The following is a 72,089-nucleotide window of genomic DNA, read 5'->3' as shown; positions in this document are numbered from 1 at the left end:
ATCGCACAAGTTGGATAAGTGAGTATAAATCAGGCCGCGTCCATATTTATTCTTCCTACGGTTTTTTTCCCCTTTCCAGAGGTGGAAACTTCCCACAGTGTAGATGGTGCGATGGTGGGCAAGCAGGATAAATCTTGCACCATAGTCCAATCTGGAATCTCCAGATCTGACAAATCTAGGGCGGTCAAAACATCTGGAAGGTCGGAATTATTTTTTATCACAAATCTCTGACCAGAGACAGCACAGGCAAGACCGAAAGGGAAAAGCCATCGATAAACCATATTTATATTAATAAGTGCATCTATGAGGGGTTTAATGATTTTCCTTTTGTGGAGTGTAATCCTGGCTAGATCTTGAAAGATGAGGATTCTCGAGTTTTCCCACATGATGGGTTCGCAATCTCTGGCTTTCCTCAGGATATCATCCCTGACAGTAGAGTTGAACAGAAGGCAAACAATGTCTCTTGGAGATTCATGCGGAGGTGGTTTAGATCGTAATGCTCTATGGGCTCTTTCAGTATCAATGGGTTTAGAGTAGTCTTCTCCCAGAATTTTAATAAAGATCTGTTTAACAGTGGACGAAAGAGCTTCTGGTGGGACGGATTCTGGGACACCCCTTAATCGGAGGTTTTTTCGTTGTCCCCTGTTGTCCTGGTCCTCTAACCAATCAACAACTGTGTTAAGGTGATTTTGACACGTTAGAAAGTTTAATGTAACGGCTTCAGTATAATTATTTGTGCTTGTGTAGATTCCAACTGTTCAACTCTGCCTCCAATTTGGTGAATGTCCTGTTTAATATCCTGTAGGTTTTTAGCTATAGGGTCTAGAGCAGGGGTCTCAAACTCGGCCGGGTAGGTGGGCCACATATAGAAAAAATGGGAAGTTGACGGGCCGCATTACTTTCAAATTTGATACAATACAAAATTATTGTTAATCAATTAGTTATTTGAACTACTACAACAATACTATAATAATACTACATTACTATAATAACACTATATTACTATAATAATACTACATTACTATAATAATAGCGCTAGGTTTAAAATTTGAGATATTTCTCCACGTGCTTATTTCAACAATCCAGTTTAAGTGTCGCTAAATGCAGTCCGGTGGCTCAGTTAGCAGTGTTTGGCAGACACACATGTCAAGATTGGGCAGCCCCTTTTTAGATGCTGCCGCAGTGCCCTCGGTGGATGCTGCCGCAGTGCCCTCGGCGGATGCTGCCACAGTGCCCTCCGCAGATGTTGCCACAGTGCCCTTCGCAGATGCTGCCACAGTGCCCTTCGAAGATGCTGCCAGTGCCCTCCGCAGATGCTGCCACAGTGATGTCAGGGGCTTGCCCAGAGCTGGAGTCCCAGAGCAGAGCCACTTCTAGCACTCTGCCTGGGATTCCAGCTCTGCTCCTGACTTAACTGGGACTCCTGCTCTGGGGAAGCCCCTGACATCATTGTCGATGTATTGACATCGATGTCAGAGGCTTCCCCAGAGTCCCAGAGCAGAGCCTATACTAGCGCTCTGCCCAGGACTCTGGCGAAGCCCCAGACATTGTGTGTCCAAACATGGACACCGATGTCAGTGAATTCCACAGAGTCCCGGAGCAGAGCCGATACTAGCGCTCTGCCCGGTCTCCGCTCTGGGGAAGACCCTGACACACTGTCCATATATGGACAGCGATGTCAGGGAATTCCACAGAGTCCCGGAGCAGAGCCGATACTAGCACTCTGCCCGGGACTCCGCTCTGGGGAAGACCCTGACACACTGTCCACATATGGACAGCGATGTCAGGGAATTCCGCAGAGTCCTGGAGCAGAGCCTGTACTAGCGCTCTGCACGGGACTCCGGCTCTGGGGAAGCCCCAGATATCGTGTGTCCAAACATGGACACCGATGTCAGTGAATTCCAGAGTCCCGAAGCAGAGCCGATACTAGTGCTCTGCCCGGGACTCCGCTCTGGGGAAGACCCTGACACACTGTCCATATATGGACAGCGATGTCAGGGAATTCCGCAGAGTCCCGGAGCAGAGCCTATACTAGCGCTCTGCACGGGACTCCGGCTCTGGGGAAGCCCCAGACATCGCTGTTCATATGTGGAGTATCGGAGCAGAGCCGATACTAGTGGCTCGGTGTCCCGCGGACCGCAGATGACAGCCCCAGGGGCCGCGTGCTTGAGACCCCTGGTCTAGAGCCTTACTCAGGTCTTTACTTATGAAGGATCAGGAGACAGGTAGTTCTCTTTGTTGTGGAGCATCTTCCATGTCACTGTCTTCATCCATTTCAGCAGCTGCTGCACCTTTACAAGATTTAGGTAAGCTTGTCTTATCAGTATATGTGGTTACATTTGATGTACCAGGCAGGTCAAACTGATTTCTTCACAAAATTGTCCAGGTTACCACTCCGAAGAGCCACTGCGCCATTTTCTTCTGTGGCCCAATTTTAACCATATTATGTGTGGCGTAGCCAGATACCTGTTTGTATGTAGTCGAACAGGCATAAGAGAGTCCATAAAGCTATATTACTTGCGGTACTCTTGTTCATTAAGCTGTTGCTCCATTGTGAGATAAAGGACTATGCGAACAACATAGCTACAGGTGGAAGAGAAATCTAGGATCTCCAGGATTGGCAGGAGGCCTTACATATTCTTCCTAAAAAATTAGAGCTAGACTCTGTGTTCTGAAATCATTGAAAACGTGAGCAGACAAAGGTCCCCAAAAATTGAGGCAAGGCCTCTTAGTCGTTCTCCGTTATACAGTTAAATGATGTGAAGCAGAAGTGGTCAAATGACAGAACGTTAGTTCACCTTTTCTCAAAGCGTATTTATCGCTCGTGTTGTGACATAGTGTGGTTAGAGTACAAGGAATGTCCAAACAGTGTGGCACTCCTGTCAAATTATGGTGGGTAGAAAAGAATCCAAGGAGCCCCCTTTTTTTTTTTCTTCTCTCCGTTATGATCACAGACCATGAAAGTCCTATGTGCAGAATGTGCTGAATGGCCTCCTTGGGTACAGATGGGTTTTATGGGGAAGTTAGAGAGCTGTAAAGGGGTGATGTATTGTGGGGGTTAGCTCTGTTTCACTGACCTCTATCTCCTTGTGGGAACACCTGCTGATCCGCTGTTGAACGGACTATACAGTCACTCAAGATAGCGTCCGCCAGAGTCTCCCTCCTTCTCCCAGTTACTCACAGTTTGTTGCGAGCGAACCACACTACATCTCTCGTCCACCAGGCCCAGGGGAACCCTCTTATTCCAGGTAAGAGGTGTATAGCTGTCCTTTGGGTTGATGGATATATATCCGCTTGCCGCGCGACCCTGTCAGGCCGCTGGCTTCAATTGTGGCTTTTGAGCATACAAAGCATGGTCTCTTGTGTCATATTTTCTCTCAGAGAGATATATATATATATATATATATATATATATAATCGATTACCTATGATTTGGAACTGGACAAATCACTGGAGGGCGGGTATCGGTTGACATACCCAATACAAATTTCTGTCTAATATATTTTGGCCCATGATTGCGTTAACAGAGATATAACTCCCTGTTCACACAGAGCTTGCTGGTGCTGATTTTGATGCTTAAAGGGAATGTGTTGCCAGCAAAACATGTTTTTGTTTTTTTAATTAAACATTTAGTGTGTAGGTGATTAAACATTGTTCAAATTTTTTTTATTTTTTTCACGAGTCAGGAAATATTATAAATTAGATTCTAATTTATAATATTTTCCAGTGCTGGTCACTAGATGGAGCTATTCCCAAAATTGCAGCATTGCATGTGGTAAAGCAACCACATTGCTTTTTGCTGCAAAATTGGGAAAAAAGCACTCGCTCTAGTGAGCTCTGAGAATCCCCCCCTCCTTTATCCTGGCTAGTGCCGGGATAAACGAGGGGATTGAACGGTCTAACCTCCTACACTGTGTGTCGCCATTTTTTGAGCTAACACACAGTGTAGTAGGTTTACATACAGTAGTAAACACACACAAACACGAACATACATAGAAATCTCTTACTTGCTCCTGCCGCCGCGGCTCCCTCCGGCCCGTCCGCTCCGTCTGCTGCCGCTGGTCCAAGTGCACAAGTCCGGAAGCCGCGACCGGAAGTAGTAATCTTACTGTCCGGCCACGACTTCCGGTCCACAGGAAAATGGCGCCGGACGGCGCGCATTTCAAATTGGACTGTGTGGGAGCGTGCACACAGACGGTTCCCACACAGACGGCGTACACAGAAGTGGATGGGACGGGCCCCGTTCGCAGTCCCTATGGGACTGTGGCTGCCGTATTCCATGTCTGCATGTGTCGTTAATCGACACATACAGAAATGGGAAAAAAAATGGCAGCCCCCATAGGGAAGAAAAAGTGAAAAAATAGAAAAAAGTAACACACAAACAAATAAAAACGTTTTTAATAAAACACTAACATAAAACTGACATGAAATTTTTTTTTGTGGTGACACTGTTCCTTTAAACCACGTCGGAATCAGCGCCATAAAACCACTGAAATCTCCCCGCACGGATTGCAATGGGAGGCAGAGGCGGTTTTTTCCCAGAGTTTCCTTTCTTGAGGCTTCTGCCTCTGACCTCACATTGAAATCTTTTTGGAGGCGTTTTTTGTGGCGTTTTTGCCCATGGTTCTTGCATTAGCTTCAATGGCCGTGGGCGAAAACTGCAAAAAACAGCAAAAAAACTTTGTGTGAACAGGGCCTAAGGGTGTATTCACACAGTGCAGTTTTGCCGTGTTTTTCCCCGTGCGGCAGAAAACCACATCAAATAGCGCAAGCATTTTTACCACAACTTTTTCAATGCGGTTTTCGGCTGCCTGGCGAAACCGTGGCAAAACCGCACTGTGTGAATACACCCTAAGAAAATATTTTTTTATTCAAATAAAAACTCTCCCACGCAACCCTCGTTAGCCATATTATTTTTTCTTAGATTATCGAAGAAGTCCAGCATATCTATGATGTAGTGCAAACGGTCAAGCAAAACCTGCAAAACAAAAAAGTAAAGTTAGTAATATAAAAAATAAAAATCTTCTCACCTACAGCGACTTCTGTCTTCTCCCTGCACCGCAATATAAACTACAGGCCAATGAAAAATAATTCCCTTAGGGCATGTTCACACGCCGCTCAAAAAAATAAACGACATGTAGACGTGTAAAATACACTAGCATTTCTTGTGAAGCGCCTCTTAAAATACAGGCGGTTTTTATGTGTATTTCACGTGTTTTTTTTACGTATTTTGTCCGTGCTTTTTGCACTTTGTTTTGTGCGGAATTAGGACTCCCATTGACTATGGCTTGACTTGACAGTTATTTTTTCTGCAACATGTTTTTGTTAAAGCGCTTCCATTGATGTGAATGGAAAGCTAAATCAAGTGTTTTCTGACGTGACTTTCAAGGGTCATTTTACACGTTTTGTGCGCGCTTTTTGCAAATTTTTTGGTGTGTAAGTATTGCTCCCATTGACTATGGGAACATTTGGTGCGCTTTATGTGGCAAAGAATTGACTAAACGCTTCTTTTTTTCCACAACGCATTTTTTAAAAACGTGTAAAAAAAATCGTGTTGTATGTACTAATGGTACTCTTTCCCATTGATGAAAATGGGAAGCAAAATCAAGCGTTTGACGCATTTTTCAGCCCATAAAATGCGCCAAAAACCGCGTCACATACCCGCCGTGTGAACCTGTGAACTGAAAAGTAATTTCATGCTATTATGGACCTTGCTATGCGCACTGGGGCACAGTCATGCTGGAACAGAAAAGGGTCAAACTGTTCCCACAGTTAGAAGCATATGATTGTCCAAAATGTCTTGGAATGCTGAAGCATTAAGATTTCCCATTACTGGAACTAACGGGTGTAATGCCAGCGCTCTGCACTCATCAGTGTACTATCTCTCCCAGCAGGCACAGCTGCCAGGTTACCTTTGGTACCTGCTGTATGGTTCCTGGATCCAGTGGCGGATTAAGTAGACCATATGCTTTGGGCTGTTCGCCAAACTTGGGCCCCCCTTCCCCACTGCCACTCTGCCGTGTCTATATTGAACACCACCCTTCTGTGCGAACATTGACAAATTGGTGTTACGATTCCCCTTGTCAAAGGGCTGTGTCCCTACATACTGACAGTCTCCAACCATCGCTGACTGTATCACACTGTGTAGGGACACGTCCTCTTGACAATGGGAATGGTAACAAGCATTTGTCTATTAGTCCTCAATACACAAAGGCTTTATGTGGAATACAAGGATTTCCTACAACAAACATGTCAGGAGAGGTGACAGATCCTCTATAGATCCAGTAACTCACAAGTGATGTTGTCTCTGATGGGAGTCATTCTCTACTTTTCTTTTCCATCTGACACAGAGCATTATGGCGACTTCTCCTGATGAGACATCTTAGCGCCTCGTGTCTGCAGCCATTTCCAGCCTCTATAGAATTACAAAAATTCAGACACCATACAGTAAAGCATAGTATTAATGTGGTAACGTATACTGGCTACGAATGATGTGTTCTACTGTTTAAGAATAAATAGGAAGGATGTTTGTAACATACATTGGAAATTGAGTTGTAACAGCACCAATAGAGAGTATTACATCCAAAGTTTAGCTCATACATGTGTAAATGCTAAATGTAATTAGTATATATTGAGCAACAAGAACAGCGAACGATAGGTAACAGAGTACTAACCCATGTAGCTGAGACTCAAAGAATGGCGACCGGCCCAACGCGTTTCGGCTTCCGCCTTCGTCTGGGGGTGGCACCTACAAGTATATCCTTCCTATTTATCTTACATAGAGACCAATCAGAGGCCGATTGGCCAGGTGAAAGTAATGCACCACATATTTACCTCAATCAACTGTTGGCGTCATGTCCGCGTTTGTCGATAGACAATCATCACATGGTGTGGGCATCATGTGATACGTGATGAGTACGCCGCGTGATGATATCACAGCAGCGTCCTTTATCACGTGCACATCAAGATGCCGACTCGTAGTGAGTTGCTAGGGACGCCAGCGCATGCGCACTTGATTGAGGTATGTTAACGATGAATCCACCAAATACGATATATATATATATATATATATATATATATATATATATATATAGAGAAGAATTCCACAACATTTGATGAAAATTACATATTCAATATTTGTAAGTACATCCCTTATCATAACAATCTATAAATAAAAACTTTATGTTTGACACAAGGAAAATCCTTTGGATATTCAGCACAGAACATTAAAAGAAATATATAATAGATTATATTAGACACATTACTTTATATTGAACAAAGGTTTTTATATATGGTACACAAAAAATATAATAATAAATAAATATGGAATATTCCATATTCACATAAAGTATAATGTGCATAAAAAATATATATATATATTTTGTATATATGTGTGACGTTGTGAATAAGTAAATAAATAAATAAGTATTGTATATTCAAAGAAAATATATACATGCATATACACGTGCTATTCATACACATATGAGAAACACATGTGTTAATCTACATCACCATGATAATATATTATGTGCAAAGTGATTATAGGAATAAATACATACTATATGGTGATAAAAAATTATTATACGAGTATATATGTACACAGATCATATGCACATATAGTCATGTGAAAGAAAAGTAAAAAAAAAATAAAAATAAATAAATATATATAACAAATTAGTGCCAACATTAAGAATACATAAAAGTACATTTTAGTGACTAAAGTGCAATAGTGCAACAAATTCATTGAATTTAAAAATTATTCATTAAAGATCTGTGCATTTCATTATTTTCCGCTGCCATATATAAACTACTATAGGGATTAGCAAACACGTAATTGAAAAAACTTTCTTTATATATATACGAATCAATATAACACATCGTTTTAATATAATTTAATTTCTTTCATTGCAAAATTGATGCATCTCTGAATGTCGATGGTATTTCATACACGTCTATGTCTGATGAACTAGGAAGAAAGAAGAACATATATTAAAATCACAAAAACATTACTACATTACAAAATTAAAAAATGATGCCACACAAACACCTACACAGTGATCAGAGAAACGAAGCGTACCCATGCGATTCGTTTAAGCCTCTCGGCTGCATGGTCTTCAAAGTCTAGATCCATTTACTTTCCAATCTTAGTAAATTCTTCATCAGGTCCCCACCTCTTATATTCAATTCCACATGATCTATTCCTCGCACCTTCAGTAGCCTGGAATTACAGTTATGATGCTGTTTAAAATGGCGTGGAATCGTTTTTAATTTTTCTATTTTGTCAGCATCATAAACCTCCTTTGCGGATTCAATGTCCCGTACATGTTCACGGACTCTTATTCGAAATTCCCGTGTGGTCAGTCCTATATAAATTTTATTACAAGGACACATTGCATAGTATATCACCCCTCGTGTTGCACATGTAATGTGCCACACGATTTTGAACGTTTTATTTCTTTCAGAGTCCGTGAACTCTACTGCACGTTCAACATTGTGACATGCAATACAGCCTCTGCAAGGGGAACAACCCCATTTAGGGCCTTTAGTTCCAAAGAACAGGGGTATAGAAACTTCGGACCAAATGATCTTTCAAATTTTTAGCGCAACGGTAGGTTACAGAAGGAAATGTAGGCAATATTTTGTTGAGTATCGGATCAGCTTTCAAAATCGGCCAGTATCTATTTAAATGGCCCTTCATCTCTTCCCAACGGGAATGATATGGCGTGATGAATCTCACCTCATTAATTTTATTTGCTCGCACCGCTGGTTGTAGGAGTTTATTTCTCTCCGTTTCTTGAGCTCTTTTTCTCGCTTTCCTGATACATCGGTTGCTGTAGCCCCGATCCATAAATCTATGTTCTAGATCCTTAGCTTGTTTTATAAAATCTTCTTTCCTTGAACAAGTACGTTTTAATCTAAGAAATTGACCTGTGGGAATAGCAGCAATAGTTTGTTTCGGATGTGCAGAGGTAGCGTGTAAAAGAGAGTTCACAGATGTCTCTTTCCTGAATAGATCAGTTTGGACATCACCATTCTCATCACATTGGATTTTGATGTCCAAAAAGTCTACTTGTTTTTTGTCACATTTGTATGTAAGCTTAATATTCTGATCATTCAGATTCAATTCTGCCATAAATTGTTGCAATTGCTCAGAAGTACCCTGCCAGATCAAGAAGATATCGTCAATGAAGCGGGCCCAAAAAATGACCCGGTTCATTGACGTACCATGATCTGACAAGAATAGGTTTCTCTCCCACAGCCCCAGGAATAAATTGGCATACGAGGGCGCACAAGCTGCCCCCATCGCTGTTCCCTGGAGCTGTAGGTAGAATGACCCATTAAACGTGAACACATTATGTGTCAAAGCAAAATCCAATAGTGTACTAAGCAATTTAATAAACCCTTCCTCCAAATTACTCATACTCAAAAAAAAATTGGTAGCTTTGACCCCATCACTGTGTCTGATACTGGTATAAAGCGATTCAACTTCGCAGGTGACTAACCACATATCGGCATCTAGATGGGTGCATTCCAATTTTTGTAAGAGGCCTGATGAGTCCCTAATGTAGGAGGGTAAACATTCCACTAAAGGCTTAAGATGGTGAGCTATAAATTTACAGATATTCTCTGTAAAATTACCTTGGCCAGAGATGATTGGTCTTCCTGGTGGGGTCTTTATATTTTTGTGGAATTTTGGCAAAAGGTAAAGTGTCGCTACTACAGGTATTGGAACAAGAAGTGCATCATATCAATTTTTGGTCACAACTCCGTCATCCATCGCTTGTTTTAGAATTTTAACCAGTTTTTCACTATAAGAGGAAATAGGATTAAATGTTAATTTTTTATAACATTTTTTGTCCCTTAGCTGATGATTTGCTTCACTTTCGTACATTGTCCTTGGCCACACAACAATGTTTCCCCCCTTATCAGCGGCCTTGTAAATAACATCTCTATGATTTTTTAACCTATGAAGACTTTCTCTTTTATTTTTAGATAGATTATCGTTGACCAAGGTTTTCAATATTTTATCAAATCCTTTAGACACTGTTTTCACAAATGTGTCAATTGCTGGGCATAAAAATAATTAATTTATTTTAATACAGTCAGGAATGGCTCTTACCTGTGTGTCATCTTGTTCGCCCATAAGTATTTCTAGGTCTCTTAGTGTAGTCCTTTCCTCAACAGTTTTAAAGATCTGATCCTCTTCCTTGTAATGCCATATCTTGAACATCAAAGTTCTGGCGAACAGGTTCAGATCTTTTATTGCTGTAAATGTATCAAATGGTGCAGTTGGTGAAAAGGTCAGACCTCTACTTAATACAATTATGTCAGTTTCAGAAAATATACTGACAGATTAATTACCTTGGGGTTTCGATCCGATGACTCACCAGGCCTACTAATTCTCCTTTTATTGTAGCCACTGTCTTTGTGATCAAATTTCCGTTTAGATCTGATTGGTCTTTGACTAAGTGTAAGAAACTGTTGTACTATTTCTTCGTTCTCGCTCTGAAGCGAAGTAGAGGACATGGACGATGTGTATTTGCACTTTTATTTATTTGTGAAGTATTAAAATTTTAAATGTAAATTGTGGTCTATTTTGAATTGAGTGAAGTTCTTTTTCTGAATTGCACTTGCATCACTATGATCCTTTGTGATGTCAGAGTTGAACTTTGACCTATGACTTTGCAGTTTTTTCCAAACCTCTTATGCATGTGACCACACTGACTATATAAGAGGACTGTTTTATGGGCCTGATGAAGACGCTGGTTCAGCGTTGAAACCCGTAGTCTTTTGCAATAATTTATTTTTGTATTTCAAAACAATGTAACTGCTTCTACCTTTATTACCAGCAGCGCCGTTTATGGTCCACCAATTTTTTCTTCTTGCAAAGCAGCTTATAGGAGACAGGCTTTATCGGTTGCAAAATCTCAAAAGGACCGAGGAACCTGGGAGCAAACTTGTATGAAGGCACCTTTAAACGGATGTTCCGTGGGGACAGCCAGACTTTGGTACCTGGGAGATACTGAGGCGGCTCTTTTTTTTTTGTATCCGCTTTTTGCTTCATGCGATCGACTGCCAGCAAAATAGAGGACCGGGTCTGTTGCTAAATTTGCAGAAAGTCCCCAAATGCAGAGTCAGCAGCGGGTACCTGAGATGTAGTTCACACAGGAAGAGGGACTAGAATGTTGACTGTACACAATGTAGAATTGTGTGGAGGTGGTGGACTCACTTGTGTGGTTGTTATACGAGAACTCGGCCCATGGAAGATGCTGTACCCAGTTATCATTCTGCAAGGAGATGAAGTGGTGGAGATAATTCACCATGATCTGGTTGATCCTCTCGACTTGCCCATTGGACTGGGGGTGATAGGCTGAGGAAAAGTCCAATCTCACATCCAGGAGTCTACAGAGGGCTCTGCAGAATTTTAAGATAAATTGATCAGACACAATGTGAAGGGCCAAGCCATGCAAGCGGAAGATATGCTGAATGAAGAGACTCGCCAGTCGGGGAGCAGAAGGTAAGCCGGTCAGCGGGAAAAAATGTGCCATCTTCGAGAACTGGTCCCCCACCGCCCAGACAGTGTTGCATCCTGCTGAGGGAGGAAGGTCAGTGACAAAGTCCATCGCAATGTGCTGCCAGGGGGCATTGGGTACAGGCAGAGGTTGAAGCAGGCTGGCAGGCTTGGAGTGAGTAACCTTGTTGGAAGCACACACCGTGCAGGAAGAGACATAGTCCACAACATCTTTGGGTAGCGTGGGCCACCAGAAGTGACGAGCAATCAGGTCTCGGGTCTTACGAACACCAGTGTGCACAGTCAGTTTAGAGCTGTGTCCCCAGCGGAGAATTCTTCTCGTCTGCCAACCGAACAAAAGTCCTCCCCGGAGGGATGTCGCTAACCTGCAAAGGAATGGCAGTGACAATGCAGGACAGGTCTATGATACTCTGAAGGGACTCCACCGTGTCATCCGTCTCAAATGACCTGTACAGGGAATCGGCCCTCACATTCTTGTCAGCGGGACGGTAGTGGAGCACAAATTGGAAACGTGTGAAGAACAGTGACCACCTGGCTTGACGGGGATTTAGTCGTTGAGTGGACTGAAGATAAGTGAGGTTCTTGTGGTCGGTGCAGATCAGGATGGGGTGAGCTGCGCCCTCTAGAAGATGTCTCCATTCCTCCAGAGCCAATTTGATTGCCAGTAGCTCCTGATCCCCAATTGCTTAATTGCGCTCTGCAAAAGAAAATAGTCTCGAGTAATAGCCACATACAACTGCCTTTCCCTTGGAGCTCCTCTGGAACAGAAGGGCACTTGCACCAACAGAAGAAGCGTCCACCTCCAATGAAAACTGCCGAGATACGTCAGGAGGATTGAGGCTGAAGTGAAGGTTTTTTTGAGACTAATAAATGCGGATTCTGCCTCTGGAGTCCACACCTTGGCGTTCACACCCCTCTTGGTAAGTGTAGAGATGGGAGCTGTCAGTGAAGAGAAGTTTGGGATAGACTGCCGGTATAAATTGCCCAGGAAACGCTGTATGGACCTCAGGCCTTGAGGACGTGGCCATTCCAGGACAGCTCTTACTTTCTTAGGATCCATCTTGAGGCCTTGATCCGAGATGATATAGCCCACGAAGGGCAGAGAATTATTTTCAAAGACACACTTCTCCAGCTTGGCATATAAACGATTCTCCCTTTTTCGCAGTAGAACTTGACGGACATGCCTCCGATGAGTTGTCGGATCTGGAGAGAAAATCAAAATATCATTGAGATAAACTACAACACAGACATAGAGGAGATCTCGAAAGATATCATTGACGAATTCCTGGAAGACCGTCGGAGCGTTACACAGTCCGAATGGCATCACCAGGTATTCGTAGTGCCCGTCTCGAGTGTTGAACGCCATCTTCCACTCGCCCCCTTGACAGATTCGGATCAAATTATAAGCCCCACGCAAGTCTAGTTTAGAAAAAAAAATTGTCTCCTCGTATACGGTCAAACAGTTCAGATATAAGTGGCAATGGGTATTTGTTCTTGACCGTGATCTGGTTGAGACCATGGTAGTCAATGCATGGTCGAAGGGATCAGTCTTTCTTTTTAACGAAGACTAATCCAGCCCCGGCCGGGGAGGAAGACTTTCATATGAAACCCCTCTCCAAACTCTCCTTGATATAGGCCGACATGGATAGAGACTCTGGCAAGGAGAGAGGATATACCCGTCCACGGGGGAGAGAGGCATAAGGAACCAGTTCAATGGGGCAGTCATAAGTCCGATGTGGAGGCAGCGTCTCAGCCTCCCTCTTGCTGAAGACATCTGCAAACTGAGCTAAATGGGGGGGGCAGTACCGCCGCCAATGACTGAGGCAGAGGAGGCTGGACAGGATGGATCTGCAACAGACAACGACCGAGGCACTTAGAGCCCCATTGGAGAACCTCTCCAGAATTCCAGTCCAGGACTGGGGCATGCAGTCGAAGCCAAGGCAGGCCCAGCAGACCAGGATTGATGGCCTTGGGCAAAACAAGAAATTAAATTAGTTCAGAATGAAGGGCTCCAACTTGGAGCTTCAACGGCTTGGTCTTAGATACGATCAGATCAGGCAGAGGCAGTCCATTCTCCGATGCAACAGCCAAAGGTGTCTCTAGGGGAACTGTGGGCAACTGGAAATGATCCACTAGCTCCTTTTGGATGAAGTTTGCCGCGGACCCAGAGTCTAGATAGGCAGAAACCCGATGCGTCCTCTCGCCGGATACTATGGTCAAGGGAATATTCAACTTGAAACAGAATGCTTTATTTCGTACTGTTCCACCTAGGGTTGTCTCTCCAACCAATCCTAGGCACTGGGGTTTCTCTGGCCTCTGGGGACACAAACGCACAATATGGCCTCCGAGGCCGCAATACAGACATAGAAGTGCGTCTGCGTTGTTTCTCCTGGATAGACAATTTGACATGGTTCTTCTGCATAGGATCCTCTGGTGGGACGACTCAGGAGTATAGTAAGGATTGCTGGAAAGTAGCATCCAGCCTAGGAAGTTCTCTCTCCCAGAGAACCTCTTGGAAACGGTCCCGGATCCTCATGTCAACCCGGGTGGCAAGTAGGATGAGATTGTCCAGGGTAGATGGCAGATCGCGAGCGGCCAGCTCGTCTTTAATCCCAGAAGACAGTCCCTGCCGGAATGTGGCCACCAAAGCCTCGTTGCTCCAAGTTAATTCAGCAGCCAGGGTACAGAACTGGATGGCATACTTGCCCACGGAGTTGTCTCCCTGGTGTAGGGTTAGCAGGGATGCAGCAGCCAAAGAAACTCTCCCAGGTTCCTCAAAAATCAAGCGAAAAGTCCGTAAGAAGCACTGCAAGTCACAGGTCTCTGGTCCCTGATGTTCCGACAGAGGATTAGCCCATGCCAGGGCTTTGCCAGTAAGGAGGGAGATGATGAAGGCGATCCTGACGTCATCGAAAGAGAAAACCCTGGCATGTAGTCTGAAGTGGATCAGGCACTGATTCAGAAATCCCCTGCAGGTCCTCGTGTCTCCATCATAACGAGGAGGTAGCAGCAAGAAGCACAGGGGATCGGCACTGGTTCTAACAGGAAGTGTAGCAGGAGGTACAGCAGAAGTGACTACTGTGGTTGGAGCAACCAGCTGATGAGCAATGGCATTCACCGATAGGAGGAGTTGGTCTTGCCGTGACTGGAGGTCTTTGCATCTCGGCCAGCATGGCTTTGTGTCGTCAAGGTCTCAGGTTGACCAGCGGGGTCCATGGCCTGAGCGTACTGTCACGGTCTGTGGGTATGTGGACCCACTAGGCCGAACCGCTATAGTGGGGAGGCAGCTGACCAAACTACAGAGCACCACAGCAATGCAAAGTCCCGCACTAGGGTACCTGAATAGTCCAGACAGTGGCCGAGGCTTTGGCACGGATGGAGGTGGGTGAAGCAGGTTATGCTAGACGTGGCAGATGACAGCAGGTGCAGCACGTTGCGCCAGACATGGCGGATCACACTGGACGAGGAAGATGGCACTGGACGTGGCAGTTGACAACAGGTGCAGAACGTTGCACCAGACGTGGCGGATCACATTGGACGTGGAAGATGGCACTGGATGTCGCAAACGACAGCAGGTGCAGTAGACGCGACTCCAACACTAGTAGGCACAGGAACAAGAACACAGCACGGGTAACAACTGGAATGGGAAACACTAAGGGACCATTTGCAAGACAGACTTGGGATACACTAACAATGCTCAGGCAAGGATCAGAAGGGCATGGCCCTTCTTATAGTCCAGGAAATCATGTGAGTTGATGATGATGATTGTTTACATTAGCGCGCGCTGGCCCTTTAAGACCGGGCACGAGCGTGCGCACGCATCCTATGGGACAAAGCTGACTGGAGCGGAAGTGAGCGCTGGCATCTCCTAGGAAGGAGATGCGAGCCAGCGCTCACTCATCCATGGCTGCGGGCATCGGTAGGTGAGTAAACCCGACGGCCCGCGGCCATGAACGCTACAACCTGCAGGTCTCTAAACAGTAACAAGAAGTGCAAACATAAGGTCTGACCTTATGTCTGCAGGTCCATTTGCAGGACATACACAATGCAGTTCTGTCTCGATTCACGGCAAAAACGCAACAAAAATGCAATGTATTTTGTGCGGGCCGTGGGCCCCAAAATGGCAATATGATGATCCACCATTGCCTGGATCTCCACACGGCCATGCACGTACACCTCCTTCTGCTCCTAGGGGACGCGCATGCTCACTTCCCGCATCTTATGGGGCCAGCACGCGCACCCAAATCCTTCCCCAGCTAATTCCTGTCAATCACACGGAAAAAAAAGGGGGTTTTACTGATTTGATTCCTGGGGAAGCCTGTATCCTGCTATGTTGGCAGCTGCTACTCTTACCGGTGGAGTATCCCAGTGGGTATCTGAAGGGGCCTAGACCAACCCCTGAAAAACAACCCAATAGTATTAGCCCTCCTTCACTTAACTTCACAGTTGGCCCTGTTGGCCCAATGCAGTGAGGCAGGTAACGTTCTCCTGGCATTCGCCAAACCCAGACTAGTCCATAAGACTATAGAATAACTAGAATTTTTATCCAATTAAATAACCTAGATAATGTAAAGATATTTTGCCCGGGGCAGAGGTTAATATTGACAAAAACAAAAAAAGTTCCCGGACGAAACCAGCACACTCTAGGTAGCAATGATTGAGTACAAAATATTAATTAAAAAAGTAGACTTTTTTTTAACCCTTTCAGGCCCAAGGGTCAGCGATACCTCAATGACCAGCCCCATTTTTTCAAATCTGACATGTCATTTTATGTGGTAATAACTCTGGAATGCTTTTGCCTATCCAAGCGATTCAGAGATCGTTTTCTCATGACATATTGTACTTTATGTTAGTGGAAAAATGTGGTCAATAAATTCATAGCTTATTTGTGAAAAACACCAAAATGTAAATAAAATTTGCAAAAATGATAATTTTTCTAATTTTAAATGTAATCTACTTGGAAAACAGATAGTAATACCACACAGAATGGTTGCTAATTAACATCCCCCATATGTCTACTTTATATTTGCATTGTTTTTTGAACATTATTTTCTTTTTCTAGGACGTTACAAGGCTTAGAATTTTTAGCAGCAATTTTCAAGAAAATTTCAAAAGGCTATTTTGTCAAGGACCAGTTCAGTTTTGAAGTGGCTTTGAGGGCCTTCTGTACTAGATAAACCCCATAAATCACCCCATTTTAAAAACTGCGCCCCTCAAAGTATTCAAAACAGCATTCAGAAAGTTTATTAACCCTTTTAGGTGCTTCACAGGAATTAGAGCAAAGTAGAGGTGAAATTTACAAATTTAATTTTTTTTGCCGAAATTCATTTGTAATACATTTTTTTCTGTAACACAAAAGGTTTCACCCATGCAACTCAATATTTATTGCCCAAATTCTGCCGTTTTTAGAAATATCCCACATGTGGCTCTAGTGTACTAATGGACTGAAACGCAGGCCTCACAACAAAGGAGCACCTAGAGGATTTTGGGGTCTTCTTTTTTTTTTTAGAATATATTTTAGGCACCATGTCAGGTTTGAAGAGGTCTTGTGGTGCCAAAACAGTGGAATCTCCCCAAAATTGGTTTTGGTAACTACACACCTCAAGGAATTTATCTAGGGGTAGAGTTAGCATCTTGACCCGACAGGTCTTTTGCCATATTTATTGGAATATGTCTGTGAAAATGAAAATATAAAAAAAATTTCATTTTTACAAGGAATAAATAATAAAAAGCACCCCAAAACTTGTAAAGCTATTTCTCACGATTACGGAAATACCCCATATGTGGTAATGAACTGCTGTTTGGACCCGCGGCAGGGCTCAGAAGGGAAGGAGCGCCATTTGGCTTTTGGAGCGCAGATTTTGCTTTGTAATAGTTCTGTTTGGGGTTTTGCTAGTATTTCGGTTTATAATGTGGGAGCATATGTAAGCTGTGCGGAGTACATCAGGGCATAATAAGAGGGTATAATAATGTGGTAAATAAATAATAATTCATAGATATGTGGCCGGTGTCGCACTGATAAATGGTGCCCGATCTTATCCGCTTTTGGACACTCTGCACAAATTCTGTCACTTATATTCTGAGCGGCAGAATTTATTTTTTTTCGCCACCGGAGCCGTGCGAGGGCTTATTTGTTACGTTACAATCTGTCGTTTTCATTGGTACCATTTTAGGGTACGTGTGATTTTCTGATCACTTTTTATTCGATTTTTTGGCAAGCAAAGTTTTTTGGCAAGCAAAGTGACAAAAAAAAGCATACATTTTGACAATCTTTTTAGCCCTTTTTTTTACAGTAATCACTGTGCGCTATAAATGACATCTTACTTTATTCTGCAGGTCGGTACAATTACGGTGATACCATATGTATATATTTTTTTTTATGTTTTGTGGCGTTTGCTCAATAAAATCACTTTTCTATAAAATTATTTATTTTCTGTGTCACCATATTCTGAGAGCCATAATTTTTTTATTATTCAGTCAAAAAAGCGGTGTAAGGGCTTGTTTTTTGCTGGACGGGTTGTAGTTTTTATTAGTATTATTTTGGGGTACATGCAAATTTTTGATCACTTTTTATTCTATATTTTGTGAGGGGTGATGACCAAAAAAAATAGTGATGCTAGTATTGGTTTTTAATTTTTTGCGGTGTTCACCGTGCGGGAAAAATAATATAATTTTATAGTTGGGGTCGTTACGAACGCGGTGATACCAAATATGTGTACCTTTTTAACGTTTTATTTTTTTTCCTATAATAAAAGACTTATTATAGGAAAAAAAAAAGCATTTTTCTGTTTTTGTAACTTATAACTTGGTTTTACACTTTTATAAAACATTTTTTATTTTACTTGAAGACCTGCAGCACTGATCGCTTCTATAATACATTACACCCGTATAACGTGTTATAAACGGTCAGTGTGACGCTGACAGTCACACTGACAGGAAGCCTATGAGGACCAGCTGGTCCTCATAGGCTTCCGTGAATGGCAGACCCAGAGGCCGTTGTATGGCTTCTGGTTTTGCCATGCAACCGACGGCAGCACCCGCAGTCGGTGCTCGGGAAAGTTTGTTGTAGCAACAAACTTTCCAGTTTGTTGCTACAACAAACTTTCCCTGCGATCACATGATCGGGACCTGAACCAATCAGGTCCCGGTCATGTCTCCGGGACCAGAGGCAGGTGTTGACAGAGTGATCCGGGTGTCAGCGCTACTCTGAGACACCCGGATCGCGCTTTTAACACCCACTGTGAATTCACGTCGGCGCTGCACGCCCCGATGTACACACATAATACACGCCCAGTTGTACTTTTACTGTAAACACGCCCATTTGTACTTTTGCAAGCCTCATTTGCATAAATACAAAAATGGTCATAACTTGGCCAAAAATGCTCGTTTTTTAAAAATAAAAACGTTACTGTAATCTACATTGCAGCGCCGATCTGCTGCAATAGCAGATAGGGGTTGCAAAATCTGGTGACAGAGCCTCTTTAAGTCAGCAGATCGTTGGCTACTTTTATGCATCTCGGCGATCCTGCTCTGTAACTTTACATGGTCTGCACTTTGTGGCTGAGTTGCTGTGGTTTCTAAATGCTTCCACTTTGCAGTAGTACCACTCACAGCTGATCATGAAATAGCTAGGAGGGAAGACATTTCATGTGCTGACTTGTTACAATGGTGGCATCCTATTAGGGCTAGTTCACAAGTTTTTTGGCACTGTTTTTGTTGCAGAAACTGCGCCAAAAACGTTGAAATCGCCTCCCATTGATTTCAATGAGACGGAGGCGTTTTTTTCCTGCGAGCGGGAAGAGATGCTCGCAGGGAACAAAAAAGCGACATGCTCTTTCTTCCCGCTGTTCCGTCTCTGACCTCCCATAGAAATCAATGGGAGGCAGAGAAAGCGTTTTTCGCAGCGTTTTTTGCGCGCGGCTCGCAATGCCGTGTCCGAAAAACACGGCAAAGAAAGTGCAGGCGGGTCAAAATCTGCCCCAAAATTCATTTATGTTCACACGCAGAGTCAAAAACGGCTGTAAATTACGGAGTTGTTTTCAGCGAAAACAGCTTCTGAATTTCAGCCGTTTTGAAGCTGGAAACTTTTTTTTTTAGCCGTTTTTTTTCTATATGTTTTTGAAGCTGTTTTTCCATTGACAATGAAAAACAGCTCCAAAAACGGCTCAAAAAGTGACATGCTCATTCTTTTTATGGGGACTTTTTTTACACACCGTTTTTATAAACGGCGCCGTAAAAAGCTGCCCCGTCTGAACATAACGCTGTTTTTCCAATTGAATTCAATGAGCAGATGTTTGTATGCATTCAGCTACTGTTTCTTCGGGCATATTTTGGGACGTTTATGCCCCAAAATACGCCTGAAAACACAGCGTACCCTCACAGTAACCCGCTGGAATTCAGTGAGTCATAGAATGACCTATTATATCACAAATATTTGCAAGGGCAGACTGCATGACTAGGGGGTTGATTCTATACATCTGTGGCAATAGGACTGAATAAAAGACCTGAATTCAATGATCAAGAGGTGTGTCCCAATACTTTTATCCATATAGTGTATTATAAAATGTATATGAATGGATCTGTTCAAGAATCCTATTTATTTCAATGAGTTATCAAAGATTGCAAAATGTGCACTTATGCATCAGTTTCAACATGTTCCGAACAGATAAATGGCAGAACACAAGGTGTTGTATGAGATTAGAAAAAAACATGGCTGCTTTCTTTCAGAAACAGTGCCACTCTTATTCATGGGCTGAATTTGGTATTGCAGCCCAGGCCCATTCAAGTAAATTTGTCTGACCTCCATTACTAGCATGGCCCACGTACACAACAGTGGTGCAGTTTCTTGAGGTAAGCAATTTTTTTTTTTTCATATAATTTCATACAACCCCTTTTTAAGGAGTCATCAGTATATGATTGCTGGGAGTCTGACACCCGGACCCCACACCGATCAGCTGTTCCAGCTGCCTCTGGGTACCAGAAGTTATGCAGTGGTCAAGCCGAAAGCAAAAGGCATACCTCCCAACCGTCCCGGATCCGGCGGGACAGTCCTGGTTTCTCACCGCCGTCCCGGGCGGTCTGTAAATATCAAGCTGGGCACTGCATCAGAACAGCTGATCGCTGCTGACTGCAGCAGCGATCAGAAGAAGGCAGGAGTCTTGCGGCGGTGTTCTCACTGGGATCAATGCCGGCCCGTGAGTGGACCAGTCCGGTCAGGTGACTGGACTGGTTCACTCCCGGGCCGGCATCGACACCAATGGGAACGCCGCTGCAAGACTCCTGCCTTCTTCTGACGGTGAGTGATGGGGCTATTTACACGACCGATTTTTTGACGGCCCGGGAAACCTGGCTGTCAAAAAATGGGACATGCCCTATTTTCGGCCGTTTACCCGGCCACCCGACTCCCATAGAAGTCTATGGGGCCAGGTAATACACAGCCATCACCGGATGTGTCCCGAGTGACGGCCGTGTCTTCCGTCGCTCGCGCTCTCCTCCTCCTCACAGTGCAGAGTTCATGTGAGGAGGAGGGTCTTTTTTTTTGCTCCCTGTAGGAGTCGGAATCCCCAATCCCCGGCCGGGATTGGGGATTCCGCTACAGAAGTGAGTGACTACACTGTCCTTATGTGGACACAGTGACGTCACTCACTTGTGAAGCGGAATCCCCGACCCTGTGGCTGGGGATTCCACTACAGAAGAAGTGAGTGACCACACTGTCCATATATGGACACAGTGATGTCACTCACTTCTGAAGCGGAATCCCCGAACCTGTGTCCGGGGATTCCTCCCCAGGAGAAGTCAGTGACTACACTGTCCATATATGGACATTGAAGTCAGTGACTTCTTCTGGAAGTGGGGGGATGGGTGCAACCTACAAGGGGCTGTGTGGCATTACGTACAGGGGGCTGTGTGGCATTACGTACAGGGGGCTGTGTGGCATTACCTGCAGGGGGCTGGGTGGCATTACCTACCAGGGGGGCTGTGGCATTATCTACAGAGGGCTGTGAGTGGCAACAAATTTAAATTAAATTCATCCGATTTTAAAACGGACAGGGAAAAACACGGATGCAAACAGGTCAAAATCGGCCGTTAAAAACGGAAAACACGGCCCAAAACAGAATCGGAACAGATGCAAAACGGCCATGTGAGTAAAGCCTACCTCTACCGCTGTCCGCAGGGGGCTGTATCTGACGCTATGTACAGGGGGTCTGTGTGTGGAGCTATGTACAGGGGGGCTGTGTGTGGAGCTATGTACAGGGGGGCAGTGTGTTGAGCTATGTACAGGGGGGCTGTGTGTTGCGCTATCTACAGGGGGCCTGTGTCTGGCGCTATCTACAGGGGGCCTGTGTCTGGCGCTATCTACAGGGGGGCTGTGTCTGGCGCTATCTACAGGGGGGCTGTGTCTGGCGCTATCTACAGGGGGGCTGTGTGTGGCGCTATCTACAGGGGGGCTGTGTGTGGCGCTATCTACAGGGGGCTGTATCTGACGCTATGTACAGGGGGGCTGTGTGTGGAGCTATGTACAGGGGGGCTATGTGTGGCGCTATCTACAGGGGGCTGTATCTGACGCTATCTACAGGGGGCTGTGTGTGGAGCTATCTACAGGGAGCTGTATCTGGAGCTATCTACAGGGTGGCTGTGTGTGCCGCTATCTACAGGGGGGCTCTGTGTTGAACTATCTACATTGGGGCTCTGTGTGGAGAAATTTACAGGGGGGCTCTGGTGGATGATTTTTCCATTGACCAGTAGTAGAGTTACACAACTGGAAAAAAAAAAAATCCCCATCATGTAACTCTGCTACCTGTCAATTGAAAAGTCGTCCACCACATGGTCTCCCTCTTGACTTTCATTGTTCTCAGCCTTTTGGTTTGTCCTGCAGCTGCTGCCGCCATGATAAGCAAATGTTATACCCAAGATAGGAAAAGTAACATACAGACGACATAACCGGATCCATAATATCTGTGATATCCAGACAGTCTAGAGATCCGCAGTGAGAATGTGCGCGTGTTGTTTGCAGAAGGATCTGGCTGTGATTTGATGTGTTTATGATGAATATTGGGCGTGGTTAGGGGGCGTGGCTTAAAAATGCCCCTCTTTTCCGAATTCAAAAGTTGGGAGGTATGCAAAAGGCACTATACACATTGTATAGCGGCCCTGCTGGGTTACTGCAGCTTTGCTCCTATTCACTTGAATAGGAGCAGAGCTGCAGCCTGGCCGCTATACTGTTACCAGGGCAATCTGCTTCCGGCACCGAACACTCCATAACTTCCGGGCACTGGAATAGCTGATGGAAACATTTTTCCGAGAGGTCCGGAAACATGAACAAGGCCTTAGACCTTGTTCATGTTTCGGAATAGCTGCGGAATTTTACGTTCAGAATTGTGGATGGAAATTCTGCAATGTTTTACAGTATCAGCAAAGTGGATGAGATTTGTACATCCATATATTTCCGATAAAGTATATATTTCCCCTAGGTATTACAACACATCATGCAAACAATCGAACGATCACTAGTTCAAGTCTACTAAAGAGACAAATAACAAAAGTAAAAAACAAAGTAACTAAAGTTTTGTTTTTTTTATTACAAAAAAATTATCAAAAGTTAAAAAACACAAAAACTTTTCCCATTCCCGCCCACAAAAAAATAAACATTATTGGTATTGCCGCACCAGAATCAGTTTTTTGGTCCACTAGTCTCCCACAAAAAAATGAAATGAAAAGTGATCAAAATGTCTTACGCACTCCAAAATTTTACCAATTAAAACGACAGCTCGCCCCACATAAAATAAGCCCTCACACCACCCAATCGACGGAAAAATAAAAAGTTATGGCTCAGAATGTGGAAACACAAAACTATTTTTTTTTTTTAACAGTTTGTTTTTTCCTTGTGAACCATAAAATTCAGTAGTATTAGGCTGGAAGTCCCGGACCGAACACACTGCAGGGAGCCGGGCTCCTAGCATCATAGTTATGTACGACGCTAGGAGTCCCTGCCTCGCTGCGGGACAACTGTCCCATACTGTAATCATGTTTTCAGTATGGGACAGTACTTTTACGGACGTAATGTGCTCATGTGAATCCAGCCTAACTGTAGGATCAGACTACACTGTTTGTTTTAGTCTGTAACCATGGAGACACATAGATCTAGATAGGAGCTGTAGACACAGAGATTTTACATCAGGACTATTTGCAAAGTTGCTTCCCGTTTTATTTGCATTGAAGCAATACATACCTCATGTGTCACTTTATAGGGATCACTTTTTTATAACTAAATAAAAATATTTATTAGATTGATCTCGGTTTGTTTTTCTCATGACTGGTGACTGCAGTCTTCCTTTACACAGATGAGGTCGTTACATTTCCGTCCACGTTTCTTACAACCCTATGAACCTACAAGAATGAATGGGACTTTTGGGTCAAACAATTGATAAGGTTTGATCTTTTCGAAATCTGGGCGCAAACAACCTTCGCACACCTCCCCCCCAGTAAGCCGCTCCTACAGAGGATGCCCTCGCCTTCTCCCCCCGCCCCTTACATGTACAGTACTCAATCCAGGGGCGCAGACATCTTTGTCTACCTTCTCCTTTCCTTTACTGATCTGTTGAGGGACCGTCCCTGGTCACATGACCTCCCACATAAGACGTGTACCACGTGGCGTTCCCTGCTACAGCTATGACGTCATCAAGATGCGCTTCTATGCCTTGCTGCCCGACATGTATAGTGGTGCTAGAAATGGGACAAGCTGACTGGTCAGCCCTTCATGCCTGGTTTTGATGGAACGAAGTGTAATATGAACTGTTAATATCTGTTATGGTAAATATGTGATATATGGTTTATAAATGTAACATGGACGGTATCTTCACAGCAGTGGCTCTCCAGCATCAGTTACAGCTCCCAGAATGCCCTCACAGAGCAGAGAAGACAATCAGTCTCAATCAGTAGATGGTTAATGATATATGGATTCTAGTTTTTCTCAGCCACTAATTTCTATATTTTCCCTGTAATGTTTAACATGTTACTTAACACTTTTCCAATAGGGCCACTCTTCTGGGAGTTGTAGTTCCCCAAGAGCTGGAGCGCCTTGGGCTGCAGATCACTGCTGTACAATGGCTATGAGCTGTCGGTGTGTTCACTGTGCTCTGCTGTATGATGGCTATGAGCTGTCACTGTGCTCTGCTGTATGATGGCTATGAGCTGTCACTGTGCTCTGCTGTATGATGGCTATGAGCTGTCGGTGTGTTCACTGTGCTCTGCTGTATGATGGCTATGAGCTGTCACTGTGCTCTGCTGTATGATGGCTGTCACTGTGCTCTGCTGTATGCGTCACTGGTCATTTTGCTGTTTATTTAGTTGATCTAGTGTTACCCATGTTTATAGAAGACCGCATTGCTCACTGCGGCTCCTAAATGTTCTCTCCTGTTTTGCTTTCAGATGTTGATGTCCGACGTCAACCCTGTCATCGCTTTACCATGAGGCTGAAACTGAGGAACATCTTCCTTGTGTATTTTGTGGTGTCCACCGCTGCGCTCCTGTATGCGTTACTGCAACTTGGTGCGTTACAACCTGACCTACATACTATGCACTGGGCCATTTATCCCTAAGTATGGCTTTTTAGGCTATTGCAAAACTACAACTCAAGGCATGCCATGATCGCCTGCACCGATATAGTTTTCCAACAAATGCAGAGCGATAGATTGGGGTTCCGCGCTCTGGCCCAGGCCGCACAGGCATTTTATGGTAATAAGATCTCTCTAGTATCTTGCGCACGGCCAATTAAATGTTTTTCAGACATGACTATGGCAGACCCTTCATTGTGCTTTTGTTCTTGGTCTCATATAATAATATTCCAAATATGAGCATAATTTCGGGTCAGTCACAGAATATTACGAAGCTTATGGTTGAGCTGTAGTATTATGATTGACCTATAAATGCTAAGGCATCATGCACACGACCGTTTCCGTTTTGCGAACGGCAAAACACGGATCCTAGTGGCTATCGCGTTCTATTACTTTTTCTTGCGGATCCATACGAAACCGCAAAAAATATATGCATGGCCCCACAGAGAGGAATAGGACTGATGGGACACTGGAGAAAACAACGGTCGTGCGCATGAGCCCTAAGTGTTGCATAGGTATAAAATAAGATGGAATGAAAACTATAATTGAGTCTGTTTTCTAAGCTGCATCACACGAGGTCTTGTGTACTGTAATTGTTTGCAGGTCAACAGTGTGACTGTACATTTCACATGAACCGTGCCAGTGATGTCCGCAGAAGAGAAAACCCACAACATCGAGGAGGGGATAACGTGCCTGTAATATATGTAATAACCCCAACATATGCAAGGTACACTTTTTAGTATTGCAATATTTGGCTTTGTAGAAACTCATTACACATAGGATTGATCAGCATACAGCCAGTTATATATTTTACTAGAATGTTGATCCTGATAATTACAGGAGAGAATTGGCATGCTTTAGCGAGTTGAATAGAGGACAGGTACAGCGAGTAACCGAAGTCTTCTGTCAAACCAATGCCTCTAAACATGTGGCACAATGGTTGGCAAAGGCAATCTGTCACCATGTTTATGCTGCACTAACGGAGGATAGCGTCAACAGCGCTGGCCCATTAGAGGGCAGTGAAGGTGGAGGATAAAAATCATTCTACTATCGCTAGTTTATTTCTTTGTGGGGACTAGAGGGTCGCTTTAAAGCAAAGCGCTCAGCTCTCCTATGCTCCACTATCTGCCCACTCACTGGTTGACCGTTTTCCCTGTATGAGTTTGTATGCAGAAAGTGCTGTCCATCGCTGTGTGTGAGCGGCAGGGAGCACAACTCACAGGCTTTATCTTTCATTTAAATAGCTTTTTCCATGAAACTACTTAATCAATTACTAATAAACGATATATACCGAAGCGGTTTGTCCCCCTCGATAACAAGTTTAGGAAAACTGACCAATCTCAATATATTAAACATTGCTGTGTTGTACAGATTGTTCATCCCAACAAGCCTATGCTCCAATGTCAATTAACATATTAGGCTCTGTACATACGAGCATATTCCTTCATGTTTTTATATTCCACAATTTTTACAAAAAAATGTTCGAAACATTTAGAATGATAGAATCGGATGGTTTTAGGTAACTTCAGTTCCATATGGTTTCTTGACGGGCAGAATAGAGTAGTCAGCAGTTTTTTCTTCTACCCCAAAAAATCTGCCTTCACACTATTATGAACAGAGCAATAGCTGTGAAAAAGAATGCTTTGACCCCATACTGGATAAGTAATAAATATGAAACTTTCTGTTTTGCCTTGGTCAGACCTCATCAGCGAGCCGAACTTACTCGCCTGTCCCAGACGTTACTTCTTTTACCTGCCCTTCACTGGATTCTAGTGGAGGACTCGGCAGAGCGCACTGCTTTAGTGGCTAATCTACTGGCCCGGAGTGAGTTGCAGTACACCCACCTAAATGTGCAGACCCCACCAGCAATGAAGTTGAAGGACTCGGATCCCAACTGGTTGAAGCCACGTGGAGTGGAGCAAAGAAATGAAGCTTTACGCTGGCTGCGTGAGAACAGATCACCCAGGGACCATGGAGTTGTATACTTCGCTGATGATGACAACACATACAGTCTTCAAATATTTAAGGAGGTAGGTTGTGCCAATTTGAATGTATCTTCATGACAGATCGGGCTCTGCTTTTTGTGGTGGTTTCTTTTCTTTGTTGTTTTTTCAATTTGAAAATATTTTTTAAATGATGTGTGTCCAGACTCTTTTTTTTTTCTGGCACCGACTTGCATGTGCATGATCCTTCGCATAGCGATATTCTGCAGAACTTCGCTTTCATGGAACTGCAGAATAATTCCCCTTAACAGCTGACTTAAAAACACTTTTGGCCAGCCGTTATAGGGTGAAGGATGGGATACTCTTTAAAATATGTCAACTGCTTGCATAAAATACAGGTGTTTATTGAAAACAGCTAGGATGTTATTAATACCACCTTTGGCCTGATGCACATGACCGTGCCCGTAACAACCGTCCGCGATTGCTGGCGGCTGCGGACAGCCACCGGCATTTCCGGCCCTCTTCCGGAGGCTTTCTATATACAGGAACGTGTCCGTGGTCAATAGAAGTAAATTGGTCTGTCATTTCGGGCTGTAATTATGGTCTGCAATTAGACATATTCTACGGTCATGTACATGGGGCTTTATTCCACCATTAATGAATAGTATGGAGGGCTGGTTAAATTCAGCATTCCTAAGCCATGAGTAAGGCCTCATGCACACGACCGTAAAAACTCCCGTTATTACGGGTCGTAATTACGACCCGTAATAACGGGCTCATAGACTTCTATTGGCGACGGGTGCCTTCCCGTTTTCTCACGGGAAGGTGCCCGTGCCGTTGAAAAAGATAGAACATGTCCTATTTCAGGCCGTAATAACGGCACGGGCAGCCCATAGAAGTCTATGGAGCTCCCGTAATGACGGGTGGCTACATGTGTGCACCCGTCATTACGGCAGCGTTGCTAAGCGACGTCAGTAAATAGTCACTGTCCAGGGAGCTGAAAGAGTTAACTGATCGGCAGTAACTCTTTCAGCACCCTGGACAGTGACTACCGATCAGTATAAACCTGTAAAAAATAAAAATAAAAGACGTTCATACTTACCGAGAACTTCCTGCTTCCTCCAGTCCGGTCTCCCGCCCGTTGCCTTGGTGACGCGTCCCTCTCGACATCCGGCCCGACGTCCTGGATGACGTTTCAGGCCATGTGACCGCTGCAGCCAATCACAGGTCAATCACAGGCTGCAGCGGTCACATGGACTGCCGCGTCATCCAGGGATGTCGGGCTGGATGTGAAGAGAGGGACGTGTCACCAAGACAACGGCCGGGTAAGTATGAATTTCTTTAACTTTTATTACAGAAAAGGCTGTCCCTTCTCTCTATCCTGCACTGATAGAGAGAAGGGGCTGCCGATTAGTGCAGTGCTATTTTGCCGCCAAAAACGTGTTCGTAAATACGGGTGGAATACGTGTGACACCGGACCCATATTTACGGGCACGGGTTCGTAAATACTGGTGCAAAACGGGTGGAATACGTGTGACACCGGACCCGTATTTACGCCAGTATTTACGGGTGGGAAAAAATACGGTCGTGTGCATGAGGCCTAAGATAAGAAAAAGCTACTTAAAGGGATCCTGTCATCAACATCTTACCTGTTAAACTCGCCTGACCCCTCAATGGCCGCAGCTGTCCAGAGTTCGTTCCTGTTCTCTTCTTTCCTGAAGTCCTCCTCTGTCTGTAAATATCGTCGTTTAAACTCTTCCCGCCTTTTATGGTAATTATTTTTCCCTCTGGGATGCAGCTTCTTAACCCCGCCCACCGCCGGCACCTGTCTGGCCCTGACTGGCTAAGTAGCTGTCAATCAAAAAGAAGGAGGTGGAGTCCACTCTGAGACGCTGGAGGAATGAAAACCTGACTCTTTTCAGATGAAGATTTGACTCTTTTTCTGCTCATTTGCATACGGCGTGGGACCACTGAAAAACGGAATACTAAAGCTACAGAGCTTACTTAGAACATATTTATAGCTTAGATGACAATGATTTTTCACCCACTTTCACCAGGTATTGCTGGCTTTATAGCTAAAATGCTGGTGACAGGTTCCCTTTAAACTGTTCAATCTCAACATTAAGGCCCCATGCACACGACCGTATCCGCAAATACTGACCGTAAATACGTTTCTGTATTGCTTTTATAGTCATCAGCAACGTACCCATTCCTGCTGAATGGTATTCCGCAAATACGGTCCATAGTGCATCCGTATACGCAGATCCGCAAAAAAAGAGGCCTGGTTGATGGAAAATCCTCCTTGTGTCCCTTAGCAACACTTCTGTATTTGCAGATAGCTTTCCGTATTTGTGGACGCACGTCTGTAGCTTATTACTAAACTTTCCTGAACAACGTCAAATCTGCTAACTTAAGCAGCGATATGGAAGCACAACATTTTCCACATGTCTAAGCAGTTTTGTTATTTAAAGGTCTTGAAAAGCTGGGAGGCAACCCCTGTGGAAGTTACAGTTGCCACGATTCTAGATGACAATCTGTTTTGCTAGAACCAGATCATTACTAATTGGCTGTATACATTATTTTTCAACCTGACAGTAGTGGACAATTAAAGGACCTGATATTTTGTTTTATTGGATCTTGTTCTTTCACATATTTCTGTCTGTCTTGTTGGATATAGAAAATATTTTATAATGTTTATATTGTCATGCGGTCTCATGGACTTTCTTTTCTCTTCTATAGATGCGCAACACACAAAAAGTATCAGTCTGGCCAGTTGGGCTAGTTGGAGGGCTTCGTTATGAAGGTCCTCTGGTGACCGGAGGTAAAGTAGTCGGCTTTCATACAGCCTGGAAGACACACCGACCATTCCCCATAGACATGGCTGGATTTGCAGTGTCCTTGTCACTACTTCTAAGTTATCCAAAGGCGCAATTTGACCCAAATGCAGAGAGAGGTTTTCTGGAGAGCAGCCTTCTGGGACCATTGGTATCAATGGGGGAATTGGAGCCCAAAGCAGATAACTGCACTAAGGTTTGTATATGCACATCGAAACATACATTTATAATTACTGTGCTCTTTAGGCCTATTTCTCACAATATTGAAGGGGTATTCCAGCCTATAGCATTTTTCACTTATCCACTAGATAGGTAAAAAATGTTAGATCGGTGGGGGTCCGACTGCTGGGACCCCCAGTGATCGCCAAAATGGAGGATCCCGGTACCCCATCCCCCCCAGCCGCAAGACTGGTCCATTCAAAAATCTATGGAGCTGACAGAAACGGGCAAACGCAGCGCTCGGCTCTGGCGATCAGTGGGGGGCTCAGCGGTCGGACCCCCACTAATCTAGCATTTTTCACCTATCCAGTAGATAGGTGGAACATGCTAAAGGCTGGAATACCCCTTTAGCTAGCTCCAGATTCTATGATGTTCTGATATGACTGGAATGTCTTAATATAGAGGTTCAATAGAAATTGGAAGTTTTAAGGCCCTTTTACAATGGCAGAGGATCAGCTGAACGAGCGCTCTTTCCCGATTGTTGCCCTGTGTATACAGGGCAGCAATTAGCCGAAAAAAGAACAAATGCTCATTTGTTGGCCAATCGCATCGTTTATGCCACTGAAAAAAAAGATTGCTTGTTGGTAGCAGCAATCTATGCAATTCTTTCTCAGAAGGTGAACTTTGTCGTGTCACGATTATTTATTTTGAGCACCGTTTCATTTATTTACTTCTCCATAGTTAGGCCTCACTCATACGAGCGTGGCGTTTTGCGTGCGCAAAAACCACTTAACAGCTCCGTGTGGCCTCAGCATATGATGCGCGGCTGCGTGCTTTTCACACAGCCGCCATCATTATGACACTCCATTTGGATGTTTGTAAACAGAAAAGCACGTGGTGTTTTTTCTGTTTTCATTCATCCTTTTGACAGCTGTTGCGCGAATCACGCGCGTCCCACAGAAGTGCTTCCGTGCGACATGCGTGGTTTTCACGCACCCATTAACTTCAATGGGTGCGTGATTCGCGCAAAACGCCCAAAGAACGGACATGTGATTTTCAGCGGACTCACGCTGAGTAAAAATCACGGACATGTCTGCACGGCCCCATAGACTAATATAGGTCCGTGCAACGCGCGTGCAAATCACGCGCGTTGCACGGACGTTTTTCCCATTCGTCTGAATAAAGGCTTAGATGAAGGTTAGGGTTCATTTTGCTTATTGCATTTTTCTGTCTTATCTGGTTGACCTCTCCGGTTTTGCTCAACTAAAACATTGCATTTGGTTTTACAGTGAAAAACTAGGACGAATGAGAAGAATAAGTGTTTTTTACAAAATCATACGAATAGTTCTTATTAATGTTCTGTCACAACGTAAAGTTATGTATGTGAAGTCAACGGACTACACCGTCCCTGCACCTGGAAGTGACGTCACGCCACATTATTTAGACCTATCTCTTTTTTTTATTTTTTTTTATTTCTTATTGTGGATGGAAGTTGTATAAGGCTGCAATCACACATGCAGTTTTTGATGTTTTGTTTTTTAAAATTTTTTTATTTTTTTTTTAAGCTAAACGTAACTGAAAACACGATTACAGTACGGGACAGTTATCCTGCAGAGAGGCAGGGACTCCTAGGGTCATCGATAACTATGATGCTAGGAGCCGGCTCCCTGCAGTGTGTTTGGTCCGGGAAATGTGGCCGACACACGGACCGTATATCCCAGACCAAACACGCTCGTGTGTGGGAGGCCTTAGGAGAGGTGTTACTGATCTAAACCCAATGACTACCTACCTACCACCTGTCACTCCTGATATGTATATAACATATGTTTCCTTCCATTACAGATCTGGGTGTGGCACACACGAACTGAAAAACCTAAACTCAAGCAAGAAGACTTAATGGAGAAGCAGGGGAAAGGATCAGACCCTAAAATTCTAGTGTGATTTAAAAACAAGTATATGATTTTATACAAGATGTTAGATCCACATGTGCAGCTGTCACTTTAATGGGAAGGTCTGGCTTTCAAAGATGATTGGAGTGTTGTGTTTGAGAATTTATTTTTCAGATCCTCTTATCAATTATCATTTACATAGAAAACATAATCCAAAATCATACGCGAGGAGGTATTGCTGGTGCTTCTCTATTATCTCTGTTCATTACACGTTCATACTCTAAAAGAGCGGAGTTTAGTTCTTCATATTATTTTGATTCTGTGTAAGGGATAGATTTATATGTGGACTGCAAGTAAACTACATGCAAGTTGAATTCTAAAAGAAAGCTGCTTATGACATTTAAAATATCGAGGTAAATTCTTCTGGTGCTTTCACTTTTGAGGGGTTGTCTCCCTACAGACATTGGTGGTATATCGTCAGGATATGCTATAAATGTCCAATTGGAGGGGATCCAACTGTTGCTGCATCTACCGGCAGCAGCTCTACTTGGCTATTTGCAGAGGTCACCTCTGGTCGGCCATTGTCTATTGTGGGCCAATCATGAATTGGAAGATGACATTTAAAGGGAATGTGACGCTAGAAAAAAATTTATATTTTTTTTAGTTAAACAATTAGTGTATAGGGGATTAAACATTGTTCTAATTTTTTTCACGAGTCAGGAAATATTATAAATTAGATTCTAATTTATAATATTTCCCAGTGCTGGTCACTAGATGGAGCAATTCCCAAAATTGCAGCATTGCATGTGGTAAAGCAACCACATTGCTTTATGCTGCAAAATTTGAGAAAACTCACTCGCTCTAAAAACCCCCCCTCCTTTATCCTGACTAGTGCCGGGAGAAACGAGGGGATTGAACGGTCAAACCTCCAACACTGTGTGTCGCCATTTTTTGAGCTAACACACAGTGTAGTAGGTTTACATACAGTAGTAATCACACAGTAAAACACTTACATACACAGAAATAACTTACCTGCCGCCGCCGCTCCCTCCGGTCCGTCCGCTCCGTCTGCTACCTCCCGCTCCAAGTCCGGAAGCCGGGACCGGAAGTAGTAATCTTACTGTCCGGCCGCGACTTCCGGTCCACAGGAAAATGGCGCCGTACATCGCACAGTTCAACTTGGACTGTGTGGGAGCGGCGCATGCGCCGTTCCCACACAGACGGCGTACAGCATAGTGGATGGAACGGGCCCCGTTCGCATTCACTATGGGACTGTATCTGCCGTATTCCATGTCTGTATGTGTCGTTAATCGACACATACAGAAATGGAAAAAAAAATGGCAGCCCCCATAGGGAAGAAAAAGTTAAAAAATAAAAAAATGTAAAACACAAACACACAAATATAAAAGTTTTTAATAAAACACTAAAATGAAACTGATGTAAAAAAATTTTTTTCCGTGACACTGTTCCTTTAAGGATGTTGGTCTTAATTGCCCCTTATTGTTCATACAAGCATGCCTCTAGCAACTACTTAATTATTTATCGGTGATTGCCAAAGGAGAAATTTGTATAAACAGCAGATTAATGTTTTGTCATTAAAGCGTTCCACCAATGAAAATGAAGACTTTACAGCACTCAGATCTATGCATAGTACATTAGTGAAGCCTTTCCCTTCAAAGCTCAGCCATTTGTGCTGCAGACCTCTCCTAATTCACTAACATTAACTTGCTAAGAATGTTTGCCATGTTACAGATACAGTGGAGCTGCAGCCTGGCCACTATCTACCAGCCTTCTTGCTCACATTATCCTTGCCACCTCTGTCCCCTCTCCTCTCACAGGGCAGATACTGCCTGCTGTAATCTGTACTGATGCTGCTGTAATCATAAGTTCCCCCTACATACAAACCACTTTTAATTCCCTGTTTGGGTAGGATATTTGTTATTTTAGCGATATCTCACCCCCTTTGTCTGCTCCTGCAGCTGCCATCAGCAGGGAGGAAGTAAAGGGCTGCTGTAATTCAAGTTTCTTTCTACTCTGCCCTATTCAGAAATGAAGGAGTTTTCAGCCTGAAAGTGAATGTATTTAACAAACCGCATAGAGCACTCAATTTTTTATTCTAGATAAAAACTTGTATTATCACACTGAGATGCTAAGAGGTTTTAAAGTGGATCATTAGAGGTATGCTTTGAATCACAATAAAGTCATCTTCAGCCTAAAATGGTTATTGTCATAGCACAGACATTTCCACTTAGATTTACAACAAAGAATAAAACACTCTAAGGGTATGTTCACACGCTTAACAAAAAATGTCTGAAAATACGGCGCTGTTTTCAAGGGAAAACAGCCTCTGATTTTCAGCCAGTTTTGGAGCTGTTTTTCTATTGAGTCAATGAAAAACCGCTCCAAAAACGGCTCAAGAAGTGACATGCACTTTTTTTTACGAGGCGATTTTTTGCGCGGTCGTTTAAAAAAAAAAAAGAAAAGCCCGCTTAAAAAACACGCCGAATGGAACGCCGTTTTTCCCATTGAAATCAAAGTGCAGAAATTACGCCTGAAAATACGGCTCCAATACGTCTGCAAACATCTGCCCATTGCCTGCAATGGGTCTTACGATGTTCTGTGCAGATGAGCTGTCATTTTACGCGTCGCTGTCAAAAGACGGCGCGTAAAATTACGCCCGCGTCAAAGAAGTGCAGGACACTTCTTGGGACATTTTTGGAGAAGTTTTTCAATGACTCCAATGGAAAACCGCTCCAATTACGTCCGTAAAAGACGCCGCGAAAAACGCGTGTACATGCAAAAAAGTCTGAAATTCTGGAGCTGTTTTCGCATGAAAACAGCTTTGTAATTTCAGACGTATTTTGCATTTGCGTGTGAACATACCCTAACAGGTCGATCGTCACTTGATTAAAGTCTTTTTACATGGGCCGATTTAAACTGTACGGGGAGGAACGAACGTTAATACGATTGTTTGGTCCCCATACAGTTTACATATTGTTGCGTGCGGCACGTCTGTTTAGGGTATGTTCACACGCTTAGCAAAGAACTTCTGAAAATACGGAGCTGTTTTCAAGGGATTTCTTTTAGCAACTCTTTTTTTTTTTTGCTGCGTTTTTTATGCCCGTTTTTGGAGCTGTTTTTCTATAGAGTCAATGAAAAGCGGCTCAAGACTGCACTATTGATTGCGTCAAAACGACGGAACCCTGTCACAACCGTGACAGACGGAAACCATTAGCTAGGTTTCTGTCACCATTGAGTTCAATGGTGAGGGAAACGGAAGCTGAGGTTTCCGTTTGCCTTTCCGCTGAGGGGTTAACCCGACGGAAACCTCCGAAGGAACCCCTCAGCGGAAACTAATGCTGATGTGAACACACCCTAATTATATTATTCTGATGAATGAGAGCGGTGATGCGCTGAGTGTCAGAAACGGCTCAATGAGGGGCAAGGTGCCATATTTCTACATGGGGTGCTCTTCATTACAGTCCACAATTTAGTGGGTGTTATTGCAGTGCAGTGTCGATAGGGAAACATCGAGATGCCATAATTTAAGGGGTCAGTCTTGGGGTCTCCCCTTGCAAGTATTTATAGTTAAACTGTGTTTGAAAACTAGTCTCCACTTGAATTAGGAATAAAAAGGAAATCTGTTGTGCATGTAATAGAAATGTTATACAGACATATGTTCACCAAAGTCTTGTTGTTACTTTGAATAAATTATAAAGAGTCTTTGTGATTTTATGCAGTTTGTGATTTTTTTTTTTTTTTTACAATTTTTTTTTTCATTTAACATATGTTATTTGTAGGTTGACCCAGCAAATAAACATTTTACAACATATAATCTTCTGGCTATAATTTATTTCCAGCATGCATACTATCATATGTTCTGCATATTTACTTCACGCATGTAAGGTCCGGTTCACACATCACATTTTAAGTAATTTACACTCTTCACTTGAGTTGTAAACGGATCCTAAAGGGAAGAAGGATAAAGCTTTGGAAGCCTCCATTGTTATTCCCTTTCTGGGATTCATATCCACTGCTATGTCATCAGAGAAATATTTAGCAATCCTTTGTGTGGGTGTTGTAACCCCCCCTCACCCTCCACGGCACAAAACACTGTTTTGAAGTCTTTTTTAATTATTTTTATTTTTGTCGATGCTGAATCTACATTTTGGCAGCTACAACTGGGTTGATACCTCCCCAAAAATCGTCTTCTAACCTTCAGCTATAACCATATCCCTCCCGCATTGGAGTTCTAGGTGCATGCATAAGGGGAGGGAGCTGTGGGTTTTCTGTAGATAGGGTAAGTAATGATACAAGCAGCCTTGGGTAATCTATTCATTCTATACAATCTCTGCAGCCTACCCCGGTCTACATCTTAATGCTCCATTTAGCTGGTTGTAGTCTCTCCACCTGCGGCCTCTCCAGAACTGGACTTGAAGAGAGCTTTGGTTTTCTCCAGACCACTATTGATTGTCTCCCCTACACCTTTCTCTAAAAGAAATCCTTCTGAATCCGTCTCCACATCCTCCACACCAGTAATCTTATCCATGGACGTCTGGAGGAAACGCATGCTTACTATGATGCATCCCTGAAAAGAGAGTGGATCCATTGACATGTTAAACACGATACAGTCTATACGATAAAGTTTAATGTATACTGAGAACAAAATTAGAGCCTGAACATCATGAAGTCATATTTTAAAGTAAATAAAAATGATGTGGGTGTTTTTGGTGCATTTGTTCCATCATGGTAATGTACCAGTATTGAATTCTGTATTGGTTTTACAAAGGGCTTCTTTTATGTGATTTATTTCTGTTCTCTTGTTGAAAACTCCCCTATGGCCGTTGGGTGCCTAAAGGTATATCCCACTCACCGGGCTGGCACACGAGTGCTATAAGCAACAGTGTCCAGCATTTGTCCCAATACCTTTGCACTTATATTATAGTATGTGTGTGAACAGCTAAAAAAAAGCAAATGTCCAATAACTGACCTGATTTGAACAATGTGCACTCTATACAACGTGTAGAATATTGCTTCATGCAATATCTAGTCTAGATGGATGCCACATATTGTTATAGAGGAAAAGTAGAGCTAATGCCTGGTGGGCGAAGTCTCCAGGTCATAGGGAGGTTACGCGGTCATGGAGCACTCCTGGCAAAACCCATACACTGTAATGCCTAGTGCAGAGCCTGAGTAGATGGTGTATTTACCCAGGGATTTAAAGATTACCAAGGAGTGAATTCCTACTCAAGCCCTCACTAGGCAGAACACTATAGGGCAGATTTAAGGCTTATTTAGACGAACGTGATATACGTCCGTGCAACGAACGTGATTTTCACGTGCCTCGCACGGATCTATGTTAGTCTATGGGGCCGTGCAGACTGTCCGTGAGTTTCACGCAGCGTGTGTCCGCTGCGTAAAACTCACGACATGTCCGTTATGTGTGCGTTGTTCGCGCACCACGCACCCATTGAAGTCAATGGGTGCGTGAAAGTCACGCGCAGCACACGGAAGCACTTCCGTGTGACACGCGTGATTCGCGCAACAGCAGTAAAAAGTATGCTTTTCTGTTTACAAACATACAAACAGAGTGTCATAATGATGGTGGCTGCGTGAAAATCACGTAGCCGCGCATCATACGGGGCTGACACATGGAGCTGTTAAGGACCTTTTGCGCACGCAAAACGCACACGCTTGTGTAAATCCGGCCTGACTAGGACTGATGTTTCATCTGCCAGTCTTGGCTTTCTGCTCCGCTAGAATAAGGTGCAACTGATTTATTAAGAGACACACACCTCTTAATAAATCTGTTGCATCTTCTTGCTGGCTGTGCGCCAACCATTTCCCCCACCCTTCCCCCAACATAGAATAAAAAAACATGTATTCTCACCACTACACTTCTTCCCTCCAGGTACCCTCAGGTTCTCACTACAAGCCCAGGTTCATATAAGCTTCTGACGTCGAGCAGCGTCTGAGCTTTATATGCGACACGGCACTCAACATCCTGAGTGCTGAAGCACATACAACGTCCTGACACTGTCTGGCGTCAGCGTGTAATTTAGGCATAAATTATAAGAAATTTGGTTGCGGTGACCTAGCACCTTTTTTTCTCAGCCGTTCCCCCTTTTCCAAAGTGGTGAGAGTGACGCAAAAGGCCTAAAAGTCTTAATTTTCAACTGAAATTGCAACTTTAGGGCCTTTTTGTGAGTTTTCTATGACAGAAAACTGCCATAAAAAGGTTGATATATTCCCCCCAATGTAAATACGTTTGGCCTGGAGTATTCCTTTATTGTTTCTCAATTCCAGGTCCCACTGACTTCAACATGGCGGAGAGAACTTTCTAATTGTGTTGAAATAGCTATACATCATTCATTCATTCATTCATTCATTCATTCATTCAATAAACCTCAACAGTCCTCTGCCGTTTTAATTGGGTGTCATGTTCCAACAAAACTAGAGCAGGAAAGCCCCTAAATCTCCATGAAGTTTGACACTAGGTGAGATTTGTGTTGGTAATCACTACTGACTTGAGCAGAAACTTTTTTTACACAGCTATATAACTGATGAGCTTTTTTTCTTGTTTGTTGTTTTGTTTGTTTTTACTGATAAAGAGATGTTTTTCGGACAAAAGTCCTAGGTATACAGGATGTGGTTTTAGTAGACGTTAAAGAGGCTCTGTCACCAGATTTTGCAACCCCTATCTGCTATTGCAGCATATAGGCGCTGCAATGTAGATTACAGTAACGTTTTTATTTTTAAAAAACGAGCATTTTTGGCCAAGTTATGACCATTTTTGTATTTATGCAAATGAGGCTTGCAAAAGTCCAAGTGGGCGTGTTTAAAAGTAAAAGTCCAAGTGGGCGTGTATTATGTGCGTACATCGGGGCGTTTTTAATACTTTTACTAGCTGGGCGCTCTGATGAGAAGTATCATCCACTTCTCTTCAGAACGCCCAGCTTCTGGCAGTGCAGACACAGCCGTGTTCACGAGAGATCACGCTGTGACGTCACTCACTTCCTGCCCCAGGTCCTGCATCGTGTCGGACGAGCGAGGACACATCGGCACCAGAGGCTACAGTTGATTCTGCAGCAGCATCAGCGTTTGCAGGTAAGTAGCTACATCGACTTACCTGCTAACGCCGATGCTGCTGCAGAATCAACTGAAGCCTCTGGTGCCGGTGTCCTCGCTCGTCTGACACGATGCAGGACCTGTGAGTGACGTCACAGCGTGATCTCTCGAGAACACGCTGTGTCTGCACTGCCAGAAGCTGGGCGTTCTGAAGAGAAGTGGATGTTACTTCTCATCAGAGCGCCCAGCTAGTAAAAGTATTAAAAACGCCCCGATGTACGCACATAATACACGCCCACTTGGACTTTTACTTTTAAACACACCCACTTGGACTTTTGCAAGCCTCATTTGCATAACTACAAAAATGGTCATAACTTGGCCACAAATGCTCGTTTTTTAAAAATAAAAACGTTACTGTAATCTACATTGCAGCGCCTATCTGCTGCAATAGCAGATAGGGGTTGCAAAATCTGGTGACAGAGCCTCTTTAAGTTTAGGGGGAGTGATTGCTCAATTGATGTAAACCTTTTAACAATGCTGCTAAGTAGCTTACAGAAAATTATCTGAACTATGCACTTTAAATTCATCCTTTTATAGGAAATTGTCTTATTTGGGCACCATGCTGGTATTTATTGGTTTCTCAAATCAATATCTGACTCCACTCAATAGATGAAAAATCAGTTCTGACTGCAGTTATCCCTGATATTCCACCCCAGACCCTCATAGACAGCAGGACGTTGACATATGAACCGCTTTAAGTGTCACATGGTAAGTGAGTTTTATTGATGTTACGGTAATCACTGTAAACAAGATGAAGCCACGTGAATTAGAAAAAGTAAAATGGGCCAATGATGATAGAAAAAAGAACCTATCCTCTTGTGGGGTTTTTTCTGGTTCAAATAGCGACATCTAGTTTACATTTTAGTCCGAATTGGTATATAACTCTGAGATGATACATCTAGTAATGGTTTCTTCTATGTAGAGGTATGTTTGTTTTTACACTACATTAGGCCTTGATAGTAGCAAAGAAATGTTTATCCTTACCTGAATAAGGAAAAATAAAGTTACAGCCGCCCCATTTGTGGCCATAATTCCAGTGTAGTAGCTTAATAAGGCTTCCCGGCAGCCATTTACCCAAATATTTAGTTCGTCCGTCTGGTAGTTGTAGCTGTAATGGGCTGAGTTATTGGTGATCTGCATTTGGATGCAAGGTCTGGGAGAGCTGGGGTTACAACAGCTAAATGGGACACTGTCCATCAGGTACTTGCCATCCACGTTGCTCTTAATGCGACTGCACAATAAAAAAAGTAAAAGGGGGGTTAACAGAGGTAACAGCATAAAATAAAACCAAATGATGTAAGTGTTTGCAATTTCTGCTTTAGTTACTATAGCAACAGTCTACAAATATTGACTAATTACACAATAGGGCTTCTCCACCAGCCAGCAGGGATAGCCATTTTCCACTTCCTCATTTGCAAATTTTCGTAACCGACATGAACTCAAATGTCAGAGTGTTTCATGCCTAACTTATAATAAAATAACAGGACTGAATTTACATCCTTAGTGTTGCCAGACAAAGCAGACTAGTGTTCCTGGCAACCGGCCATGCTAATGGAATTAACAGTAAAATGAGGAACTTGAAAGTCAATGTGTTTAAACATTTAATGAAAGAGGCAAATATTTATGTAACAGATATGTCTACTTATAAACAGGGCCGGTTTCAGACAAAGTGTTGCCCTGGGCAAAGTTAAAAGTGGGGCCCCAAATGCTGAATTAGGGCCTGTTCACATCTGCGTTGGGGTTCCATTGATGGCTTTCGTCAGACCCTTCCGCCAGGGGAACCCATGAATGCAAACCAAACGGAAGCCATAGCTTTCCGTTTGCCTTACCATTGATTTCAATGGTAATGTTTCTGTTGCAAATGGTTTCCTCGGTCTCCATTCCATAAGGTTGTTTTTTTTGCGGAAACAATAGCGGAGTTGACTGCGCTATTGATTCCGCCCAAAAAACGGAAACCTTACGGAACGGAGGCAAACGGAAACCATTTGCAATGGAAACATTACTATTAAAATCAATGGTAATGCAAACGGAAAGCATTAAAGCAATGGTTTTCGTTTGGTTTGCGTTCATGGGATTCCCTGACGGAAGGGTCTGACGGAACCCATGAACGGAAGCCCGACGCAGATGTGAACACACCCTTATTATATCAATAATGCAGTCAATTCAGAATGTAGTGTGCAGAGAACTGCATCGCTGATTTCTAGCGCGTCCAGGAGTGTTGCAAGACCCAAAGCACAAAATCATTATCTATATACATATACAGTAATTAAATCATACCACTATACCAGATGAAATATTACCTGCATACTGTTACTGAATAATACCCTCGTACTATTACTGAATAATACTGCCACACCATAACCACATAGTGACGGAATAATACCCCCATAATGTTTCAAATAGAAAACCCTATACAAAGACCAATATTACCACCATGTAGTGGCCATATAGTGGTAGGTACCAATTATGCACAGGAGCTATGCAGACGATATAAGTGACTTCGGCACATTTATATCTAGTGACTCAAAGGTGATGTTTTCTCTGATTAGAATCGTTCACTTTCCCTTTGTTTCTCCATCCGGCCTAGACCACTGTGATGATTTATTCCAGCCACAACTCGTATCTGCAGAATTTGACACACAGGCATGTTGGTTTCTCGCTTTTCAAGCATCCTCCCCACCTACACCCCATCCTCTAAACAAACTCGTGGTCTACAGTGCCCCACATGGTAATAATGATCCCTCAGTGCTCGACACAATAAAAGTGTCCCATCAGTAACCGTGCCCCCTTTGTGCCACCTGTAGATAGCGCCACACACATCCCCCCTGAATATAGCACCACAGTCCTCCCCCTTATATATAGTGCCACACGACCCCCCCTTAGTAGATAGTGGCACACAGCCCCCTCCCTTATATATAGTGCCAAAGCCCCCCTCCCTTGAATATATATAATGGCATACAGCCCCCTCCCTTGTATATAGTGCCACACTGCCCCTCTCCCTTGTATATATATATATATATATATATATATAGTACCACACCGCCACCCCTCCCTTGTATGTGTGTATATATATATATATATATATATATATATAGTGCCACACAGCTCCCCCTTGTATATAGTGCCACACAACCACCCCTTGTATATAGTGCCACACCCCCCCATTTGTATATAGTGCTACACAGCAATCCCCCCTCCCTTGTATATAGGGACACACAGAGCCCTCCTTGTATATAGTCCACACAGCCCCCCTTTGTATGTAGTGCCACTCAACCCCCTTTTGTATATAGTCCACACAGCCCCCCCTTGTAAGTAGTGCCACTCAACCCCCCTTTTGTATATAGTGCTACACAGCAATCCCCCCTCTATATTGCCAAACAGCCCTCCTCCCTTGTATATAGTGCCACACAGAACCCCCCTCCCTTGTATATAGTGACGCACAGCCTCCCCTCTCTTGCATATAGTGCCACACAGAACCCCCCTTGTATATAGTGCTACACAGCAATCCCCCCCTGTGTATTGCCACACAGCCCCCCTCCCTTGTATATAGTGCCACACAGAACCTCCCCTTGTATATAGTGCCACACAGCGCTCCTCCTCCCTTGTATATAGTGTCACACAGCACGCCCCTTGTATATAGTGCCATACAGTGCTCCTCATTGTATATAGTGTCACACAGCGCTCCCCCTTGCATATAGTGTCAAAAAACGCTCCCCCTTGTATATAGTGTCACACAGAGCTACTCCCACCCTTGTATATAGTGTCACACAGCACCCCCTTGTATATAGTGTTACACAGCTCCCCCCCTTTTATATAGTCACACAGCGCTCCCCCTTGTATATGGTGTCACACAGCGCTCCTCCCCCCTTGTATATAGTGTCACAAAGTGCTCCCCCCTTGTATATAGTGTCACAAAGTGCTCCCCCCTTGTATATAGTGTCACACAGCGCTTCCCCCTGTATATCGTCACACAACCCCCCAAAAAATTTTTTTACTTGCCTTGCCACGTTCCCGTGATGGATGGAGTGATGCTAAGCCTCCGGGTGGGAGGCATGCGCAGGTGTGATGCAGTAACGTCATCACGCCAGCCTAACGTGGCCTGCAGCCTATAATATTTATTTGTATCTGCGTCCTGAGGATGCACATACAAGTGAATGTGGCTGTCGCTAGCACCAGGTCCCCCTCCGGTGCTAGCGACGCCACCGGGCATGATAAATGTTATGGGCCGAGCAGTGCGGGCCGCGGGAAGGGGGCCCTAAGAGGATGGGGGCCCTGGTCAATTGCCAAGTTTGCCCCCCTAACGCCAGCCCTGCTTGTAAACAGAAAGTTTACTGGATGAAATAAGATTTTTGTTCTAGTACACCTCTCTCCGTGACATATTGTTTAAAGTAGACTTAATGAATTCTTCTAGTTTGGCAATAGGGTAAAGCTTGTGGTAAATGCAGGATATTTTTTCACATATTTATTTTTTCCTTTAGGAATAGAGTAGAGTATTTGGACGGGAAAACGTTGTAGTATGTTGATAAATGATTTGAATGTTTCAAATATGACATTTTCTTATATATTTTCTCCATTGTCTTTGTCCATACAAAAAGGTTGATATATAAACCCTAAGTTATACTAATTTACAGATCATTCTGTGATCATCATGTATTATGTTGGCAGAACATGTACATTATCTTATATTATTTTTTTATTTTTAGCACTTTTTATAGCTTTTTCTGGTACTAAATGTTAAAGAATATTCATGGTATTCTATTTTCAACAGTACTGCATATAAATGCGAGACAGAAGTCTGAACCTGGCTAATAACTCATACTATGTTAAGATTTTCAGTGGAAAAAGTCAGTAAATTTTTGGGAAATTTTATATCACACTTTTCTACTGCTGAAAATAGTAAATGATAACTTTATTACTACATTTTATTAATTGTAACTCACTCTTTGACTTCTTTGGAGGAGAAGTCCAGGTAGCGATTGCTGATCCATTGCACCTCAAACCAGTCTTTATAGTGGTTGTTTCCACAGCATTGGAAGTCCATTTGTAATTTGTCCATTGTCCTCTTCTGGTAGCAACGGCCTGGAGTGTCAGTGTCCTTGTAGAACCTGATCCCATTTCTTAAACCTATCTTTAGAGATTCCTCCAGACTTCCTCTCATTACAACACTGAGGAATAAAGCAGCCAGACAAAGCAAACAGCTCAGGATAGAAATGAAAAAATAAGGTAGCAAGAATGGCTTCCAGCGTGGATATTTTGTCATATCGAGTGAATCTTGACTTGTTTTTCCTGCCAACAGACCAAGAATGGCTCCTAGAAGTCCAACTGCTATAACCGTGTTGGGAACAGCATGGGCCACAGTGTTGTCCATCACCTCATAGTGTATCCAAAGCTGCACCTTTAGGAAGACCCCCAATCCAAAGGTCAGGCACCCTATAAGAACACTGATCCAGGATAGAAGCCATAGAGTTTGTGCTAGTTTCACTCGCTTCTGAAAGGTAAATTTGGTCTTGAACAGGACCATCCTGAAAATGGGATCAGGAAAAGGGGATTTGAAAGCCCCTTTGTGTTACCCCTAGAGGGGTTGATTTGGGGGTGGGGGTGAGAGACAGAGACCCGCAGGTTCCCAGTGTAAGACAATAGAGCTGGGAGAGTCCGAGATGGAAAGAAAATCGGATTAGTTAATCTATAATCCAGCACTCAACTGTTTCTACTGACAATCACTTATTAGATCTCTCCCCTCCTGTCCTGTTGTCTGTCTGCCTGTCTCATCTCCTATGTATTGTTCAGTTTCAAATTTATAGCCGCTTCTGTGATATTTCCATTAAACACCCATATATATTAACAGTAAATATTTTAAAAAGTAAAATTTCCTTTCGTAACAAAAGCTATAATTTTAAGGCCCTGAGGCAAAAGACACCGAGTATTTTTGTGTAAGGATATCTTTACACTCGGCAGATATGTTGCAGAAATTTCTGCGACAAAAAAATCTGTCCCATACATGTAAATGGGATTGTTTCTGCAGCATGTGCATGGATTTCTGCAAGTCCCATTCAGATGAACAGTCACAGAAATTCCTGACCAATGTGAATATACTCTAACCATCTGTATCCCTCAAGCTGACCATAAATATGAGATTTAAGCCAACCATTTAGTTGAACAGCAAATTGTGGCAAAAACTTCAGGCTATGGCTGCCTAAATCCAACATGACAGATCAGATTTTTTTGTTGGTTATCGGTTGTTGCCATAAACTTATCCAAAACTAGAGATAATCATAATAAACTGTTGACGTGAACCATTTTGCCAACTTTTCATGTGTATGGCTGCTGTGCTGTTTTGTGCTTTTGTGCTGTGAGCAATGATAACTTCACTAATGACATATAAAATGTTAGGAAGTTCTCTGATGAGTCTGCAGTAAGTTTGGCGTAGTGTTTGCATTAGACTTTACTGTGCAGTCTTTAGGCCTTTCATCTCACAGTCATCCTATTAAAGTATCCTGTGCCTGTCTGACAGGTATCTCCTCCCAGATTACCACAGACACAATCTTGTTAACAGATGCCAGCTCTCTAATACCATAATAACCCTGTTAGCAGCTTGCCGATTTCACACCCTTCTCCTTCACACCATGTAAATGCCACTTTTTCACTTACTATGTCACTTTCACTGCACCTGTGCGTCACCTGAGCAGTCACTTAATCCCTTAAGGACGCAGCCTAGTTTTGGCCTTAAGGCTCAGAGCCCATTTTTCAAATCTGACATATTTCACTTTATGTGGTAATAACGTCGGAATGCTTAAACCTACCCAAGCGATTCTGAGATTGTTTTCTCGTGACACATTGGGCTTCATGTTCGTGGTAAAATTTGGTCGATATATTCAGTGTTTATTGGTGAAAAATTGCAAAATGTATAGAAAATTTTGAAAAAATAGCATTTTTCTGAATTTAAATGCATCTGCTTGTAAAACAAACGGTTATACCACCCAAAATAGTTACTAGTTCACATTTCCCATATGTCTACTTTAGATTGGCATCGTTTTTTGAACATTCTTTTATTTTTCTTGGACGTTACAAGGCTTAGAACATAAACAGCAATTTCTCATATTTGTAAGAAAATTTCAAAAGCCTTTTTTTAAGGTACCTCTTGAGTTCTGAGGTGGCTTTGAGGGGCCTATGTATTAGAAACCCTGATAAAACACCCCATTTTAAAAACTAGACCCCTCAAAGTATTCAAAACAGCATTTAGAAAGTTTTTTTAACCCTTCAGGCATTTCACAGGAATTAAAGCAAAGTAGAGGTGAAATTTGCAAATTTCATTTTTCTTGCTGAATTTCAATTTTATTCATTTTTTTTCTGTAACACAGAAGGTTTTACCAGAGAAACACTACTAAATATGTATTGTCCAGATTCTGCAGTTTTTAGAAATGTCCCACATGTGGCTCTACTGCGCTCGTGGAATAAAACACAAGCTCTAGAAGCAAAGAAGCACCTAGTGCATTTTGAGTGCATGCCAGGTTTGAAGAGGTGTTGAGGTGCCAAAACAGTAGGAATCCCCAAATAGTGACCCCATTTTGGAAACTACACCCCTCAAGGAATTCATTTATGGTTGTTGTTACCATTTTGACCACACAGTTTTTTCACAGCCCGTATTTGAATTGGGCTGTGAAATGAAAAAAATGTCATTTTTTCCAATAAAATGTCATTTGTGATCAAAATTTCTTATTTTCACAGGGAACAAAATACCCCATTTTGTTGCCCAATTTGTCCTTAGTGTGGCAATACCCCATTTGTGGTGATAAACTGCCGTTTGGGCTCATGGGAGGGCTCACAAGGAAAGGAGCGCTATGTGTTTGTTGGAGTCCAGATTTTGCTGGATTGGTTTTCGGGTGCCATGTCGCATTTGCAGAGCCTCAGAGGTATCAAAGCAATGGAAACCCACCAGAAGTGACCCCATTTTGGAAACTACACCCCTCAAGGAATTCATTTATGGTTGTTGTTAGCATTTTGACAGCGCAGTTTTTTCACAACACCTATTTCAATTGGGCTGTGACATTAAAAAAAATGTCATTTTTTCCAATAAGATGTAATTTTTTATGAAAAATTCTTATTTTCACAGGGAACAAAATACTCCATTTTGTTGCCCAATTTGTCCTTAGTGTGGCAATACCCCATTTGTGGTGATAAACTGCCGTTTGGGCTCATGGGAGGCCTCAGAAGGAAAGAAGCGCTGTGTGTTCTTTGGAGTGCAGATTTTGCTGGTTTGGTTTTCGGGTGCCATGTCACATTTGCAGAGCCCCAGAGGTATCAAAGCAATGGAAACCCACCAGAAGTGACCACATTTTGGAAACTACACCCCTCAAGGAATTCATTTATGGGTAATGTGACCATTTAGACCCAATAGTTTCTTCACAGAACTTATTTGAATTGGGCTGGGAATGAAAAAAAAATTAATTTTTTTCCAATAATATGTCATTTTAGCTCAAAAATTCTTATTTTCACAAGAAATAAAATACTCCATTTTGTTGCCCAATTTGTCCTGAGTGCGGCAATACCCCATTTGTGGTGATAAACTGCTGTTTGGGCCCATGGGAGGGCTCAAAAGCAAAGGAGCGCTATTTGTTCTTTGGAGTCCAGATTTTGCTGGATTGGTTTTCGGGTGCCATGTCACATTTGCAGAGCCCCAGAGGTATCAAAGCAATAGAAACCCACCAGAAGTGACCCCATTTTGGAAACTACACCCCTCAAGGAATTCATTTATGGGTGTTGTGACCATTTTGACCCCATAGTTTTTTCACAGAACTTATTTGAATTGGGCTGGGAATGAAAACAAAATTATTTTTGCAAATAATATGTCGTTTTGGCGGAAAATTTCTTATTTTCACAAGAAACAAAATACCCCATTCTGTTGCGCAATTTGTTCTGAGTGCAGCAATACCCCATTTGTGGTGATAAACTGCCGTTTGGGCCCATGGGAGGGCTCAGAAGGAAAGGACCACCATTTGGCCTACTTGGGATTTTCTAGTGCGAAGTCATGTATGCAGAAGCCCCTGAGGTACCAGTACAGTTGAAACCCGCAAGAAGTGACCCCGTTTTAAAAACGACACCCTTAAGGCATTCATCTAGAGGTGTAGTGAGCATTTTGACCGGAGACCTACACCCCATAAACTGTAATGTGGGTTCTCCCGGGTATGGCAATACCCTACATGTGACTGTTATCAGCTGCCTGGGCACACAGCAGGGCTCAGAGGGGAAAGACGAGGGGGGATAAGCTGTGCGGGGGGCGTCAGGTTAAGTAAAATTGGGGTAAATTATAAACCAAGGGATGTATGATAAATTTTAAAACACTCTTTCATACAGAGCTCTGGTTATTCGGGACACGTGTCACATTGATATATTGTGTCATCCCTTATAGCAGACTTTGCACCTCTTTTGACTTTTTCCCTTCTTGCCAGTTTGGGGAACTTCTCCTGGAAAGTGTTGCCGCCCTGGTACGATGCGTGTGGCCCCGCTTCCAGAAGTACTGGGTGCCCCCCCTTCTTGGTCCCTAAAGAGTAGGTTCTTGATAATCACCTCTTGAAATTCCAGGAAAGTTCCCGTCTGGCCTGCACATCGACGTATCACGTACACATTGTACAATGTCATCTGTATGATGTGCCCGGCCAGCTTCTTATACCACACCGCATGGCGCTGTAGGGCTTCAGGATTTGATCTGACAAGTCCACCTCTCCCATGTACCTATTGTAGTCCAGGAAGCAGTCTGGTTTGGGGGTGGCCTTTCCTTCATATATCCTAAATTTGTAGGTATACCCTGATGCACTCTCGCAGCTTATATATCTTCACGCCATACCTTGCCCTCTTACCCGGCAGGTACTCGCGGAATTGAACCCTCCCTTTAAAATGTACCAGGGACTCATCAATAGAAATACACGTCTCGGGGGTGAATGCTTGGGAAAACCGGGCACTGAAACGTTCTAATACGGGTCTCCGTTTATACAAACGGTCAAAACTGGGGTCACCTCGGGGTGGGCACGGCTCATTATCAGTATAATGTAAGAAGCGAAGTATTGCCTCATTTATTTATTTTTTTAGGTTCCAGTTCAGTTCTGAAGTTGCTTTGAGGGGCCCATATATTAGAAACCCCTATCAAACACCCCATTTTAGAAACTAGACCCCTCAAAGTATTCATAACAGCAGTTAGAAAGTTTATGAACCCTTTAGGTGTTTCACGGGAATTTAGAGCAAAGTAGGTGTGAAATTTAATTATTTTTTTTGTCAGAAAATCCTCTTTATACCATTTTTTTTACAACACAAAAGGATTTAGCAGAGAAACGCAACTTAATACGTATTGCCCAGATTCTGCAGTTTTGAGAAATATCCCACATGTGGCTCTAGTGTGGTAATGGACTGAAACACCGGCCTCAGAAGCAAAGGAGCACCTAGTGGATTTTGAGGCCTCTTTTTTATTAGGCACCATGTCCGGTTTGAAGAGGTCTTGTGGTGCCAAAACATTGGAAACCCCCCAAAAGTGACCCCATTTTGGACGCTAAACCCCTTGAGGAATTCATTGTACTTTTCATGGGGTGCATGCGGCTTTTTGATCAGTTTTTATTCTATTTTTAGGTGGCGTGGTGACTAAAAAACAGCAATCCTACTGTTGTTTTTTTATTCTATTTTTTTTACAGCGTTCACCATGCGCTATAAATGACATATTCACTTTATTCTGCGGGGCGATACGATTACGGCGATACCAGATGTTTATAGTTTTTTTTTATGTCTTATGGCGTTTGCACAATAAAATACGTTTTGTAATAAATCACTCACTTTTGGTGTTACCTTATTCTAAGTGCCATAACGTTTTTATTTTTCCATCAATAAAGCCGTGCGAGGACTTATTTTTTGCGTAACGAACTGTTGTTTCAATCAGTACCATTTTTCGGTACATGCGACTTTTTGATCTCTTTTTATTCCATATTTTGGGAGGTGAAGTGACCAAACAATTGTGATTCTGGGACGGTTTATTATTATTTTCTTTTACGGCGTTCACCGCGCGGGATAAATAACGAAATAATTTTGTAGTTCAGGCCGTTACGGACACGGCGATACCAATTATGTATAGTTTATTTGTTTGTTTATATATTTTTATTAATAATAAATGACTGATAAGAGAAAAGGGGGGATTTTTACTTTTAATACTTTTAAATCTTTTATTTTCTTATTTTTACACATCTTTTTTTAACTTTTTTACATTGTCCCACTAGGGGACTTGAGGACAGGAGGCCCTGATCGCTATTCTAATACACTGCACTACATGCGTAGTGCAGTGTATTAGAACTGTCAGCTACTCACTGACAGCAAGCATAGTGGGTCCTGACGTTGTCAGGACCCACTAGGCTTCCGTCTATGGCATAGCCGGACGCCATTGTTTGGTGTCCGGTTGCCATAGTCACCATCGCCGGCCGCTATCGTGTAGCAGGCCGGCGATGGCAGCTTAACCCCTAAAAGCCGCGATCTCTATAGAACGCGGCTTTTAAGGGGTTAATCAGCGGGGACACAACGATCAGTCCCCGCTGTAGGAGCTGTGACAGCTGCTGTACGAGACAGCAGCTGTCACAGCTCCTGTATGTGTCGGGAGGACGGCCGAAACGGCCGTTACTCCCGAGACGTACTATTCCGTCATGGAGCGCGAACAGGGTGCTTTCCATGACGTAATAGTACGTCACTGAGCGTTAAGGGGTTAAAGAAGCTTTCATAACTGTCATTAATATAATAATGTATCTGCCTATAAGCAATGTGCATGCCGTCTCAATTCCAAGGGTATGTTCACATGGCAGCCTCCGTTACGGCTGAAATGACGGAGCTGTTTTCAGAGGAAAACAGCTCCGGAATTTCAGACGTAATGGCAAGTGCAGGTGCTTTTTACTGCGTCCATTACGTACCTAATTGGAGCTGTTTTTCCATGGAGTCAAGGGAAAACGGCTCCAATTACGTCTCAAGAAGTGACAGGTACTTCTTTGACGCGGGCGTCTTTTTTACGCACCGTCTTTCAAATGAATTGGCAGATGTTTGCTGCCGCTTTGGAGCCGTATTTTCGGACGTCATTCGGGGCTAAAACACCCGAATTACGTCCGTAAATAGGGTGTGTGAACCCAGCCTAATTCTCTGCAACTAAATTAGATAATCTAAAGTAATGAGAGCACCAAACTAGCATCCGTGCATAATAACTGTAACTGTCCCAAAATCACACACAACAGTGTAAGGGCGGATTTACACGAACGTGTTTTTCACGCGCGTCGCACAGACCTATATTAGTCTATGGGGCCGTGCAGACAGTCAGTGATTTTTGCGCAGCGTGAGTCCGCTGCGTAAAACTCACGACAGGTCCTATATTTCTGCGTTTTTCACGCATCACGCACCCATTGAAGTCAACGGGTGCGTGAAAATCACGCGCACCACACGGAAGCACTTCTGTGGGACGCACGTGATTCGCGCAACAGCAGTCAAAAGTATGAATGGAAACAGAAAAGCACCACGTACTTTTCTGTTTACAAACAGCCAAAAAGAGTGCCATAAAGACCATTTTTTGACCCGTACAATCAGCAAGGGACAGGTTAAATTTACCTTCTCCCTCTCATTTTATTGGATACCTGGACACATGTGACTTATCGTCACGCAGTGATGGCGTCCTTGACAACATAATAGATTATATCCTATAGCGTCTTTCCATATGATTGCAATTACATTGTGTGGATTGATATATCTGAACCACATAATGTGAGATTGAGGATATTATGTCCTCTATAGGAACTCGATTGAAAGATATGTTTTGGTAAAAAAAAATTGATTTCATTGTGCCGTTACGATACACTGATTGCAGAGCATGCGCAGTAGCGTCCTTGGATCGAAGCTGGAACCTGGAGTGTGGTGAACTTCCCTTCTTCGTTTTTTACTTTAAGATTAACGATTGATGTCTTAAATACTAACTATGGATTGAAGATGTATTGTATGTCGGATTTATACACTTTTGTATTATTATGTAACAAGTTGCTGGTTGTTATTAAGACTAATGTATGATTCACCTGGGAGACCGGGATCACGATTGTCACTGGTTGAAATGTACCATGTGATTATTTGTATTCACCTATTTAAGATGATGTTTTTAGATAGAATGTTAGGCTTGACAAAGACCCCACACTCACTATGGGTCGAAACGTTGCCTGTTTGTCGTGGATGTTCTGACAATAAAACCACCTTGATTATTTAGAGTGTGCTGTTGTTCTACTATCTTTCTTGGAATATCCACAGGATATGTCATAAATGTCAGGTAGATGCCCACCTCTAGGACCTGCACCTATCTCTAGAACGGGGCCCCCTAAACCCCGTTCTAGCTTTCTGTGCTCTCCTGGCCACTTTATTACATGTGGAGTTACTGAAACAGCGTAACTCGCGGAGCTACGCTGTTTCCGTAACTCCCATAGAACTGAACAGTAGAACTGAACAGTAGTTACAGAAACAACGTAGCTCGCATGCTACGCTGCTTCCATAACTGCTATTCACTACTATGGGAGTTAGGGAAACAGCGTAGTTACGCTGTTTCAGTAACTCCACATGTAACCAAGTGGCCGCTGGTTCAGTCCCCTAGGGGAACTAATAAAATGTGTAAAAAAAAAAGTTAGATACATTTTTAGGAGTGTAAAAAAAAAAAAGGCTTTTCCCATTTTTCTCCAAGCACAATGTAAAAAATAAAATAATTTCACCACGCAACACAACAAAATAAGCCCTCACACCGCTCAATCGATAGAAAAAAATATAAACATTTTTTGGGCTCTCAGAATGTGGTGAAACAGAACAAATCATTTTTTAACAAATAATATTTTCCCTATTTGCTGTTGTCTAAAACCTGGGTGCATCTTATGGTCAGTTGCGTTTTATAGTCCGAAAAATACGGTCATTGTTTTTTGTATCTCAACTAAAAATGTCCTAATAAATTTGGAAAGATCTGGTCCTGGTGGTTGGAGACTTCAAGTACTGCGGACTAATTTTTACATTTTTTACATATACTGCTGGCAGAGTTGGGAATTGTTTTGGAAAATTGGAGCATTTGGATGAATGTAGTGTAATATGTATGGTTTCTTATTATTAGGCATTGAATGGTGGCACCTTGGTCCATGGTCATTTACTTTTGGATTGATTTTTTTCCTGTACTTTTTTGGGACTGAGAAAATTGGAAAATAAAGCCTTTTATAAAAATATCCATGTAATTGTTTTATATTTGGGGTCGTTACGGACACGGCGATACCAAATATGTGTTAAAGGGGCTCTGTCACCACATTATAAGTGCCCTATCTCCTACATAATCTGATCGGCGCTGTAATGTAGATAACAACGGCGCGATGAGATTATGTAGGAGATAGGGCATTTATAATCTGGTGACAGAGCCTCTAACTTTTTTTTAAACTTTTTTTTATATAATAAAGCATTTTGTAAGTGGAAAAAGTAGGGTTTTCATGTTTTTTTTTACTTAGTATTTTTATTTATTTTTTATAAACTTTATTAAACTTTTTTTAACTTTTGTTTTTAGTCCCACTAGGGGACTTTACTATGTGATCATTTCATCGCTTTTATAATACACTGCAATACTTCTGCATTGCAGCGTATTATTGCCTGTCAGTCTAAAACAGTTATCTATTAGGTCATGCCTTTGGCAGGACCTAATAGGCATTCACTAAAGGCAGACCTGGGAGTGAAGTGACGGCATGGTAGCCTGGTCAAGCTGTTCCGGCTGGCGGGATCACAGTGCTTGTGCAGCCTGGTGAGTGTTTATTACCTTCTTTACTGGGGGGGGGGGGGTTCGGCCTAACCACGGGCAGAGTCAGGTTGGCATATTCTGGCTGATCTAGTGGGTTGTCTGCGGGATCTCGTGGGGCATTTAGGCAGACTTCGCCTTCGAGGGCGGCCGTCGCTTCCCCTTTCACGGTATGGGTGGGTTCTTCAAGGCTGACGTTAGCCCACCTCCACCTGTGATTCCCAGCTTTCTGATGGTCGCTCATACGGAAGCGTTCGGGGTGGCGGTACAGACAGTTGCGCCGCATGAGGTAGATAGGGTTCATCTAGATGATCACACTCGTGGGGAAGTATATGCGTGTTTTGAGGGCCCATTAGGGGCCCTCCTTAAACAGGAGGTCAGGGAACGCATTTGGAAGGATGAGTATGTGGAAACCTTTTTCGCTCCTTCCGCTCTAAAAATTTAACTTGGCAAGTCCAAGCGCGATGAGTTTAAAAAGGAGCAGGAGGAAAAGCGCCATTACAGGCTTATATCTAAAACCTTTGTGAACTGGTTGCAGGCATTTGCGATTCTAGCCAGTGTTATAGGCGAAAAGGCGCTGGAGAACTGTTCAGCTCTTTTTTGTTACTTTGACGCGATCGGGGAGGTCCATCAGGAGGCAATAACAGTCCTAAACTCCACAGAAGATTGAAATCGAATCCAATGATGCCAAGTTTTGAGGAATTTAGCATGGGTCCCTCTCATGGATGCCATGAGATCCTCCATTCTCATAATCTCCTGGATATTGCCGAACCACATACCAACCGACGGAGGACAAGATTGTCTCCACAGCGCGGGAACGCATGCTCTAGCTGCATTCACCAGATGACGAACCACTGAGCGTCTGCGCGTAGATAATGGAACATCACACAGATGGTGCAAGAAGAAGGGGGAAATCCGTAAATTTGGAGGAGATGCGCCACACCTCCGACCAGAAGTCTGTCAACTGTGGGCAGTCCCAAAAGATGTGTAAAATTGTGCCCCCATGATCTCCACATCTCCAACACAACGGTGAGACCGCAGGAATTAATGCGTGCAATCTGGAAGGCACTCTATACCAGCGCGACAAAATCTTAAATCCCGCCTCCTGAAATCTGCTAGCCATGGAGGATTTATGTGTCATTGTAAACAAATGATCCTTATGTTCCGCAGTAAATGTTAGACCCAAGTCCCTCTCCCAACTAAGCAAATAAGAAGGTGTGGAAAGATTGGATGGAGAAATCAGAAGAGCATAAAGTCAGGACAGCGAATGACGCACTGTGCCCGTGCCAGTGCAAAGAAACTCAAAAGGGGAACTATCCCGAGAGTATGATGACGGGTTAGGTAAGGACGTGAGGAAATGTCTCAACTGAGTAACCTGCCAGAAGGTAAATGAGTGAGGGTCTGTCCGAGATGCTAACTGTGGGCCAGACATCCAATTCCCACACTGTATGAAATGAGCAGCATGTCCCCTACCTGCGCTCAACCAGTGCTGGAAGGGACCCCATTCTTGTCCAGGGGGGAACACAGGATTGCCCAGAATAGGAAACAAGGGGGAGGAGACGGGGAGATCTCCTTCCGGGGAAAGAGCTGGGACGCAACTGCCAAGGTGGGCCCAATAGTCGGGTGTGTCCGCACCGATAGGGGAATGTGTTTGCCCAAACAAGGCAGCGCCTTCAGTGGGACAGCAAGGAAGGTCTGTTCCATAGACACCCACTGTTTAACCTCAGTATGTCTAAACCAGTCCAACATTCGTGATAAATATGAGGCCTGATGGTAGGAGACAAAATCCGTGAGGCCAACACCGCCCTCACACTTAACACGAAAAAGCATGGAGTGGGCAATACGAGCTGCTTTCCCCACCCATATGAATCTGTGGAGTAAGGACAGCAGGGCTTGAAAAAAAGACCGGGGGATGTGAACGGGCAGAGCTTGGAAGAAGTACAAAATCCGCTGTAAAATATTAATTTTAAATATTGCACACCGACCAAACCAGGTAAAGGTGCCCGTCGTCCAGGAATCCAAATCGATCTTCACACGATGAAGAAGCGAAGGGTAGTTCACCGCATAAAGGCCATTCAGATCACTGGAAAGCCGGACCCCCAAATATTTGAGCGAATGACTAGCCCATTTTAAGGAGAAGGACTCAGACAGATCCTCCACCAGAGACTGTGACAACGAGATATTGAGAGCCTCCGACTTCTGGTAGTTAATCTTGAAATTGGACAATATTGAGTATCTACTCATCTCCGCCATCAGATTGGGCAAGGAAATCCTGGGTGCAGTAAGAAAAAAAGAGCAGGTCATCCGCTTATGCTGCAACCTTTTGGGACCTCTCTCCCAAAGAAACGCCCGCTATGTCTGGATTGGAGCGAATATGGCACAAGAAGGACTCCAAGCATAAAATGAAAATTAAGGGGGACAAGTGACAACCTTGCCTAGAAACCATTTGAAATAGTGAGTGAGGAGGAGAAGTGACCATTAACCTTAACCCGGGCCGAGGGGGAGGAGTAGAGACTCGAAATCCATTGCATCATATGAGTGCCTAGTCCAATATGCCGTAAGGTGGCCAGCATAAAGTCCCAGTTGACCCTTTCAAAGGCCTTCTCCGTGTCCGTGGACAGAAAGAACGTGGGCAGAGCCGAGGCAGCAGCTTGATATATTAAATTAATTGCAGTTGTGGTATTATCCCGAGCTTCCCTAAGAGGCATAAAACCCACCTGGTCATTATGTATAATATTTTGTAGAAGTGGAGTCATTCTATAAGCCAGAATTTTCGCAAACAACTTTAGATCTACGTTTAACAAAGATATAGGACGGTAATTTTGGCACATGGAAGGGTCCTTCCTGTCACGGTCACAGGGTATGTGGACCCACTAGGCCGCTCCGCTGTAGCGGAGAGGCAGCTGACAAGGTCACAGTATATAGGAAAGTCTATAGTAGTTAGTAACACTTGGGTACCTGAACTAGTCCAAACAGTGGCTGTGGCTTCAGCGGATGGAGGTCGTGGCGGGCAGTATCCGATGGGGCAGAAGACACTGGACGAGGCAGAAGACACTAGACGTGGCAGAAGACACTGGATGTGGCAGAAGAGACTGGACGTGGCAACGACAGCAGGTGCAGTAGACACCACTCAGACACTAGTAGGCACAGGAACAAGAACAGTACGGGATTAGGTTATAAGCACCCCGCAGGGGGCAACGGGTATTTGATCTTGACCGTGATCTGGTTGAGACCACGGTAGTCAATGCAGGGTCGAAGAGATCCATCTCTCTTCTTAACGAAGAAGACAGCCCCAGTCGGGGAGGAAGATTTTCATATAAAACCCCTCTCCAAATACTCCTTGATATAGGCTGACATAGATAAAGTCTCTGGCAAGGAGAGAGGATATACCCGTCTACAGGGAAGAGAAGCATTTGGAACCAGTTCAATGGGACAGTCATAATTCCGATGTGGAGGCAACGTCTCAGCCTCTTGCTTGCAGAAGACATCCGCAAAACTGGCATACTGAGATGGTAGACCGGAGAGTGACTGAGACAGAGGGGGCATAACAGGACGGACTTGTGACAGGCAATGGCTATGTCATCTAGAACTCCATTGAAGAACTTCTCTGGAACTCCAGTCAAGAACCGGGGCGTGAAGGCGAAGCCATGGCAGACCCAGCAGGATAGGATTGATAGCCTTAGGTAGTACAAGGAAGGCGATCTGCTCCGAGTGAAGAGCTCCGACCCGTAGTGTCAACGGCTCCGTGATGAACGCAATCGGATCAAGCAAAGGCAGACCATTCATAGAGACAACAGCGAGGGGTCTCTCCAGAAGAACTGTGGGTAAATGTAGACGATCCACTAGATCCTGCTGGATGAAATTAGCAGCTGCTCCGGAGTCAAGATAGGCAGAGGAGGGATGTGACAGCCACAGGAATCGACAATTTGGGAGAGGTTTTAACGTTTGGAGATGTTCCACCTAGAGTTGCCTCTCCAACTAACCCTAGGTAGTGGAGTTTCCCGGTTTCTGTGGGCATTGGAGCACAAAATGACCCTTAAGGCCACAATACATACATAGTCCAGAGGAGGGTCTGCTCTGCTTCTCCTGTTCAGACAACCGGACTCTGTCTACCTGCATGGGTTCTTTAGGTAGCGCAGTAGGGGAAGGCAATAGTGGTCTCTGGACCGAGGGTGCTGGTCTGTGGACCCGGCTCTCCTGTCGAACCTCTTGAGTGCGCTCCCGGATTCTCATATCAACCCGGGTGGCTAACAGGATGAGGGCATCCAAGGTAGAAGGAAGGTCGCGGGCTGCCAATTCGTCCTTGATGTGAGAGGACAATCCCTGCCAGAAGGTCGCCACCAGTGCCTCATTTTTCCATGCCAGCTCGGCTGCCAGGGTACGGAAGGAGATAGCATACTCCTTTACTGTGGAACCCTCTTGCTTGAGGGTCAATAGAGTAGCTGCAGCAGAGGATGTTCGACCCAGCTCCTCAAACACAGCACGAAAGGACTGCAGGAACAAGGCTAGGTCCGAGGATACAGGTCCTTCTTGCTCCAAGATTGGGTTCGCCCATGCGAGGGCCTTGCCAGCAAGAAGGGAGATGATAAATGCTACCTTGGCCTCCTCGCAGGGGAAGAGATGAGCCGGTAGCCTAAAAAGAACCGTGCATTGATTAATAAATACTCTATATGCTCTGGGATCACCGTCGTTGAGAGGAACTGTGGATCCAGAACAAACAGGAGGAGCAACGGCAGTGGCACAGCAACAGCCTCAGGAGGGAGAACCGGAGGTTGAACAGTGAGTAGATCCAGACGGACCAAGATAGAATTCACAGCCTCAAGGAGTTGATCCTGACGTGTGCGTAGGTCATCCATCTCCGTCTGTATCTTCTGGACTGCGGTCTTGGGCTGGCCAGCGGGTTAAATGGCCTGAGCGTACTGTCACGGTCACAGGGTATGCGGACCCACTAGGCCGCTCCGCCCTAGCCGAGAGGCAGCTGACCAGGTCACAGTCTATACGAAAGTCTATAGTAGTTAGTAACACTTGGGTACCTGAACAAGTCCAGACAGTGGCTGTGGCTTCAGCACGGCTGGAGGTCGGTGCAGCAAGTAACGCCAGACGTGGCGGGCAGTATCCGATGTGGCAGAAGACACTGGACGAGGCAGAAGACACTGGACGAGGCAGAAGACACTGGACGAGGCAGAAGACACTGGACGTGGCAGAAGACACTGGGCATGGCAGAAGACACTGGATGTGGCAGAAGAGACTGGACGTGGCAACGACAGCAGGTGCAGTAGACACCACTCAGACACTAGTAGGCACAGGTACAAGAACAGTACGGGATACATGAACAGTTAACAGGGCATGGGTAACAACTGGAACGGGAAACACTAAGGGACCATTTGCAAGACAGACTTGGGACAACTAACAACGCTCAGGCAAGGATCAGAAGGGCTGGGGCCTTCTTATAGACAAGGAAATCATGTGGTTGATGATGAGGATTGTTTTACACCCTACGGGACACAGCAGACCAGAGTGGAAATGAGCACTGGCGTCTCCTAGGAAGGAGATGGGGACCAGCGCAAACGGATCCATGGCTGCGGGTGTCGGGAGGTGAGTAACTCCGACGGCCCGTGGCCATGGACGCTACACTTCCCCTCTTTGGGTATCACCGTAATGTAAGCCCACAGCGTATCTTCGGGAAGGGAACTCCCCTCAGTAAGTGAGTTGAAGGCGTGTAGGAAATGGGGAGAAAGCAGGTCCGAACAGGCCTTATAATATTGTAAAGGGAGGCCATCAGGGCCTGGCGCCTTCCCCACTGGTGAGTCCTTCAATGCCCACGACAACTCCTCTGGGGAAATCGGAGCCTCCAGAGCAGCAATACCCTCCTGGGGGATACATTTCATCCCTGAGGTCCGAAGATATGACTCAATCCTCTCCAAATGACTCCCCCCATCGGGGGATGAAGAGGCCCGAGGGAGATTATAGAGAGAGTGGTAGTAGGCACGGAAGGCCTCCGAGTTGTCATGGGGAAGTTGCAAGCGCCGATTGAGGGAACCTTGAACATGAGGAACATAAGTACGAGAACGGGTTTTCCTAAGTGCCCGCGCTAGGGTCCTACCCGGTTTGTTACTGAATTCATAAAAATGGCATCTGCATTTAGCTAAGGAAGCCCTAGCCCTGGAAAGGCAAAGCGACCTAATCTGAACCCTCAGTTGCCCCTGCTCCGCCTCCACAACCCGGTCCAGGAAGGCCTTATGGGACTGTTCCAACAGATGTATTCGGGACAACAGATCCAACAAGTGTGCAGCCCGCTCCTTCTTTAGTTTAGAACCAATGCGAATGAAGGAACCGCGAACTATACACTATTGCGCCACACAAATGCTAAGAGGGTCAACCTCCGGAGAGACATTTGTGGTAAAATACACTTGGAGGTCCCTGCATAGATCCGACACCACCGTCGAATCCTTCAGAAGCGATTCATTCAAGCGCCACTGCCAGGAGCGAGGGTGAACCGTTGGGAGGGAGAGAGTAAGTGTGATAAGAGCATGGTCAGAAAAGGTAATATCATCTATGGAGGCTGACGTGAGGCCGGAAAGATGTCTATGACGTAGAAAGAGATAGTCTATTCTGGAGTATGAGTTATGGGGGGGCCGAAAAGTAACGCCGATGGGCTGACCTACATAAAGACGAGTGCCCTCGCGAGGAGTCTAAAGTGGGGTCTAAGGGGACATTCAAGTCCCCACACAGTATTAGAGTACCTTCCAGAAAGTCATCCAACTCCACCAGGACCCTCTCTAGAAAGGCAACCTGACGAGAGTTAGGGAGATAATATGAGGCCAGTGTGAACAGAGTGTTAGCCAGCCTACCTTTCACGAAGAGATACCTTACTGCTCCATCTGTGCGAGTCTCCACATGTTCCCAAGGGAGAGAGCGTGAAATCAGGATGGAGACGCCTTTAGCCTTAGAATCTGGGGACACGCTATGATACCCATCCGTATAATGTAAATCCGTGAGCTTCGGTATACAATCAGCCCGGAAGTGGGTCTCCTGAAGGAAGGCCACTTGCGCTTTTTTCCTCCAGAGAAGACGGAGAATGGAGGACCACTTTTCTGGGATGTTCAGAACCTGCGCATTCAGGGAAACAATGGTAATGTTAGACATAATGGGGGAGGAAGAAGAAGACAGAGTGGGGGAGGGAAGGAAAGCAAGAAGGAAAAAGACCCCTTAAAAGGGACAGAAGTATCAGAACAATAGAACAAAACAGCCCCACTAAAAGCGGAGTGCAAAACCCCTCAACAACTCGTCGTGTGTTATGCCGCCCTCAGAAGGAAAAATACCCTCCGACCGCAACACAACAACATGGGACCCTAATTGGGAACGAAGTATGACAGCTATGCAAAAAAACAAATCTTCAAAGAATTACAAAATACCAGGATTATCAAATTGAGCTCAAGGATACTCCGGACGCAACCGGCTAAATACTGAATGGGCTACCAGACCCACTTTCTAAGCACCACCTACCCCAGTATTCCCATGTGAAGGGACTCACCGCTGCCTAGGACATCTCGTGGGGTGCCACCATGATGAACGACACACACAAGGGCAGAGGCACATCCGACATAAGGAACATAAGCTAAGCATCAACGCCAAAGGCCTGGTTGGGAACCCGAACCGGAAGATATCCTAAACCCCCACCCCCCACAATCAACCTACCTGCTCCGCTCCAACCCCCCTACATACTCAACCAGACCAGAGAATACTGAAACATAGCACGGACACGAAAGTGGACGTCTACGGAGACCTCCGTACCCCTGATTGGATAAACATGTGCAGGTCAACAAATAGAGAAACCCCCTTGCCCGCATACTGTGCAGAATGTCCTGTCCAGGATTAGCACCAATACCAACAGCTGTACCTCTTGAAGAACACTGCAAAGAGGGAATAAGCACGAGTAACACTTAAACAGTGACCGAGGCCCAAATGATGAGGGCTAGGCCATACTGTTATAATGTGGTAAGTCAGTCTCTGCGTGGGGAATGCCGCACTCGAGTCCGCATCTCGGCTGGACCATCTCTGGAGCGACGTGGAATCGGATGAGCAGGATCAGGGTAGGGACCTCCTCTGGAAAAGAGCGATGTTGGGGGCTCTGTCCAATCCGGCTGCCGTACTGGAGAGATCTCCAGGAACCAAAAGGCCTCCTCCAGGTCGCCTGGAGATCGAACAGCAAACGAATGCCCCTGTTTGCGGAGTATGATGTGGAAGGGATGGCCACACCTATATGTAGCACCCGCCGCTTTAGTAGCCTCCAGTAAAGGGCGTACAGCTCTACGCATGTAAAGAGTCAATCTGGAAACATCCGGCAAAACTGTGACCTCTGAACCATTATAGGGTATGGCCCCCTTCTCCCAGGCTCTCCGAGCAATGTCCTCCTTCTATTTGTAAAAGTGTACTCTGGATATGACATCCCGTGGGCGGTTAAAATCTCTGGCCGGTGGGCCCGCCAATCTATGCACCCTATCCATCTCAATGGCCATATCTTGTGGTCTATCCAGGAGCTTGTTAACTGGTACCCGACCGCTGGCTGCATTTTTACGGCCAGCGGTCAGGGTCCTTAAAACCCGAGCCATAGACTTTTTACGGCTCGGGTTTTAACTTGCTCCCCGTGCGATCGGGCAGCTGAATGTCGGGTCTCCGGCTGTCAGTGACTGCCGGGGACCCTGGGGAGAGGATAGATGTCTTTTTACACAGCGCTCAATGAACGCTGTGTATAGGAATAGAGACAACAGCAGCGGCGCTGTCTCTATTCCTCCCGGTGATCATGTGACTGGTCACATGATCGCCGGGTGCCGTTAGTAACAGACCCCTGCTGGGTCTTACAAGACCCAGTACAGCCCTATTAGTGACAATCGTCACTATGAGAGGGCTGATTTCCCCTGTAACTGGGGCTGCTGTGCAGCTCCAGTTACAGGGGAAAAGCCTGGTGTGAAAGAAAGAAAAAATAAATATAAAGTTCCCCAAAGGTCTTTTTTGACCTTTGAGGGACAGACCATAGTAATAAAAAAATAGTAAAGTCAAGTGCAACAATTTTTTTATAATAAATACACATAAAATACCCACCCCCCAAAAAAACGTTCCCCCCCCGCCAATCATTTTTGTAACGCTAGCGCTGACCCAATTACCCGAATATAGACATGTAATATATTAAAATTTACGGTAGACAATGACGATCACAATTAAAAGGTCTATTTTAGGGTAAAACTATGTTATTACCAAAAAAAAATAGCTGAAACGTAAAAAAGCTTATTTTTTTACTATTATTTTCAAACTTTATGAATAAAAATTCTAAAATAGCAAAAAAGGTGTGTATAAAAACGATAAAAAAAGAAACCTGCATTGTCTACGGAAAAAACATCGCAAAAATCACGTCGTTAGCCCAACAAATAAAAAAGTTATAGCCATTTAACTAACACGTGCTAAAAAGGGCCAAACGGTGTCTTGTCCTGAAGGCTCAAAATAGCCCGGTCCTGAACTGGTTAAAGATATGATTCACTGCGTCATATAGGGCTTCCGGAGGCACGGATTCCGATAATTTCAAATTGTTCCGTCTCCTCCTATTTTCTACATCATCCAGGTGTAAGGAAAAGTCCAGCATTTGGGTAGATTGAGTGTCCAAAGTCTGAGAAAGGACCAAGATGTCCATGGAATAAACAGAGTTCTGGCGCTCCAATGTCTCCACACGTGCGGCCAATGAACGTACCTCCTGTGAGACTGCACCAATGGCCTTATCATGCTTCTCCTCCTGGGACCTGGGAGCAACAGCTAGTACTTGCCGGCCCGGAGGAGCTGGAAGTCGGTGAGAGCCCTCGTACTGGAGGCGTCGGAGTGCAGCCTGAAGGAGGAATGGAGGAGCGCTGCGGGGATGTCCCGTCCTCCCGTCCTGCCTGGAACGAAGGAACCTGCCGATGGAAGAGGAGTAGCCGAGAGACTCTTATGATGCCTCCCCTTCGTCATCGCTCACAAAAGCCAGGTAACTGAGCCCTTTTGGGCGATTTTCTGTAAGACGAGTCCGGAGCCTCTAGAAGATGCGTCCTCACACCGCCATGCCAAAGCCACGCCCCCCCCTTTAAAATTATTCTTAAGGCTCCTTCACCTACCATTTATTCTGTCATTGGTTCCCACATGGACCACGACAGCTGGATCATCACCAGCCCATCCCAGTAATTTATCCACCCGTTCCACTACATGCAAAACCCTGGCACCAGGGAGACAGCAAACCCATTCGGTTGAGACGGTCTTGGCGACAAATTATTCTATCCGTCTTCCTGATTATAGAATCCCCTACAACTAACAATTGTCTTGCCTTACCTGCATTACCATACTGCTGACTAATAGCTGGGCTGTTCTCCCAGCTGTTAGGGAGATCAGTATCCACTAGGGCTGCCATTTCTGAGACCGACACCCTCAGATCATCACCAAACTTGGCAATTTTGTTTGGAATATCAGAAACAGGATTGGCCTTCCTTTTCTTGGACCCCTTTCTACTGCCCCTAACTACATTAACCAAGCTACTTGCCTGATCCTGCTGATTCATGTCTTCACCCTCCAGGTCTACCCTGCTAACTACTTGCTCAGTGAGCAGCTTGCTCCGCTTAAGATTGTCTATTGCCCTTAGTGTTGCATTTTGCTCCTCCAGACCTCTAATGTGAGCTTCCAGGTGAACAACATGCCCACATCTGCCGCAGAGGTATTCACCCTGGAACTCCGGCTCCAGTCGTGCATACATATGGCAAACTGTGCATTGAAGAAAACCTTCACTCTTGCTGTCCATAATCCCAGTTACAAAAAAACAGTGAACAATTAAAAAAGTAAAGAAGAGTACTTTCAGGGACTTTAACTCCTCTTTTTAACTCTGGTTTAGTAACTCCACTTGAAAAACAAAATGGATATACTTACCATGGCACGCCCGCGTCCCTCCGACGTCCTGACATTCTGCAGCCCTCGGATAACGTTTAATCCCATCTGAAACGTCATCCCAGATGAAATGTCATCCCAGGGGGCAGGCCTGGATGAAGAAGCACAGCATTCTGGCTAAGAATAAGATTTATTTTTCTTCCTGAGTTGCGATTTTTGCGGCGGAATCGCAAGTTTTCATCACAAAAATCGCAACATTTGCTATTTGTTGCGGGTGTGACAGAAATGAACTAATACCACCATTTAGTCTTGTATTCTATACTTCCATTTTAACTTCAATATAAGAATGATACTTCGAGAGAATGTATTGTTTTTGCTGTGTTTAGATAAATCTTTACTAGATAACAAAAGAGTTGAAAAGAATTGACTCAGCAAGAATAAAGATTGTATTGAGGGATAACTGATAACTCAAGACCCCACCCTCTACGCATCCTCCTATACAGGAGAGAAGATGATAATGACTTAACATTCAATTAATACTAGATTATGAATTGATAGGAAAATCTTGCAATGCTAAGAAAATTTATGAATATAATTTTTGTGCAAACTCAAGAGAAAATATTATAGCTGATGTAGTAAAAGTTCAGTCTAAATACCTCTATATAAACTCTCTCATAATGTATGGAAAAAAGCAGTCTGCCAGCACTTGTAAAGTGACATCATTATGACACTTATTCTGTGTAACCATCTCTTGCGAAAATAAATATGAATGAATCTGGAGCAACTGTTTGAATTTGAATTATCCACAACAATTTTGGTGCCATAAACCCGGGAACCAAAAGCGACTGGAACGGAACCAGGACGGGAACAAAGGACAGCAGACCGAACTGGCGCCATGAAACAGGTGAGAAACTTTTTTCTAATTCGCTCTCTCTTCTTTTGGTCCCCAGTCCCTCTGTTCTCTGCCGTGCAGTGGCGTAGCTATAGGGGTCGCAGCGGTCGCAACTGCAGGCCCCCCTCACCACAGTAGCACAGTAGCGCTACAATGATTACTCTGCATTGCTGGGTCCCTGCTGGGGTACAAAAGAGACCCAGCAATGTATTTTGAAGCATTGGTGGCAGCTCAGCGGTGAAATAGTCATTGTACGGAGGGGGAAGACTATTGCCCGCCCACTGTGCTGTCCACCCAATCAGCTCGCTTCTAGCTGTTTCCCTCTTCCTCGTGGCCTGTGCAGAGGGAAAGGAATGGCTACAGCAAGAAGATCGTGTGTGTGCTGTCTCCTCCCAGGAATCCTGACTCCTGCTGCTCCCTGACCCCACACCCGATGTATGTAAGTAGCTGCTAGTAATGCAACTATTAACCCCTTCATTGTGTGTAAGTCTGTCATGCTGAGCAGTCACACTTCAGGGCTGACTGTTTAGCATAACAGACAAAGTCTATCTATCTATCTATCTATCTATCTATCTATCTATCTATCTATCTATCTATCTATCTATCTATCTATCTATCTCATATCTATCTATCTATCTATCTATCTATCTATCTATCTATCTATCTATCTATCTATCTATCTATCTATCTATCTAATCTATCTATCTCTTATCCAATCGCGGTGTGTCGGCGATTCACAGAGTGAACAAGTGACCGGAATGAAGGGGAAGCAATGCTCGTACGAGCACTGCTCCCCCTTCAAAATAACTGATTAGCCGGGGTCCCGGTGGGTGTCTGCTAGGCACTGTATCTAAGCCAACCACATGGTAGGCTTAGATACATGGCCCATGTGTGATCCTGTCTGCTGGACCCTGTATCTAAGCCTAGCTCGTGTTAGGCTTAAACACAGAGTCCAACAGACGTGGGCCCTGTATCTAAGCCTACAATGTGTGTTACTAATGTTTTTTTTGTTTGCTTGTGTTTTTTTGCAGGTTCGGTCATTGGACTACTTTGGATTCGAGGACTACTTCGATGACAGCTTTTTTTATTTTGAATAAAATGGTTAATGAGGGTTGTGTGGGGCGACAATTACGAAGGCGGTAGTAATAAAGTTTAAAAAAAAATACAAATATACAGAAAAAATATTTGATTGAAATAAAAAAAACACAGAACCCTCATTAACCATTTTATTGAGAATAAAAAAAATGGCGCCATCAAAGTAGTCCAACACTGAAGTAGTCCAACATCCGAACCTGTAAAAAAACACAAACCCAAAAATAATTTGTAACACATAAAAAAAGCAACACAATTCTTATACTTACCTTTCCGGGGTCCAGCGCTGGAGCCGCAATGTCAGCGAATGGGCCCTGTATCTAAGCCTATCATGTGTGATACTGTCTGCTGAGCCAATGTATCTAATCCTATCAATATCTATAGGGCCGTAGTGCTATAGATGTGCTGTCTCATATATATATATATATATATATATATATAAAAAAATATATATATTGCCCCTGATATTTTAAGACCTTAGTGATGCCCCTGGCTGCCAGTGTTGCATCATTGAGTCACTTAGGAGACCCATTGATGCAGCTGAAAGCTGCGGACCGTCGACCATGAGAAGAAATTTGGGGGGGCCCAAGAAGAACTTTTGCACCAGGGCCCATGAGCCTTTAGCTACGCCCGTGCTGCCGTGAGTACGGTTTCCAAGAACCTCAAACAGTTGTTAAATGTACTAACCTCTTTTGATATGTATGTATGTATGTGAATGAATGAATGAATGAGGATGTTGGTGCATGCCACATCAGAGTGAAGGAGGCCTTTATGGCGGAGTGATTGAAACTGCCTCTACAGAAAAAGCATGGTGGGAGCAGCGCAGTGATCAGTAAGAGACCCTACCGTCCTCAGACACAAATGTTTTCCTATTTTTCTGTGTTTGTCAAGTAAATTTTTATTCACCGCTGCCTGAGCAGCAGAAGGACAGACGTGCGCGTGTCCTGAAGCTGCACATGGCTTGTCTCCCTCATGAAAAAATCATAGTGCTTGCAAAATACCTTTCTTAGATTGCTAGACATAGATGATATAGAGGGTAGATCCTTTGTGGGATTATTGTTTAGTTGAGTGTATATGGATACGTAGGAGATACGTAGTGTGGGACTTTCCCTAACAGCCAATAGCCATAGAGTTTGTTAGTGAAAATAAAAACAGAGAGAAGGGTAGGAGTCCCCTCCATCACAGCAGGGCTATGGGCAACAGACACGGAAAACGAGGGTCTGGCCAATCACCAGATCAGAGTAGAGGACGTCTGTATGCTCCCCCGACCCCACAGGAGGAGATGAATATGAAGTATAGCACATGGGTGAACAAGCACCTGTTAAAATGGTGTAAGCTTACTAGGGGATTGGATTCAGGCATTCCAAAGAAAGGAACATATGAACTGACTCACTGGGTCTGTTTCTATAAAAATTGTAAATCCGGAATCACTGACCCAAATGAGAAAGCAGCTTCGAGTAGATGGATTGTAGGGTCTTATAGAAAGTTTCAAAAAGCAGAAAGGTATATTCACAGTATGCATTAAATCAGGGACTAGTCAGTCAGGAGAAGATAAGCAGCCTGAAGATGAGGAAGAGGGAGAGTTCATTTCCAACATAGAACAAGTAGCAATGTCTCTATTGTAGCCCACCACAGTGGACCTAGAGGTCCCTGACTCGAGCAGCCAGGGTACTCCAGTGGACACACGGGCTAGGCCTAAAAGACACTTCAAGTGCCCACTAGCTCAGCTGCGTTGTACCCCACTGCAGACTTGTCGCTTGCATATAGCTCTCCACCCCTAGTGTAGATTGAGCCCTAGGTCAGGGCCGCTGCCCCTGAATTTATGTCTCCTCACTCTACCCCCACCACATGGGAGGAAGTATCTGCCCCAGGGGGAGAAAAGGTTTTGTGCGGAGTACATGGGGAACTCCTGATCACCAAATAACAAATAAACCAAAAGAAAGAAGGCCGGATTACTGAGGAACAATTGTTGCCTCTGGCCTCAGCCTTCCCTGTCAGACAAAAACTAATACCTGGTATGAGAGGATTCCTTTCATCAATCCCTAAACCACGGAACAATCCACATGGATTTGTAAATGAACTGTACAATGTTGCAGTAAGTTACAAGCTTACTTACCTTACAAGCTTACCTGTTGCAGATAATAAAGGCCACGGCTGGTGAAATAGACGCCGCAGCCATCTGCACCAGGCTCACGCTACCACAAAGTCCATCAGAATGTGAAGACACTCCTCAAATGGCGTTGCAATATGTCACCCAGATCAAGGACAAGATTGGAGATGCCTTTCCTCCACAGTCCTGGATAAGGGTGGCTAATATTCAACAAAAGGTTAAAGAACCAGTGGAGGATTATTTTGAAAGGTTTAGACAGGTTGTAGAAGAGGCAGGTGGGAATTTAGATGACCAAGGAATGGGAAAGATGCTGACTGCAACCTTAGTGTCTGGACTGAATAAGGATATTAATGATAAATTGATCTCTGCCCATGCCGATAGGTGTGATAAATCAGTCCCAGCACTAATGAGCCTAGCTAGCTCAATCCAGAGGAATATACAAGAGTTACAGGAAAAAAAGAGTTCAAAAGATAATGTTGGTAGATGTACCTGAGAGGCAGATAGAACGAGGTAAAACCTGGGGAGGAAATAGATGAAATCGTAGCAAATTCAGATTCTACAATTGAGGAAAAATGGTTCACATTTTAAAGTATTGCAGGGTTCCAAGGAAAGGGCGACCGGAGAATAATTGACGAGGAGGGCTTCGAATGTTACCAGTTGTCACGGTTTGTGGGTATGTGGACCCACTAGGCCGCACCGCCGTAGCGGGGAGGCAGCTGGCCAAACAACAGGGAACCCCAGCAATACAAAGTCCCGCACAAGGGAACCTGGATAGTCCAGACAGTGGCCGCAGCTCTGGCACGGATGGAGATGGGTGCAGCAGGTAACGCCAGACGTGGCGGATGACAGCAGTTGCCGCAGGTTGCGCCAGACGTGGCGAATCCCTCTGGACGTGGCAATGACACAGGACGTGGCGGATGACACAGAACGTGGCAAACAACAGCAGGTTCAGTAGACACGACTCCAACTGGTAGGCACAGGAACAAGAACACAGCACGGGATACAGGAACAGGTAACAGGGCACGGGTAATAACTGGAACGGGAAACACTAAGGGACCATTTTCAAGACAGACTTGGGATAACTAACAACGCTCAGGCAAGGATCAGATGGGCTGGGGGCCCTATTGCAGTCCAGGAAATCATGTATGTTAATGATGATGATTTCTTTCATGTGCGCACGCTGGCCCTTTAAGAGTGGGCACGAGTGTGCGCGCGCACCCTACGGGACACAGCGGACCGGAGCGTAAGTGAGCGCTGGCGTCTCCTAGGAAGGAGATGGGGACCAGCGCTCACAGATCCATGGCTGCGGGCGTCAGGAGGTGAGTAGACCCAACTGCCCGTGGCCATGGACGCTACACCAGTGATCTCTGAGAGCAGGAGGGGGGCGATGCCTTTGTACATTTGACCCTCTCTGAAATGCCTTTTTATACAGTAGAGTGCCTGGTGGATACTGGAGCAGCCCGCAGTGTTCTCAAAAAGATCAGAAGACCCAAATTTAGAAACTACCGGATTTATAGAAGCTGTAGTACTGGGGGATAAACTCATTACATTGAGGAAAACTGTAGAGACCCCCGTAAATATAGGTCCAATTAGGATTTCTCTTTCTTTTGTCATTCGTGAATCTGTTCCTTACAGTTTGCTGGGGAGAGATGCACTGATAAGATTGAAAGCTAACATCCAGTACACAGAGAATGGACCTATTGTGACATCATCGGTGGGAACAGATAACCGTAACACCTTGGAAAGTCTGATTCCTCTAATGGTGGTCTGCAGTCTGCCAGAGCAGGATTTCCCTTCTGATCTGGAGGATGTCCCACAGGATATATGGGCTATAAAAGGAGGATCAGTGGGCCTTATAAAACAAGCAGACTCGGTGGTCACCAAGCTTAGACTTGGAGCTAACATACCCAGAGTCCCTCAATATCCCCTCAGTCTAAAACAAATTAATCGTGTAAGGGTATGTTCACACGCAAACTCAAAATGGTCTGAAAATACGGAGCTGTTTTCAAGGGAAAACAGCTCCTGATTTTCAGACGTTTTTTAAGCCACTCGCGGTTTTCGCTGCGTTTTTTATGGCCTTTTTGGAGCAGTTTTCTATAGAGTCAATGAAAAACGGCTCCAAAAAACGTTCCAAGAAGTGACCTGCATTTCTTTTTCGCGGCCGTTTTTTTACCGTGTTAGCGGGTGCATGGGGGGCCACAGCCGCACGTGGCTAGCTTATCAAGTCTGGTTTGCAACTAAATAGTCCACACCAGGAGAAATTGCAGGCCCCTTTATACAGGTACAAGAATGTCGCAGACACAGTTGATTCAATGTTCAAACTTTACTGAAAATAAACTCTCTTGGAGATGCAGAATTCTTGAACATTACAAATGCAATAACACAGTCTCTTAATGAATGCAACTATATACATTGGCTGATAACCTGGTCATTACCAGCCCTTGACGGCTTGTGCCCCGCATGGCAATCCAGCACTTATATCTATTCAGCGGCTCCCGCCCCGCTTGGCAATCTAGCACTTAGGCCAGGGGCGTAGCTAAAGGCTCATGGGCCCCGATGCAAAAATTCTTACTGGGCCCCCCCCCCCGCAAACTTCTCATGGCCGACGGTCCGCAGCTTTCAGCTGCATCGCTGGGTCTCCTAAGTGACCCAACAATGCAGCACTAGCAGCCGGGGGCGTCACTAAGGCTGGGTTCACGCACACTATTTACGGACGTAATTCGGGCGTTTTAGCATTGAATTACGTCCGAAAATGCGGCTCAAAAGCGTTGGCAAACATCTGCCCATTCATTTGAATGGGTCTTACGATGTTCTGTGCCGCTGTCAAAAGGCGGCGCGTAAAAAAGACGCCCACGTCAAAGAAGTGCCTGTCACTTCTTCAGACGTAAATGGAGCCGTTTTCCATGGACTCCATAGAAAAACAGCTCCATTTAACGTCCGTAATGGACGCAGCGAAAGACGCCTGCACATGCCATTACGGCTGAAATTACGGTGCTGTTTTCTCCTGAAAACAGCACCGTAATTTCAGCCGTAACAGACGCTGCAGTGAACATACCCTCAGGGCTTAAAATGTCAGGGGAAATAGCCCCAATACATATGTGTCCACCCCCAAAAAATGTGTGTATAGGAGACAGCATAGCATATCTATAGCACTACGACCCTATAAACTATGGATAGGATTAGATACAGTGGCCCAGCAGACA

The 72,089-nt window shown here is 44.3% G+C and overlaps 2 protein-coding genes across 3 annotated transcripts; one reads left to right on the top strand and one right to left on the bottom strand.

The window, feature by feature from the left end:
* Positions 1 to 24,123: 24,123 nt before the first annotated feature.
* On the top strand, positions 24,124 to 35,773 carry B3GAT3 (beta-1,3-glucuronyltransferase 3). Of its 2 annotated transcripts, none has more exons than XM_075837318.1 (6): positions 24,124 to 24,315; positions 24,962 to 25,081; positions 25,750 to 25,873; positions 26,846 to 27,176; positions 29,829 to 30,119; positions 31,925 to 35,773. In XM_075837318.1, exons 1-6 carry the CDS (start codon positions 24,291 to 24,293, stop codon positions 32,021 to 32,023), a joined length of 990 nt encoding a protein of 329 aa, XP_075693433.1. In that variant the 5' UTR covers positions 24,124 to 24,290; the 3' UTR covers positions 32,024 to 35,773. The 2 variants fall into 2 exon arrangements, with proteins under 2 accessions (XP_075693433.1, XP_075693434.1); XM_075837319.1 differs by having other exon boundaries at positions 24,124 to 24,343.
* Positions 35,774 to 35,870: 97 nt separating this feature from the next.
* ROM1 (retinal outer segment membrane protein 1) lies at positions 35,871 to 44,620 on the bottom strand. The gene is made up of 3 exons (XM_075836864.1): positions 44,040 to 44,620; positions 40,084 to 40,330; positions 35,871 to 36,559 (listed from the first exon to the last, which is right to left on the bottom strand). The coding sequence occupies exons 1-3, from the start codon at positions 44,618 to 44,620 to the stop codon at positions 36,359 to 36,361; spliced, it is 1,029 nt and encodes a 342-aa protein (XP_075692979.1). The 3' UTR covers positions 35,871 to 36,358.
* Between the last annotated feature and the right edge of the window lie 27,469 nt (positions 44,621 to 72,089).

This window comes from Rhinoderma darwinii, chromosome 9 (genome assembly GCF_050947455.1).
Source record: "Rhinoderma darwinii isolate aRhiDar2 chromosome 9, aRhiDar2.hap1, whole genome shotgun sequence".
Classification (NCBI taxonomy): Eukaryota; Metazoa; Chordata; class Amphibia; order Anura; family Rhinodermatidae; genus Rhinoderma; species Rhinoderma darwinii.
The sequence above is the reverse complement of the archived record's forward strand: the minus strand, read 5'-3'. Positions and strand labels throughout refer to the sequence as shown.

Coding starts and splice junctions, on each gene's coding strand:
- B3GAT3 (XM_075837318.1), top strand. CDS start 24,291: ATGCCTGGTTTTGATGGAACGAAGT. Junction 25,082..25,749: donor GTATGCGTTACTGCAACTTG/GTGCGTTACAAC, acceptor AATTGTTTGCAG/GTCAACAGTGTGACTGTACA. Junction 27,177..29,828: donor GTCTTCAAATATTTAAGGAG/GTAGGTTGTGCC, acceptor TCTCTTCTATAG/ATGCGCAACACACAAAAAGT.
- ROM1 (XM_075836864.1), bottom strand. CDS start 44,620: ATGGTCCTGTTCAAGACCAAATTTACCTTTCAGAAGCGAGTGAAACTA. Junction 40,331..44,039: donor TCCTCCAAAGAAGTCAAAGA/GTGAGTTACAAT, acceptor TTTATTGTGCAG/TCGCATTAAGAGCAACGTGG. Junction 36,560..40,083: donor CTTTATTTTTCCTTATTCAG/GTAAGGATAAAC, acceptor CTCTCTTTTCAG/GGATGCATCATAGTAAGCAT.